Below are 72,089 nucleotides of genomic sequence, written 5' to 3'. Positions count from 1 at the left end.
CAGAATATCAAAGCAAGGAAGAGGGTATTTGTTCTTGATAGTAACAACATTTAGGGGGCGATAATCCATGCACAAGCGCAAAGATTCGTCCTTCTTCTTCACAAAGATAGCCGGACAACCCCAAGGAGAAGAACTAGGCCGAATCAAACCTTTCTTCAATAGCTCATTCAACTGACTCTTCAGCTCAGCCAACTCATTGAGTGGCATTCTATAGGGCCTTTGAGAAATAGGAGTCATACTCAGAATGAGTTCTATCTTGAATTCTACATCATGGTCCGGAGGTAATCTAGGCAAGTCATCAGAGAAGACATCTGGAAACTCACAGACAACCGGTAGATCCTCAATGGCTTTGGCTAGGGTAGCATTGGCTGTATTGTGGATAGAGATATCACAAGGTAACTGCACTAGAAAACCCTTCTTATCCATAGGATCCCTCAACATTACCACATGGGTTGATGTATCGATCAACACTCCATTCCCGCTCATCCACTTCATTCCTAGGATTACATCGATTCCTACCCTCGATAGAACTACAAGATCCGTAAGGAACTCTCGATCCCCAATCTCAATCTTTACATCTTTAACTACTTGGTTAGTCATGATATTATTTCCAGTAGCACTAATACAATAACCACCCTTGACAATTGTAATCACATTCATCTTATGCATAGACGCAAAAGTAGAACTCACAAAGGAATGTGAAGCACCCGAATCAAAGAGCACAACTGTAGGGTGATCATTAACAAGGAACTTACCAGCGGTGACCACTTTACCAGCAGGAATTTCCTCCACAGTCATGTAGTGAACACTCCCTTGACAGACGTTTCCCTGAGCATTCTGCTTGGAAGGATAGGGACACTTATTTGCCCAATGACCAGGCTGGTTATAATTCCAGCATGGCCTGTTTGCTGGTGGGGCATTGGAGCTGCCCTGCCCAGAGGTATTCTTTAGCAAGGAAATTGTGTACCCCTTGCGGAAATCGGTTTTAGCTTGGTTCTTCTTCTGAGGTGGGCAGTACCAAACATTAGCATTGGGTGGATGATACTGGGTCTTGGATACCACTGGTGCCTTAGACTGAGAAGCACCTGCCTTAAAGTTTCTTTTACGGGTCTTGGAAGCAGCATATATCTTATCATTATTCTCCTGAGTTAGGGTGTCACTGATAAACTCATTGAAGGTGACACACTTGCAGTTGCCCATAGACTTCATCAGTTTAGGGGAAAGTCCCCTCTTGAAACTAGCTATTCTTTTAGCATCAGTATCCATGAACTCGGGAGCATACCTTGCCAGGTTGTTGAATGCCTAGAGGTATTCATTAAGACTCTTGTTGCCTTGGGTTAGCTTCAAAAACTCGGTATGCTTAATGGCCATGAGACTAGGAGGGATAAAGTGTCCCCTAAAAGCTGCCTGGAAGTGGTCCTAAACTATCTCAATGTTAGCAGGGAAGGTGGTCCTATGATGGGTCCACCAGATGCCTGCAGGGCCTTGGAGCTGGTGTCCTGCATACGAAGCCTTCATGCCTTCCGTCAAACAGAGCAATCCAAACCTTTGCTCTATCATGCTCAACCATTCATTAGCTTGTAATGGTTCTTCTACCTCTCTAAAGATAGGAGGCTTTGTGTCTATGAAGTCCTTAAAGCTGATGTACTGGTTCGGCTCGGGTCCCTGGCGGACATGCCGATCATCACGATTAGCCATATGGCACATAGCCTCAGCTACCATGCGCTGACTTTCCATGACTGTCTGCATTAGCTCAGCTGGTGTGGGCGGTGGAGGAGCTGGTTGTTCCTCATCTCCCATGCTATGACCGCAACGAAGGTTATAAGCCATCTGCAAAATGTATAGCCAATGAGCACTGACGATGTGGAAATTTTTGTAGATGAATTGTATAATTATGCCAAACTGAGTCCATTGGAGAGAATGCATGTATATAATCAATAGAGGCACAATCATTCATCACAATCACACACTCATAAAGCACATCAATTGACACATAAATGCGATGAACTTAACCAACAACAAGATCCATAGACCCCAAAGATGAAATTCATCAAAAGCTCACATATGTGGGGCATAACACGTTCGATAGATTACATCGAAGCCATAGAGGTTCCAAACTTACATTAAGGGTAACATAGGGTTCGATATTACATCCCAACGATTAACTTGATACCAAGCTACTTGTTCATGCATGAGGATCCACAAAAGACTAGCTCTAGTGCATTAGCTAAGTAGTAAGCTAAACTACGCATCGTCCTCGGAGTCAGTGTCAAAGATCTCTCCTCCATCTTCATCACTAGCAAGCTCTAACTCCTCATCTTCCTCCTCATCAGGTGGAACGTCCTCAGGTCCATTGACCTCAATGCCATCATCACCTTTAGCCATGATGACACCAGAGCCCATCTCATCCTCATCGTCAGGTGGTAGGAGAGGGTGAAGTTGATTGTGTAACAGGTGAACCTCCTCATGGAGATGGTCATTGTAGTCTTCGGCAACTACCAACTGCTGCTCTAGCTCCACCTGTCGCGCTCTCAACACATTCTCTTCATGCCAGGCTTCATTCCGTTGGTTCATCATGTGAATCAACATACGTTCACAGTTGTGGTGAGCAACTGTCAACCTCTGAACCTCTAGGGTCTCTTGGTCCCGTTCCTATGTTACTTGCTCCAAACGGTGCTGAGCCGCATTCCTCTTAGCAGTCACCCGGGCCAGCTCTGCCCTCAGCCTTTCCACCTCAGTAGGCTCAGGACGGGGCTCACGAGGAGCTAACCGGTGACAAGGCGCTCTGCCTCCAGTGGACTTGCGAGTAGTGAGTTTCATGCACGCCATCTGTAGCAAAAAGTTGCAACGTGAGGGGAGAATCATTTAAGGGATACGAAATTTAATTAGTCGGGACCATCAATTTTAAAGGAGGGAGTAATGCAAGAAATGCCATGTATACTTGAACATGATGCATGCACGATCCGTACGTCCTCACAAACCTAGAAAAATTTAAAGGCTAGCGAAATATACGGTGGCATACATACGTTCTCTCGTATATGGTATCTAGTCGATCTACAACGATACGTTGTTAGTGTACCTGCAGAAAATTTCATTTCAGCCCAGTACTTTCCCAAAAAAGGCATGTAAACTAAATACTGTCATACATACATCCCCCGATGCATATACTCTAGTATCACAGCTACCCATCAGAGATACCCACATTTAAGTACTCTCATAGATACATGATTGAACATGTAAGTATGCGAGCAACCACAACTACTCTCCCCTAGACCGACGGTTGGACGGTCATGCTCTCACAACTCCCACTTACCAGAGCGTAGAGGTATTTTGATCCATACATTACCACCCAAGCAGATGGCATCCATACAATAGCACGCCGTATGGATGACGAAACAGAAACAAGCAGGAACCCCCAAGTTAGTACTTTAATAAGCCACCTAAGAGTCCTTATTTGGACATAAGGGATATGACCACTGGCAATACTTAGTATTTAATTTAGGATTTTCACAAATACTTTTGTTTTAAATACACAAATGACATGTCTAGTGTTGAATCTTGCTCTGATGCTAGCTGTAAAAGAACCGACCAAATCATAAGAACGTAAGTACAAAAACAATCACCGAAGCGATCAAATTCCTATACTTAAGCTCCCATAATCCCGGTAGTCCAGAAATCATGAAGGATTTCAACCAACTCTCGACAAACAAACTAAGATCGTAGTGATTCAACACAACACATCATTCGTTACAACATTTCACAAGTAGCATTCGAATTACATCCTTCAGAGTTCAAATAACATATTACAAACCAAGTTTGAGTGTGCGGAAGCAACATAGTTTAGTACAAAACATCATAGTTTTCAAATACATTGCCAAGTCTGAGTCATGTCCCACAAAAGCATTATCAGGTACAAGAACTAGTAGAGACCGCGCCCAACAGTCTAGTCTTCATCCCCAGCTGGGAGAAGGCAGTACTTGCAGCAACCAAAGCAAAACTCATCATCTGCAATAGGTGGGAGATAAACCCTGAGTACGAGAAGGTACTCAGCTAGACTTACCTGTCAAAACTAGAAATCAAAGACACCAAGGATCATGCAAGGCTTTTCAGGTGGGCTAGCTTGACACAGTTGCATAAAAGAGCTTATGATTATAGTAACCAATTTAAACTTAGCATCAAGCTTATCATCATTTACCTGTCCACTAGATTAGCACCTGTACTAGAGCACTCACTTATTAGGAGCAAACAATATTAACCATAGTAGGTATAATCAGGCTGTCATCATCATATCATCATTTCCGAACCATTGTGTTATTTAGTGTATCTACTTTGGAGATAAGCCCGTCAAGTTCTCACTAACCGGGAGAGACGGTGACTCGAATCGAATTACAACTCAGCTGAGGGGGTATTCCTAACTCTCACCCTGGCATACTTAGCAAGGGTAGCCGTGGGTCACCTTTGGGACAACTCAGGAACCAAATTCGCGGGTTCGATCAGCGCCAGCGCTCTTAGGGATTACCCTTCTGCCAGGACGATCAGGACTTTTAAATCACCTGCCCTTGGACTCACACCTACGGCTCCCTTCCGAGGCATACTTTATACTTATCGACTCCCGGCTTGAGTTGAGCTACTCGGCTTCGCGGTCGGTCTTCAGACACGGCCAACTAAGAGAGAGGCATGCGTTCAACATGAACAGGAAAGGCTCCAAGATTCAGTCCTTAATCGACACAGACGGAGTCACTACAAACCGACAAGCCTCCATCCGGTCTCCATTTCAAATTAAGACTGGTTCTTTTCTACGATAGCAAATATAGTCAACTATGCCATATGTATCTTCCTATATCTCGCAGGTGACAGGAAATCACCTGACTTCTACCACTACACGAGCCTGAGCTACATAGGATTCAGGGTATCAATATCTGGACAAGGATCGGATAACCAATGCAGCAAATGTTTGCATCCAACACCTAAACTTAATGCAACAATATATATATATATATATATATCTATATATATATAACAATAATACTGTAACTGTATTTTGGAAATTAGGAGGCTTAATATGCTCTGAGGCTTGCCTTTCACAAAGTTGCACGGACGGTGATCCGGGCACTCAACGGCGACCTCATCTGGCACTTCTCCTGAAGGCTGCACCTCCTGAACCTCCGGTGTCGGCTGCTGCTGCTCGCTCGGTTCCTCGAATTCCAGCAGTGTTACTCCCTCTAGTACACCTATTGCATGTCGATGCACGAGATAAATATCATGGATGCATAAGGAATGACATGATGCTCATGATGAATGAATCACAGTAAATGTTTAACGAAAACATCACTGGATACCCGTTTACCGAGTAAAATAGCTCTATTCAAATCACTTTAAGCATGTATCTAACTTAACTTAAAGCACAAGATCAACTTACCTAACTTGCATAACCTAAGATAAAGATGCTCATGTTCAGTTAAAGGCCTAACACCTAGGAACATTACCACAAACTTAGAAATAGTAAAGGCATACATAAATTAACAATTAAAGTTTCATATGCACACAAGTAGTCCCTTAATTCAATCACAACCAGAGTTCTACAATTCCAAATGACTTGCATGAGGATACTCTGGAAAGCTTATGAAATTCTCTACAAATCAATTGTAAACATCACAGCATGATTCTAACGTTAACCAAATCGAATTCCAGTAAACCTAGAATCTGTCCAGAAATGACAGGGTTACTAACTTATTTACTTAATGATGATGCAAAAGCATAATTTGACCAAACCAAGTTTACCAACTTGTTGCACATACGATAGGAACACTAGAAAGTATAGTGCCAACTTCTAAATAAATTATTTAATATCCTTTTCAAATTTATTTAGTTAATTAGGTAATTAAAGCAATATATAGTAAAATTGTTCATAAAAATCTACAAAAATTACAGTAGCTATCTCATGCTTCAAATAGACTACCATAAAAATTTCAAAGCGATTGAGCAAGCAGAACTTGCTGTACCCAAAATAACAGGTGGCATGTCTATTTTTAGCATAATTAGGAAACCCTATTGAAAAGTGTCAAGCAACAGATTTCACATTTTTTCTAGCATCATTCTAGCATAAGAATATCACTCACCAAATTTTACCTTTACTGGATCTATAGAAAAATTATGAAAATTCACACAAGATCCATCCATGCAAACAAGATAATTTTCTATCTCCTACAAACAGTGTCCAAAATTTATGAACATTTAACTACAAGCTATTCATGATATGAGAAGTACACCATAAAAATTTCATGCCATTAGGAGCTACCTAGAAAAAGATATAATTACCCCTATTTCTTGCATGATTAAAAGAGATAAATAGAAACTCCCATTTTCATAACAGAACATGCCATGGATTATATTTTTAATAGAAACTAGACATTATCATGAACTCAACAAAATTGGAACCACATCATTTGGATCTACCATCTAAGAGATACATATTTTTGAAAATGTACACCAATCTGTGAAAAGAATAAAACAAAACAAATTAAGAAAACCAATTCAACTACTGGTGGGCCGGCCCAAAGAACGGTGGCCCATGAAGCAGGCGTAGGCGCGGCCTAGCCAGGCTCCCACCTCAGCCTCAGCGGCTGACAACCGGGACCCGCCCGACAGAGAGACAGACAGGGGAGGAGAAGGAGACGGCGGCGTAGCTCGTTGCCGGTGGCTCCTCCGGTGAGGTCAGTGGTGCTACGACGTTCACCTTGACCGTGCGCATCTAGCGGTGTCCTCAATAGATGCTATTGTCATGGCTACCGGGGGTGGCGACGAGCATGGCGGCGCACGGCCACGGCATGGCCAGCTCCGGTGAGACTACGGCACCACGGCTCGAATGGGTGACCCTACGAGCATCAGTGGCATGCACTGGACCTAGCTCAAGGCAGAGGAGGGATGGCAAGCACGCGAGGACAGCTGGCCATGTGGAGCGCCATCTCCGGCGAGGTCAGCCATGGCGGTGGTGGAAGAAAACGGTGATTTCGCCCTTACCAAAGCCAAATTGGCACGACGGTGGGGTGGAGGAGGTAGAGGAGATCACTGCGAAGCTACTAATGAGCTGAGCAACGCGTTTTCACGGTGGCGAGCGCACACAACGACGGCGACACTCGGTCAGAAATGGGGAAGCTGCTGCGGCTCGGCGCTGCGTGCGGTGAAGGCGAGAGAGAGGCAATGGAGCAGGCGGGCGCGTTCGGGCAGGCGCTGGCCTTCTTCTGGAGGGCGAACGCGCGATGTGGAGGCTTCAGCCGAGCATGAACGCCACGCGGGGAGCGGCTTCTACGCCGGTCGGCCATGACGTTCACTGAACATTTTCTGAAAATCGTGATTCAGTGCTCGAGGATGATGACTGACAGCAAGTATTCGACGTGTCAACACGGCTAATCCAATGCTCCTTTGCAAAAACTGTGTACATGAAAAATGTAGGCCTACCATCCATCTACAACTTCTTTTCAAGGACCATCACCTAATTCGCCATGGATCAGCAGTTACATCAAGCCAAAGGTGGCTTAATCAAACTAAAAATACAGTTAGGACTTAGAATCTTTTCCAAGTGTGAAATCAGCATGAAATTCTGACTTGTGGGCCATGTTTGAGCATGTTCTAGTCATTTTCATGAGATGATCATAAAACAACTTTTGTTCCTTGATAAATTAGCTACAACTTTGTTAAAGAGTGCACAGCCATGCAAAGTCTCTATGTTGGTCTTTTGAATCAGTCAAACAGTGGCACTCTAGGGGTCAATTCAAGTCAAACCTCCATTTGAGGGCATTTTTGTCATTTTGATCTACATGAACAATGTCCAAATAATTACCCTAAGTGTAGTTAAGGTGTATTAGACCATAACCAACCACTTTACACAAATGCTATACCCATTTCAAATGATCACATGTGATGAAGCAACAAAACAAGCAATTCACCCAAATGTTGCAATGCAATGTTTCACATGTTTCATGACTTTGTTGTCATTTTATATTTGTCACATTACTACTATATTGCCATGTTTCAAAGTATGAGAAATTCATGTTACATTCACAGGTTACACCATTACTATTCACAACAATCAAGTATGAAACACACACAGTTGAAAATGTTGCATATGCATGTTTCAGTAACAATGGCATGATGAGATAGATGATGCACATGTTTATGAAATGAAATGCAATTAGTGGAAGCCAAACACCTAGGGTGTTATAGGGGTGCACGTAATCAGGAACCGAACGGTGACACAAGGCGCAGAGACAGCGATTTAGACATGTTCGGGCCATCTGATCGACGTAATACCCTACGTCCTGTGTCTTTGGTGTATTGTATTGAGATGTAGTAGATAGATCTTGATGGATCGTGTCCGCTAGGGGACCCCTGCCTCTCCTTATATAGTCTGGAGGAGCAGGGTTACAAGGTAAGTATCCTATTTGGTACTATATAATGTTTTGCGGAGCACGCCAAGTAGCGTTGTGCACGCCTTGATCTTGTGGGCTGGGCCGTCCCTGAGGGCGCAGCCCATGTGGTCTGCCGTTGGTATCCGGGGGCCATACCCCCATAGTGATTCATCACCAACTATTGGCCCAAACAAAAGATAGATGTTTTCCACTTTTCCTTATTATGAAGATTCCTTCCTTTAGCATATATGGTTGATTTAATCTAAGGAATGATGCACTCCAATACAGCAACAATGCACCTTCAGCTTTTCTTTGGCACTAATTTCTTGCATTTGTTTAGCAGCTAGGTGCTTAGCTTCCAGTGGATCAACCATCACAACATTCTCACCTGAGCTTCTTTTGCCTTGTGGTGCCTGATTTATTTGAAAAAAACCAGTTTAGCTACCAAGAGAGAATGTATTTATATAGAATAAGAATGCAGCAACTGGCACTAAAGAAGGTATCCTGATTGGGATATAGGACTAAGAAATTGAGCTTAAACTTCTAAAAAGAATATCAAAATCACATAAAGTTATGTTCAGCAAACATTATTAATGCCATAGTCCTACCAATCCTAAAAAATAGATGGCCTACTCAAAAAGCCTGATGCATACATCTGCACTAGCAAAGGCCAGAACGTGGCTTCTCCGATATAATGTATGTCCCAATTGCTTGTATTGGATTGTCCATCTATGAGAGAAAAGACATATAACTCAGAGGTCAGTTAAGTTGTAATGTGTACTATTGATGTCACCAACCACAACCAGAATTAGCTATTATTAGTAAACTAAGTAAAAATCAACTGATATTAATTCAAAAGTACTGCTCTCCTGGCTGCTTCAACCCCAAATGAGGAAGTTGAACTGCTTCACAGTTGCACAAAAAGTCGAAATGAATTTTTCCAAGAGTTTGCAACTGAAGAACAGGTTTTGTGCCAAGGAGCTACTTATGTTTTGTTCATTTTTGCACCTATTTCTAATTACGTCTTGTTTTTCTTTTTTATTGCAGGTGATTGAACAAAGATGGCGGGCAACCGTCATAGGTCCGTGAACTCGATTTACCAAAGACCACGTCGGCTGTAGGAGGAGGCGGAGGGGGCGGCGGAGGGATCGGATAGGAGGAGGAGGAGGAGGAGGAGGAGGAGGACTGCCAGCCGCAGGAGGGGGCCGTCTCCTCCCACGCCGCGTGAGGAGGAGCTAGAGGAGGAGGTGGCGCCCGTGGACACGTCGGACAAGAAGCTGGTTCGGTAGATGGACGAGGAGGAGGGGCCGCACGAGGACGACGAGTGCGAGGCGGCAGGCACGGGTTTCGCTTCCTCCGACTCCTCTTCGAGTGTCTACTTGCGAGGTCCCGCGAGCCTCCCACAGGTTCCGCTTCCTCACCAACGCCCAGTGATTTGCCCCGAAGGGCAAAAGTAAGTAACTTTATATGTTATCACCACTACTTCATATGATATGATGAAAAAAAACTAATAATTTTTTCTTAATCACTTGTGCAGGAACTGGGTAGTTGTGTCGGGTGGTAGTGCACGGCTAGTCAACGGCATCCTGGGTCTTCTATGCAGGCAACACTTCCCCGACATTGTCACGTACGCATCAAAGACGGAGCCGGCCTACTCGTTTGACCACTACACCGTCGCCCTCGATGCGGAGTACCCCAACAAGGCGGCGCGGGTGAAGGTAGAGTTTTGGGTAAGTCTCCCTCGCACAACATTGCTCAATACGTCGCATTCATTGGACTTTTCTTGAAATAATGAATGGATACATCGCTTTTGTATGCAGACTTATTACAGATGCGAGGAGGGATTTGAGGCCAGGGCGGATCAGGTGACTACCAAAGCCTGTAAAAAACTCATCACCGACATGCATCATGAGGTGCACTTCCAGACCGTCGTAACCTACTACGGGTCAAAGCTTGGAGAGAGGAAAACCAAGAAAGACGCAAGAGAGATGCCGCTGACCCGGGAGCAGTACCTTGAGGTAAATGAAGAACATCAATATTGATTCGTTTTGAGATTAAGTTGGTTTAATTTGATCTTCTTATATGTCCAATACTCGATGACGTGTAGATGATTCCCTGGTGGTGCCAAGCGTATCCCGAGTGCTGGGCGATGATGCTGGAGAGGTGGTTCATGGAGGAGTACCTCAAGATGCACAGGGATGCCCGGGACCGTCGTTTGCAGATGCAAGGTCCAGCACACCATCAAGGCAGCCACAGCCTCGCCGGATACAAACAAGCATAGGTACGCGAATTCATTTATCTATTATGACGCTCAGTTCTGCCTGGTTTCTAATCATTGTGCTGTCTTTCTCGCAGTCGGCGTCACATAGTGGCCAGGCTTGCTTAGACTTCCAGGCATGGTGTATGGCCCACAAGGGCAAGGCAACGTCCGACGTCTCCTTCAACCTGGACGACACGCTCGAGGCATACACGAACCCGAGCGTATACTCCCGCATCAGTGAGTACACTGAGGTGGCGAGGTCGCTCCATGGACCAGACCACGATCCGAGCACCCAGGACTTCGATAGAGAGGCCGTCATGAGGGCGGGGCAAGGCAAGAAGCATGGGCGGTTCTGGCTTGGCGACGGCGTCATCGACATGACCTCTACTCCCTCTCTCTCCCAGATCTGAGCACGGAGCACGAGCGAGAGCTCAGCCATTCGCACACGGCCGACCGCTGCACAGCACCGGGTCGACACACTAGAGGTTATTCCTGTTTTACTCGTCATACATTGATCTTTACACACCTTAGTTAGCTTTGCATTACTAAAACATTGGAGTGAAATATTGCAGGCCCGGCTAGAACAAGAAATGAGGCAACGTCAGGAGCTAGAGGCCGGGCAGTAGAGGATGGCAGCCCAGCTGGAGGCCGAGCGGGCCGAGCGGTAGGCCTAGGCGCAGAGGCTGACGGACATTACAGAGTTCCTACAAAGGCTTGGGCAACGTGTGGGCTTCTCTCTACCAGCTGAGCTGTTGGTTCCACCTCCACATCCGCGTCCTACAACTGCAACTACTCCTGTGAGTATGAAAGTTTTTTACTTTCACTTGTGCTTTGCTTGTATGGCCTCTACCTTCCTAGATTAGCTATCCAAATAATCTTGTCTCACATATAATCTTTTCTCCTTTGTGTAGTCTCCATCTGACGGTGGTTCGAATAATCCACATCATGCACCTCCGAATGATGGAGCTGGGCCTTCGCCATAGTCGTAGTGGTCGAGATGAGTACACGTTGTATTTTTTTCATTTGTTGTTCACTTGGTGATGGACTTGTGATATACTTGTGATGCACTTGTGGACTTTGATGGACTTGTGATGGACTTGTGGATTTATTTGGATGGACTTGAGCACTTATTATTATATATGTGATATATATTGTGATGGATGTGATATATATGTGATATATGTTTGTATGAATTTATTTGTCATGATGGAATGTAAAAAAATTAAAAATTGTCATTTTGGGTCACTTTGCCGAGTGTTGCACTCGGCAAAGGACCCCGTTGCCAAGTGCCATGGTCACAACACTCGGCAAAGTTGGAAAAATGGGCGCTCAGAAAATCATTTTTCCAGCTTTGCCGAGTGCCATGACCATGGTACTCGGCAAAGAATTTTTTTTTAAAAAAAAATCAAACTTTGCCGAGTGCCGGCCAGAGGGCACTTGGCAAAGAATTTTTTTTTAAAAAAAAAATTAAACTTTGCCGAGCGCCGGCCAGGGGGCACTCGGCAAAGAATTTTTAGAAAAAAAACTAAAACATCTTTGCCAAGGGCCGGCTAGAGGGCACTCGGCAAATAATTTTTTTAAAAAAAATAAAAAATCTTTGTCGAGTGCCTGTAGGGTTGGCACTCGGCAAAGCGACCGTCAACGGGGCCGGCACCGTGATGGTCGCTTTTCTTTGCCTAGTGCCCCGGGGCTCTCGGCAAATCCTTTGTCGAGTGACCGATAAAAGACACTCGACGAAGATGGCTTTGCCGATCATTTTTTTGCCATGTGTTCTTTGCCGAGTGCAGCACTCGGCAAAGGCTTTGCTGAGTGTAATTTGGCCTTTGCCGAGTGCCGCACTCGGCAAAGAACCTGAGCCCAGTAGTGACTACTGCAGACAAAGATTTCCCTGTCAGTGCGAAACCGATAGGGAAATGTAAAATACCATACACCGGCAGCAAAACACCGAATAGAAACAAAGTGACAGAATATAGATTTTACTATCGGTTGAGGTATTTTCTGTCGGGACACCAATTTCCTTGTCGGTACGGCGTCAACAAGGAAATTCCCGTGCGTCGACAGGAAAATTCACATTCACCAAGTCTATTGTCTATCCTTGACACAGTTTACCAACAGGGAAATATAAACCACCGTCAAAAAAAACTTTAATATTCTAGGTTCATGTACCGCAAAAACGACAAAAAAATTAGAAGCCATAGAACAATATCAAATTTAATTTGATCCATTTTTATAGCAAGAAAATTCACTTAACATGTCCCGGGACAGGCTATGTTAGACATATTGTCTCACATCACAGTGATGACATTCATTCTTTTCATATGCAACTCAAAATTTTGATGATTTTGAAATGAATTCTGGAACTCTATATAAATATCACTACTGGAAAATACATTTTCACAGTCGGTCACTTGGGGTTAACAGTGGCGGTGTATCCCCTACAGCCCTGCCTTGAAAATAAAAGATTTTCAGTGATGGGGCCGTGTGATCTGTACAAATAGAACACTAGAGGAGGGGCTGCTTATTATACCCGTTTGTACAAATGGAACTCTAGAGAGGAAGAGGGTTTACAATGCCCGTCTTTGAAAATTGATTAAAAAAAATCAAACCAGCAGGTGTCGAGGCCCGCCCTCAAATCCTCTGACCCCGACGCCGAGTCTCGACTTGGACCACCACGGACCGAGACTTCTATCACAAATCAAAGACACCCACCCACACTACTTTTGCCGCAAATCGTAGCCATTAGTTTGCCTATGTTGTCATCACCGTAGATCGAAATCCTTGGACCGGACAGCGAGAAGACCGAGTGTGAGTCGAGACAGAGAGGGGGGGGGGGGGGGGGAGAGAGAGAGAGAGAGAGAGAGAGGCCAGAGCTCACCTTGGAGACGGAGCTTCGACTTGTCGAGGACCTTGGATCTGCAAGGAGAGTCAATGACAACTCTGTATCAGTGAGGAGACTGAGACAGAGTGATGGAGAGACGGAGGAGATGGACATGGACAGAGGAGTGGGGGCAGTGCTCACTCAGATAGGGCGATGAGACACGAGCATAGATGATGGTGAGGAACTCTAGCAGGCCTGGCCATGCGTGGAGATCGAGGATGCCGAGAGGAGAAGACAAGGCTGAGGACACTGCAGTGGAGAAGACTAAGGGAGCCGTGGTGGAGAAGATCAGCGGCCCCTGCCGAAGAAGACGATACTATAAGTGGCAACTTTGGGAAAGTGTTTTGTGCGGAAGTCTAGGTTACAAGTAACATTTTTATGGATCTTGGGCCACTCTTTCATCAGGCGGTAACTTGCGTGTCTCGTCTCTGAAAATTGGTTTTCCTAGACAGGCTTTTTAATAGACCCATCTCTATAAATAGGATATTTATAGAGACGACCCTTTTAAGAAGCTTGCCTCTGAAAATCAAATTTTGGAGGCGGTTCTAAAACCATTTTCAAAGATTGCTGAACTAAAGTGCCTCCTCTGAAAATAAAAAAATACTATCTCCTAAAATTGTTTCTGTAGTAGCAATGCAAATGGATTTCTAACTATGGCTGAAAATTGATGCCTAACGGCCTATAGTGACATTCATCTATTTAATGAGCCTGCATATAAATATGAAATCACTAGTGTCAGTAACCACAACTGAAAATCGATTTCGATCCATCTGTAGAGATACTTTAAATTCTTGAGGCAGTCCATAACACTAGACACCCCCTAGAAATGGAAGACATTTCAAAAGGCCATCCAGAAACATTTTTAGGGGTGGTTTTTTGTCAACCATGGCTACAAAAAAGAAGACGCCTTTGAAAGTCTTTATGTATTAGCGAATTTTATGTCAAAAAGAATATATGTATGTGTTACTTGAATGTTTTATTTAAATGTTACAAATATTGAGAGCTACCAGTTTCAGATTGTATTGTACCCTCAGATTTTTTAGATTTTTAATGTAAATATGAAGTTTTAAGGATTTGCGTTTTCAAATTTAATAATGATCCTATTGATTCTCTTTTTGGTTAAAAGGAAAATAAAAAGAAAAGCACATCTCTAATATATATACTACAGCTGCTTGAAATCGAGATCAATTTTAGTAGCCGCTCTTCTTGCCCTATCAAAGCATTTGTATTCGGATTAGTTGTGCTCTGTGGCTTAGAATGACGGTTCAGAGAGGCAAGTCGGCCAGGCTGAGGAGACAAGCGTAGGAGTGGAGCGGCGAGTGTTGCCAGGCCTCCTCCACCCGCGGGCGGAGGAGGAAAGTGTTGGGCGGGAGGAGCAGAGGATGATAGCCACACAGGGACAGTCTGGCGAAATCGGGTTAGCACGGCAAGTGGAGCGGCGTCAAACAAGGCAACCATGAGGTGCAAGCACAGAGGTCGACCGATGGTAAGCGATGTCTCAGGTGAACTGTGTAAGACATATGTTAAAGAACAACATAAGAGCATCAATAGTTGTTTTGGTGATGCCCTTAACTCACACTTTTTGCCGCCAATATTTATATAAAAGGGCTTTGAGGATGTGCCTGCCAACGATGAGGCTGCCCTCATGAAGGCGGTAGCCAGCCAGCCAGTCTCGGTGGCTGTGGACGGCAGCGACATGACATTTCAGTTCTACTCCGGTGGTGTGATGACCGGATCTTGTGGCACTGACCTAGACCATGGCATTGCAGCTATTGGTTTTGGAAAGGAGAGTGATGGCACCAAGTATTGGCTGATGAAGAACTCGTGGGGCACAACGTGGGGTGAGAATGGATTCCTGAGGATGGAGAAGGACATTTCTGACAAGAGGGGGATGTGTGGCCTTGCCATGCAACCATTCCTACCCTACTTCATAAGCCGAGCTTCAAATGCGTAATCACTTCCCTACATTAATACATGTGGGTTCAATAAACGGATGGTGTCTGTATATTGTGTCATATGGATATGTTCTTTAAATGAATACCTTGTAATTGGTCCAGATGTGGAAAAATTGAGTAATAATTTGAAAGTACTTTTATGGCTTCAGAGTTCTAATATTATACCATGTTTCCCTTTCCATTTATGGGTGCAACATATATAACTGGTTATTTAGTTCGTGTAAACTGTCAGTAGATTCTTGCCATCTCTTGAACTACTGACTGGTGCTGGATTGTCTAGTATATTTTGAAGATGTTCTAGTTTGTCTATTGCATAGCTATTAGCTATAGGCTGATAGGTCCATTTTTTATATCGTTGGGTACGGTTCATACTATCATCACTACGGGAAACACGTGATTTGCCGAGTGCAAAAATCTTTGCCGAGTGCCAAATTTCGGGCACTCGGCAAAGACCTGCGTTGCCGAGCGCCACACTCGGCAAAGACCTGCTTTGCCGAGTGCCGCACTCGGCAAAATATGACACTCGGCAAAGAGGCCTTCGCCGAGTGCCTGGCACTCGGCAAAGACCTGCACTCGGCAAAGACTGTCTTTGCCGAGTGCCTGGCACTCAGCAAAGGCAGACACTCGGCAAAGATTGGTAGGGGCTTAACGGCATCCGGCGGCGTCCTCTTTGTCGAGTGCCCCCCGTTTGGCACTCGGCAAAGAATTTATTTTGCCGAGTGCCAAAACTTGGCACTCGGCAAAATAAATTTTTTTTTTGGTTTTTTGCCACCAATTTTTTTTGAAGCTTTAGTACACTACCACAAACAACATGTTTAAATTTGGGACTTTTTTATTGCCTTTTGGCATATTTCTATAGTTTATTTTGTTTTGTTGATTTTTTCTAGAAAATGTAAGTTTGAACTATAGGTGCATCGAATAATGGATTACATTCGTTCAAAAAATGTTATCCTTGTTTCTTAGTGTCAATTTAGGCTAAATCTAGGAACTGTCTCGAAATTTCGATCAACGTGCTCACGGGGCAACGCCGCCAACTTGCATGGGAGTGGTTTTTTAATTGTATAAAATGCGAACGAATTCCGAAAATCATGAAACTTGTCGAGTTGTCGCCGTATCGTATGCGTATGCCGTGGAAAAAATTTGAAAAAGTTTTGAGCACGTTGTCATGTACGATGCTCACAAACTAGGACATCTCCACATGTTTCATGATTTTTGAAATTCGTTCGCATTTTATACAATTAAAAAACCACTCCCACGCAAGTTGGCGGCGTTGCCCCGTGAGCACGTTGATCGAAATTTCGAGACAGTTCCTGGATTTAGCCTAAATTGACACTAAGAAACAAGGATAACATTTTTTGAACGAATGTAATCCATTATTCGATGCACCTGTAGTTCAAACTTACATTTTCTGGAAAAATTGAACAAAACAAAATAAACTATAGAAATATGCCAAAAGGCAATGAAAATGTCCTAAATTTAAACATGTTGTTTGTGGTAGTGTACTAAAGCTTCAAAAAAAATTGGTGGCAAAAAACCAAAAAAAAATATTTTGCCGAGTGCCTAGGGTTGGCACTCAGCAAAGTAATAACTTTGCCGAGTGCCGCCCAGCTGGCACTCGACAAAGAGCTGCTGATTTTTTAAAAAACTTCGTCGAGTGCCAGACCACAACACTCGGCGAAGAAAATTGACTTTGCCGAGTGCCGCCGATCTGGCACTCGGCAAAGCCGCCCTTTCCCTTCACCCGCGCCCGGCTAGCGCGCTCTCTCTCTCTCTCTCTTTCTCTCATTTCTCTCTCCCTCTCACCTCTCTCTCCCTCAGCCGCTGCCGCCGCACCGCGACGCCCATCTCGGCCACCGCGCCTCCTCGCCCCGGCCACCGCGCCTCCCCACATGGGCCCCCACGGCCTCTGCCCCAGCCACCGCGCCTCCCTGCCCTGGCCATCGTGCCACTGCAGAAGAGAGGAGGAGGAGGCAGGGGAGAAGAGAGGAGAAGGAGAGAAGAGAGGAGGAGGGGAGAATAGAGGAGGAGAAGGAGAAGGAGAGGAGAAGGAAGGTGCCGGCCTAGGCCCGTCGACCCTCACGCCGCTGCGGTCGTCCCCGCCGTTGTTGCCATTCTCGTCACGAAGGTATGCCCTACACCTATAGTAGTTAGTAGTAGTACTTAGTAGTGTTAGTAGTAGTTAGTAAGTAGTATTAGTTCGTAGTTAGTAGTGTTAGTAGTGTTAGTAGTAGTAGTGTTAGTATTAGTGGTAGTAGTACTTGTTGTTGTACTACTTCGATACTTTCATCTGCATGGAAAGAGAACTAAAGTACATGGCTTGTCTTGGTATATATATGTTTGTTGGCCTTCGTGCCTATGTTTGGTATATATGTTGTTGTTGGCCATCGCGCCTACGTTTCTTGCAGGTTTTGGAAACCTCCCCGTGCAGGGGAGGTGCTGCCGAAATTTTCAATGGATTCTAACCTATTGCCTTTTTATGTAGGAGAAGGACCCGTGGGAGGGACTCGGCGACCCTGATCGTCTTCATCGGCGCCCGGTGATTCGACCCAGTGACGACAAGTAAGTATTATTTTACTACTATTTCATATGACATGTTGAAAATCGAACTGGAGACTAACAATTCTTCTTAATGACTCTTGCAGCAACTGGGAAGTTGTGTCCGGAATGGGCCGGCACATCAATGGCACCCTGGGCCTTCTAATTCGGCAGCACTACCCTGGCATGGTCACCTACGCCTCGGTGACTTTGCCGCCCTAGACATGGGACCACTTCTACGTCGTCGAGGACAGCGAGTTCGGCACCGTTGCGGCGCGGATCAAGGCCGAGTTCTGGGTGAGTCTTCATCGCACTAAATTGGTCAATACTATGCATTCATTGGTCGTTCTTGAAATAATGAAACGATACATGATGTCTGTATGCAGGACTTCTTTAGGTGCGACGAAGGGTTTGAGGACCGGGCGGTGCGAGTGCAGGACGAGGTCTGTAGGCCCCGACTCTCGGACCTGTACCACGAGACGCGGCTCCAGTGCATCATCAACTACAGCGCCGACATCCTTGGTTAGGTGGTGAGGAAGGCCGATGCTAGGACTAGGACGCTCACCAAGGAGCAGTACCTCTCGGTAAGTACGAAACATTAATACTAACTCCTTCCATGAAGAATAGGTAGGCTTCATTTCATCTTCTGACATATCAATAACTTGATGGCATGCAGCAATGTCCTGATTGGTGCGCCAGGCACCGCCTCTGCTGGGAGGCCATTGTGGATAGGTGGCTCTTGGAGGAGTGGGCGGAGAAGCACAACATCCGTCGGGACTGCCACCTGCAGATGGGTGGGGCGCCACACCACCAAGGCAACCGGAGCCTCAGCGCGTACGCCCAGACATGGGTAATCTTCTTTATATTTTCATCTTTATTTATTTATTCTAACGCTCAATTCTCATTACTTGTAATCATCTTTGTGTTTTCCTCGTAGTCCCAGGCGCACCAAGGCCAGGAATGCAACAAGTTCATGGCGTACGCCCTGGCACACAAGGGCAAGGCGACGGCCCTGGAAGTCACCTACAACCCGGCGGACGGACCCGAGGCGTACACCAACGTGAGCGTCCACAGCAAGCTTAGCGAGTACACCTCGGCGGCCCACGAGCGCCATGGGGAGGACTTTGATCCGGCCACCCAGCCCCTAGACATAGACCTCCTGATGAGGATGGGAGGAGGGAAGCAGCACGGCCGGTATTGGATGGCGGACAGCACAGTCGACTCCGCCTCTGTTCCCAACCTCACCGAGATTCGAGCAAGGAGCATGAGTTCCTCCCTCCCCATACGCTCTCGGCAGTAGAGCTCATAGCAGCAGATGGTGGAACTCTAGGTTAGTACTGTTTTATTCATCGTTCATTGCTTTTACACATCTACCTTGCCTTTGCATTGTATAAACATTGTGGGTGGAATGTTGCAGGCCGACTTGCGGAGGTTGGAGGCCCAGCAGGCGGCCTAGGCGGAGGCCCATCAACTGGAGATGGAGGCTGCACAAGCTGAGAGGGCGATCGAGGCACAGAGGCTGCAGGACATGTTCAGCTTCATGGCGAGCCTTCAGGCCTTGCCAGGTGTGGTCGTGCCCCAGTCGCTGCTCGCTCCAGTTATGGCTCCTCCTCCTGTAGGGACTCCGGTGAGTATATATGGTTGTTTATTCCTTTAGCTTGTGCGATCCTCCTATAGATACTCATGAATTCGTTTCTCCTTTGTGCAGCAACAGTCGGTGGGTTCGAACCGGACTCCTCAAGGTGGCCCTTCTACACAGGCTGGGTGGACAACTGGCCCTCCTCAAGGTGGCAGTTCACACTCTGGGTGGGGAGGCTGGTAGTAGGTACCGTTTATTTGTTTCTTTTCATGTTGCATGGACTTGTGTTAGCCTTAGCCTTATGTTGGACTACTACTAGAGACATATATATATTGTGATGGATATTGTCATTGATTATGCGAATGTATGTGATGGATTATGGACAATAGATTTGTATGTGATGTATTATGGATGGTGGATGTGTATGTGATCGAATATGGATGTGTATGTGATATATCATGTGCTGTGTGTTGATATATATGTGATTTCTTTGTTTGTGTTAATGGAAAGCAAAAAACCAAATAAAATAGCATTTTTCCCTCTTTGCCGAGTGCCACACTTGGCAAAGATGGCTTTGCCGAGTGCCGTGACCATGACACTCAGCAAAGCTGGGAAGCAGAGGCCTAATTTCCCAGCTTTGTCGAGTGCCAGAGCCATGGCACTCGGCAAAGATTTTTTTTTAAAAAAAAGAAAAAAATTCTTTGTCGAGTGCAAGAGTATGGCACTCAGCAAAGAATTTTCAAAAAAAAGGAAAAAATTCTTTGCCGAGTGCCGCTGAGGTGGCACTCGGTAAAGAGGCCGTCAGAGTTGACGGCGGATTTTTTTTGCCGAGTGCCGAGTGCCACATATCGGGCACTCAGCAAAGGCTTTACCGAGTGCCCGATATGTGGCACTCGGCAAAGAAACCTTTGTCGACGGGTTCTTTGCCGACAGCTCTTTGCCGAGTGCGGCACTCGGCAAAGCCTTTACCGAGTGTATTTAGGGATTTGCCGAGTGCCGCAGGCACTTGGCAAAGCGCCTGAATCCAGTAGTGCATAAACTATTTAATTTTGACCCAAGTGCCATATGAAAACCACTTAAAACCAACTCGGTGGTCAAAATAAATGGTTTTGAAAGTTGACGTGCCAATGTTAGACAAAAGTAAGAGCGAGGGGCCAAAAATGGATTTAATCAATTAATTTAGTTTTCTTTAGATAGTCATGACAATTTTTGTATATTTAATATACTTACAATGTATCAGAATTTTATATATTAAAATATTTATCTACACATTATTGGATTTTTATATATTAGAATTTTTGTTTTGAATCCGAATATAAATTTATTTAAAATATAACCTAAATGTTTGAAATCCTCATGTTTTGAAATCTAAATTTTTTAATTATTCGAATGAATTTGGATGGAGAAATATACAAAACCGAAGTCGTAGACCTCAATGAGATATACAACTTTGTAGCTGATGACCTTTCTATTTGAAATCATTTATGATTCAAAAATTCTGTTTTATGTTCTTATATTTTGAAATTCAAAAAATTCAGAAGAAGAAATTACACTACACCACAACACCATATAGCGTCAGACATCTGACGCTAAAAGTGTATATTTACCAATGGGCAGTTAGACGGTGAAGTACGTGGTGTAGTATTACCACCACTGGGATCTACAACTTAATAGTTGATGACTGTTTGAAGTTCTGTTATTTATAATATTTTAATACAGATAAATATTTATCAATAAGTAAATCTATATATATATGTATGTATATATATATATAATTTTTTTCATAAATATCTAAAAATCTAATGTATTTTTTTCATAAATTAGACAATGATGAGAGTTGAGGGACCGAAAATGGGCTTAATCCTTGATTTTATTTCCTAGTTGCTGGAACTTTCTGGTCATCTGAGGGTAACAAAAGAAATAAACATACATGATTTACATAAACAAAGGAGTCAAATAAAATACCGAATGCTCCTAACATTTCAAAGGTTACAATCACCAGTAGTAATCTATGTAAGCTAAGATCTATGATCTCCTGCTTGTCCTCAGTAGAGCACTTACTATCCAAAAAACAACATAAAAATTAAATGACACATATCATGTGAGTTTACTTTTACAATGATTCCTGAGTGTTGAAACATTAAAATACCAACATCTTTGCCCTCCTTCGAAGTTACAGAAGTCGCAATGCAAAGACTTGTTATGCTCAGCAATATATAAATTCCATATCACTAGATGCTTATTGTTTGACGACATGATGGATATTTTGCAGCAAATTCAGCAATATTCTTGCCTTTTTTTTGTGACTAGCAATATCTTGCCTGAGTTTCCTCCTTTCTGCATTGTGCCTTGTCCATATTCTGCATCCACATAGCAAGCATTCATCCCAAATTCACCCTTGCTATCGCAGTCCATCACCTCAATCGGCTAGGCATGGCCGGCGTCATTGAAGCCGTCTGAAATGGCGGCGACGCGGAAGGGGCTGGGCGGGGGCGGAGCGGTGAGGAGGGCCACGTAGCGGGTGGTGACGAGCGTGGGGCGGGGACCGTGGCACGCGAGGCGGCGGGCCAACTGGAGCAGCATGGGGCTGGTCTGGCCCTGCATGGCCGTTCGGAACGGCAGGAGCAGCATGTGCTCGCAGTGGCTCTCGTTGGAGCTGGAGGCGGCGGAGGAGGAGGAGGAGGAAGGCGAGGTGGTGGTGCCGGACCTCGGCGCGTGGTGGCTCTCCGTGGCCGCTCTTGGCTCCATCTGTTCTCTTGAGTCTTCTTGTAGGCTTGCAGCGAGTGTTTTTCTGTTGGTAGGATGAGGCGGCCGTTAAATAGGTCGGGCAGTGGAGTGGCGCGCAAGGTTCTTCGTCGTCCTGAATAAAGGTCAGAAATTGCGTTGACTTGTGAACTGGGTGCACGTGCATCATGCCGGCCGGGCAACTGGGCCGTCGCTTCCTAGTTGCTTCCTATCCAGTCACTTATTTGGAACGAGCCTTCTAGCTTTGAGGTAATGTTTCCGACCATCTCTAGCTTTGAGGTAATATTTGAAACTGAAAGTCACAACTCACAAGGCCGAAGGTAGTCTGAATACTACGGTTTTCAAATTCAAATTTTTGAGGTAAACATCGTGATTTAAAAGGATTTAAGCTTCAAATTTCGTTTTCTGAATAATGATCTTGAGGGCACTACTGCAGACAAAGATTTCCCTGTCAGTGCGAAACCGATAGGGAAATGCAAAATACCATACACCGGCAGCAAAACACCGGACAGAAACAAAGCGACAGAATATAGATTTTACTATCGGTTTAGGTATTTTCTGTCGGGACACCAATTTCCTTGTCGGTATGGCGTCGACAGGGAAATTCCCGTGCGTCGACAGGAAAATTCACATTCACCAAGTCTATTGTCTATCCTTGACACAGTTTACCAACAGGGAAATATAAACCACCATAAAAAAAACTTCAATATTCTAGGTTCATGTACCGCAAAAACAACAAAAAAAATTAGAAGCCATAGAACAATATCAAATTTAATTTGATCCATTTTTATAGCAAGAAAATTCACTTAACATGTCCCGGGACAGGCTATGTTAGACATATTGTCTCACATCACAGTGATGACATTCATTCTTTTCATATGCAACTCAAAATTTTGATGATTTTGAAATGAATTCTGGAACTCTATATAAATATCACTACTGGAAAATACATTTTCACAGTCGGTCACTTGGGGTTAACAGTGGCGGTGTATCCCCTACAGCCCTGCCTTGAAAATAAAAGATTTTCAGTGACGGGGCCGTGTGATCTGTACAAATAGAACACTAGAGGAGGGGCTGCTTATTATACCCGTTTGTACAAATGGAACTCTAGAGAGGAAGAGGGTTTACAATGCCCGTCTTTGAAAATTGATTAAAAAAAATCAAACCGGCAGGTGTCGAGGCCCGCCCTCAAATCCTCTGACCCCGACGCCGAGTCTCGACTTGGACCACCACGGACCGAGACTTCTATCACAAATCAAAGACACCCACCCACACTACTTTTGCCGCAAATCGTAGCCATTAGTCTGCCTATGTTGTCATCACCATAGATCGAAAACCTTGGACTGGACAGCGAGAAGACCGAGTGTGAGTCGAGAGAGAGAGAGGGGGGGGGGGGGGGAGAGAGAGAGAGAGAGAGAGAGAGAGAGAGAGAGGCCAGAGCTCACCTTGGAGACGGAGCTTCGACTTGTCGAGGACCTTGGATCTGCAAGGAGAGTCAATGACAACTCTGTATCAGTGAGGAGACTGAGACAGAGTGATGGAGAGACGGAGGAGATGGACATGGATAGAGGAGTGGGGGCAGTGCTCACTCAGATAGGGCGATGAGACACGAGCATAGCTGATGGTGAAGAACTCTAGCAGGCCTGGCCATGCGTGGAGATCGAGGATGCCGAGAGGAGAAGACAAGGCTGAGGACACTGCAGTGGAGAAGACTAAGGGAGCCGTGGTGGAGAAGATCAGCGGCCCCTGCCGAAGAAGACGATACTATAGGTGGCAACTTTGGGAAAGTGTTTTGTGCGGAAGTCTAGGTTACAAGTAACATTTTTATGGATCTTGGGCCACTCTTTCATCAGGCGGTAACTTGCGTGTCTCGTCTCTGAAAATTGGTTTTCCTAGACAGGCTTTTTAATAGACCCATCTCTATAAATAGGATATTTATAGAGACGACCCTTTTAAGAAGCTTGCCTCTGAAAATCAAATTTTGGAGGCGGTTCTAAAACCATTTTCAAAGATTGCTGAACTAAAGTGCCTCCTCTGAAAATAAAAAAAATACTATCTCCTAAAATTGTTTCTGTAGTAGCAATGCAAATGGATTTCTAACTATGGCTGAAAATCGATGCCTAACGGCCTATAGTGACATTCATCTATTTAATGAGCCTGCATATAAATATGAAATCACTAGTGTCAGTAACCACAACTGAAAATCGATTTCGATCCATCTGTAGAGATACTTTAAATTCTTGAGGCAGTCCATAACACTAGACACCCCCTAGAAATGGAAGACATTTTAAAAGGCCATCCAGAAACATTTTTAGGGGTGGTTTTTTGTCAACCATGGCTACAAAAAAGAAGACGTCTTTGAAAGTCTTTATGTATTAGCGAATTTTATGTCAAAAAGAATATATGTATGTGTTACTTGAATTTTTGTATATTTAATTTACTTAAAATGTTTCAGAATTTTATATATTAAATATTTATCTACACATTATTAGATTTTTATATATTAGAAATTTTGTTTTGAATCCAAATATAAATTTATTTAAAATATAACCTAAATGTTTGAAATTCTCATGTTTTGAAATCTAAATTTTTTAATTATTCGAATGAATTTGGATGGACAAATAACCAAAACCGAAGTCGTAGACCTCAATGAGATATACAACTTTGTAGCTGATGACCTTTCTATTTGAAATCATTCATGATTCAAAAATTCTGTTTTATGTTCTTATATTTTGAAATTCAAAAAATTCAGATTATTTAAACAACTCGGAAGAAGAAATTACACTACACCACAACACTAATATAGCGTCAGACATCTGACACTAAAAGTGTATATTTACCAATGGGCAGTCAGACGGTTAAAGTACGTGGTGTAGTATTACCACCACTGGGATCTACAACTTAATAGTTGATGACTGTTTGAAGTTCTGTTATTTATAATATTTTAATACATATAAATATTTATCAATAAGTAAATCTAAATATATATATATATATATAATTTTTTTCATATATATCTAAAAATCTAAAGTATTTTTTTCATAAATTAGACAATGATGAGAGTTGAGGGACCAAAAATGGTTAAAATAGCCTTCTTTAATCAAATTTTAACATGGTATTGAATTTTGGTTAATGAACTTTGAGTTACTGTCATAATCAATGGAAGTAATTTTTGATGGACGAACCAAGGCTATGTATACACTATAAAACTTTACCGTAGCCTTGCTTGAGTTATGCTAAAAAGATAAAAAGTTGGGTGAACAAATAAAAATAAATTAATTAATTAATTAAAAAATATTAGTACTACTAATAATAATAATAATAGAATTTAGGCTCCTCAGTAATTCTGCTGGAAGAGCCCTTGTTTGTTTCTATTTTTATTTTTCTGTTAAATAAAAGCAGGTCCAAGAATAAGTGTGGGGGAGACGATCCACACAAGCATTCAAAACCTCCCCCAACAGATCGACAATTCCAACCTCGGTTTGTGCACCCTCCTCTCCCTATATTTGGATAAAGATTAAATCTGAATAAATTTAAAATACAAAACAATTGATGCTCAATCTCCATGCTATCCTTTGATTAAAATTGCATACTCTTTATTCCTCGCTAATATCCCTATAACTTGTGAACAAACTATGATAGGGACCCCATGTTATCTAAGTAATTGGAATATGTGATATAGTAGGATGAAAAAGAACCTTGCTCTCTCATGTGAAGAACTTAGGATTTATTTTACAAAATCAAAATTTGAATAGAATGCTCCTCAATGATACGCAAATTCCTACCAAAGCCATATCTAGAGTTTAGAACTTAAGACCCCAAAAGTATGCTACTGATTCCTGCATTGACTCTTGTCAAATCTTGTTGACCCTTGTTGAGAAAGTTATCATGCTCCCAAGATCAAGACCATGCACACCCACATACATAAGCTATTCCTATACTAGGAATACACTAAAACATGACTCCATTCACCCAAAACTCTGCTCCTATGCTGAGAGCAGACAAAAAAATGTCTATTAGGAAAATACTCCATATTCTAAAAAGATAGTGATCTCTCTCGATATGTGGTTCAAGAGACATGGGCTATGCAAAATTATAAAAAAAGAAAAAAATGGGACACATGAAGGTCCCAAGTTATAAAAAAATTGGGACACATGAAGGTCCCAAGGTATTGAAAAAAAGATGGGACACATGAATGTCCCAAAGTATTGAAAAAATATATATGATGAGCACATGAAGGCTCATAGAAAAAAGAGAAAATGATGATAGCCATGTCTCAGAATAAAAGTTCATGAGAGAGATCACTCATATCAAGGAGTATAGTATAGCTTTAGCATTGTTTTATCCACACACTGGCACTTCTTGATCTAACGGTGTGACATCTTTCTCCTTGGATCCGAAATTTGACTTAACAAAATATGCGGAATAAGTATGCCTTCATATCTTTCTCTACCCAAAGATCCATATAAGCTTTTTAGAGGTAGGAAAGAAGGAAGGTAACACTATGATATGCCTTAGGTGAGGAACCAAACACAAACTTGAGTGATCTAAGAGATTCATTTAAGGAGCTAAGTTATGTTTACATTTTCAAATTCAAATGAAAACCCAAGTTTCTAAACTGATTGATGCAAGGGGAGTTGAACCTATGCTGTTCCATTTTTCAATCACCCAAGATAGTGTGGTAGACACTCCAAAGTTTACAAGTGTAGATGAAGCTTGGAATAACTTGTATGCAGATGTCATATCAAGGAGATGACCCATCTTAGTCCTTAACTTTACTCGAGGACGAGCAATGGGATAAGTGTGGAGGAGTTTGATGGCGGTCCTTAACTCACACGTTTTACCACCAATATTTATATAAAATCCATCCAAATGAACACCAAACTTATAAATAGGGCTCAGAACTAACAAAGTTCCACGGGTTTTGGTGATTCATCAATTGTAGAAGTACATGTCGGGATAACACAAGAAACGTGTCAAAAGTACATAAAGAACAAGGCATAGCATCACCCAACATGAGCCCAATGGGAGAAGGCCCACTTACCAGGCAAATCAGGGGCCAGTCAGGTGGAGAAAAAAGGCCAAAACCAATATCTAATCAACTCAAAATAGCGCAAAACTCTGCTAGACCAATCTAAAGGACCAGGGAAGGCAACCCCCCAAAGATGGGGTCATTGAGGCCTAGTTGGAGGTCACCCTGTGTGGCATGTCTTGGGCCCATCTTTGGTGGGCCGCCTGATACCGCCTCTCCAGGGACGGTTGCATGGGTGAAGGCGGTTTGGTGCTTTCCATGAGGGGAGGAGGCATTTTTCAAAGACCCCCTCTTCTCTACCTATAAAAGGGGACCATCCCCTCCTCATTACAACACCACAAGGAAGAAGAGCTACCACACTTGAGCAAGAGCATCACTCCAAAGGGCTTAGGCCCTAGCTAGCTAGAGTTGTGTAGTTGGGAGAGATGTGAGGGAGAGTTCGGGGAAGTATCGGACTTGTCGGTATCCCCCCGCTTGTACCTCGACGAACACCTGAACCTCAACGGATTCATCCGCTAAGTGAGTGTTTGTGGTTCTTATGTTATTAAGTCTTTTGATCAGTTAAGCTTTATTCTTACTCGTTTGTGAGTTCGCCATCCGTCCCCATGGTGGATACTCTAGCAAAGGCCTCCTGATAAAGACGAATCACCCTGTACAGCGCTAAAGTAGTAGTCGATAGTGTAGACGTGGTATCTAGGCTAGAGGCTACCTTTGTTTGTCTCATACTCCACGGTTGAGGGGTAGGCGGTAGGTGGTGATAGCCTTGTCCATCCCTTGTAATCCCCCAAGTTTGGGTATGGCATAGAGCTATAGGCCGGTATCGCTTTGCAGACCAGGCATAAGCCGGTGCCTGAAGTGAGCAAGTAGAAGTAGAGGTTATCTATTCTTAGACTCTAAAACCATAGGAATCCTCTCTACCCTCTACCAACTCTACCCTTGTGTTGTCCTTGGACGAACTAGATAGAAGATTTACCTCTGTTCCCTGTTAAAATACGATACCCTGAATACTTCCGAGTGAAGTGCTACAATGGTACTTCCGTGCACTTGCGGATTATTTCTATTTGCATTAAGAAATACCAACAAGCATTTCTGGCGCCATTGCTGGGGAATGGTTGCTATTTTCTTCGAACCTAGTTCATCCTCGTATCTATATCTTTTCTTTTTATAAAAACAAAAAAAATTCTTTTACCTTCTTCACCATGAAGCCAACTTCAACTTTGTACCCATCTGCTTTAAAGGGCAAGTTCCCTGAGCGACCACCAAAACCAAAGTTTTCATCTGGCTATGAACTCCACCCTAGTTTAATAGCCATGGTTTGGGCACAACCCTTCTTAGGGCACGATAATGAAAACCCCTGCCAGCACCTGCACGAGTTCGAGGAGATGTGTTTGTGTCTAATCATCTCAGGAATGACACAGGAAACACTAAGGTGGAAATTATTTCCCTTCTCTCTCATGGAGAAGGGGAAGCAATGGTACACACACGCCGTAGAAAGTATGAATGTTGAGTGGGATGAACTTAAGGACAAGTTTTGTCTTGCATTCTTCCCCATGTCCTGTATCGTCCCTCTACCATGGGTGATCCTCGACTTTGAGCAATGCGAGGAGCCTTTAGGTGCAGCCTGGGCCAGGTTTTCAGTGTCGATACACGCCGGCCTAGACTTGTCTTTACCCGACAGCATTTTGTTGTGACTCTTTCGTTTGGGTATTGACATAGATGCTGACGTAAGCCTAGACATGACTACCGGAGGTCATTTTACACACAAACCTATGACAGAACAAGTAAAATTCCTTGAAAACTTCATAGATAGTCACACTTCTTTCGTCATAAGAACAAAACCCCTGCATGCCAAAGTCATGTTAAGTGTTGAGGAGTCCTCATTAGTCGAATCCAAACCCATACCATCCTTAGATTCGACTTATGAGCCCTCATCTGAACCACGAACACCGAAGGAAAGAGTACTTCATCCTTCGGAGTTCCCTATCAAATTCAAGGATTACGCCAATACCTCGAAGTTATCACGTCACGAAAAGCACACAAAGGAAGTTTCCCCTAGAGTGGAACCGTCAAAGGAATGGTTAATGGAAGTGAAACATTCTTCTGAAGCAATTCAGATTGTTTCACCTTCCACGACCATACCTTGCTCATTAAGGGAAAGAAACATAGAAGCCCTACACAATCCCATAGTCGGGACTAGTATCATGTTAGAATTCCTAGCTAAAAACCTTTTGGGTAACATGCTGCTAGTCTCGACCAATAAACTCTTCAAAAGTCCTTTGGGACTATTTTTTTAGTGTTGTGGGATCACCAGGGCCGTGCCAGTCATAATTGAGAAAATTGTGGTTTTCATAGATTTCCATATCTATGCCATCCTTGAGTTTGATATTCGCATAGGCTACCCTTTAGAAAATCTTATCCAATAGAAACCTTCACATGGGGGCCTTAATGAAAAGTTGGGAACAACTACTTCCTCCACTCCTATCCCTTGTCCCGAAAGCCCAAAGGTGAAGCAGCAACCCAACCATAACCCGTTCAAGGAGGTGAAGTTTATATCGCCATTTGTTTCACCTAAGCTTGCTTATGAAACTGAACAATCATTGTCACCCTCACTCGAACCCAAGCCATGTCCCTCTGGCCATCCAAATGTCATTCTCAATGGTCGAGATTCAACGTTGATCATGCATGATGTATCCTTCAAGAAAAAACTTTTGTGCCATGGACATCGTGCTTAGTACCGTGTGCAACCCGAAGTTGCATTGTGGTACTAACCCTGTGGCTTGAACATTATTGCTAAATGTTTGGTGGTAAAGCTAGGAACTATACCACCATTGATAGCTACAAGATGAAGTTCCCACAGTCAAGCTTAAAGATCATAAATCCAGCACTGCCTAGAGATACCCTGGATTATCATAAAAAATTTAATGATTATCATAAAAAACAATTTCCTTTCTAATAAAAGCAAGAACATGTTGTCAAGTTAGTATGCACCTTTGGGTATTCTTGGTTGCTAACCCTTTCAGGTTGAGATCAAGAAGAGCAAGGTGCACATGATGCTAAAAAACATGGGAGCCCCATCAACCATACACATCGATGTTCTTTTGTGATGGAACACACTCAAAGGGGAACCCCCGACATTGCATACTTGACTTTTAAACAAAAGTCCAAGTGTGGGGGAGGGTGGTGAAATCTCACTACAAACTTCCATCCACACAAAAGGCCATCTTGGGTTCAAAAGAAAAAAAATGATGTCAGCTCTACCTTGCTATAAAAAAGAGAAAAACAATATATGATATAAAAAATAGAAAAAAAGAAAAGAGAGAAGGAGCCGCAAGACGGTTACTCCTCTAGACCTTTGTTGCTACCACCAAGGACCATGGTCTATACACACTATTTGTGTGTGTGGCATAGCCTTGTTGGTTGCCTGGGCAAAGGCCATACCTAATCAAGCCACTGCTGCAGCAGTTTCAAAAGCATCCATCCACATAAGTTGCCGGTAAGTATACCTAGGTGTGCAAAGGTCACTCATTGTTCACCAACTCCTTTACTCATATTTATCTCCATGTGAAAATAAAAATTGATCATACAAGTTCATGCTTCTTTTACTTATGACAAATGCTCTGGTTTGGGTATGTTCGAATATTCGTGGACCCATAGACTTTTTAAATTAAGCATGATGCTTAGGTTAAAATAGCCTTCTTTAATCAAATTTTAACATGGTGTTGAATTTTAGTTAATGAACTTTGAGTTACTGTCATAAACAATGGAAGTAATTTTTGATGGACGAACCAAGGCTATGTATACACTATAAAACTTTATCGTAGCCTTGCTTGAGTTATGCTAAAAAGATAAAAACTTGGGTGAACAAATAAAAATAATAACAATAAATTAATTAATTAAAAATATTGGTACTACTAATAATAATAAAATAGAATTTAGGCTTCTCGGTAATTCTGCTGGAAGAGCCCTTGTTTGTTTCCATTTTTGTTTTTCTATAAAATAAAAGCCAGTACAAGAATAAGTGTGGGGGAGACGATCCACACAAGCATTCAAAACCTCCCCCACAAATGAGGCACAATAGATCGACAATTCCAAACTCAGTTTGTGCACCCTATCTTCCTATATTTGGATAAAGATTAAAACTAAATAAATTTAAAATACAAAACAATTGATGCTCAATCTCCATGCTATCCTTTGATTAAAATTGCATACTCTTTATTCCTCACTAATATCCCTATAACTTATGAACAAACTATGATAGGGACTCCATGTTATCTAAGTAATTGGAATATGTGATATAGTAGGATGAAAAAGAACCTTGCTCTCTCATGTGAAGAACTTGGGATTTATTTTACAAAAATCAAAATTTGAATAGAATGCTCCTCAATGATATGCAAATTCCTACCAAAGACATATCTAGTGTTCAGAACTTAAGACCTCCAAAAGTATGCTACTTATTCCTGCATTGAGTCTTGTCAAATCTTGTTGACCCTTGTTGAGAAAGTTAACATACCCCCAAGATCAAGATCATGCACACCCACATATATAAGCTATTCCTATACTAGGAATACGCTAAAACATAACACCATTCACCCAAAACTCTGCTCCTACATTGGGAGTAGACAAAAAAATGTCTATTAGGAAAATACTCCATGTTCTAAAAAGATAGTGATCTCTCCCAATATGTGGTTCAAGAGACATGGGCTATGCAAAAGTATAAAAAAATGGGACACATGAAGGTCCCAAGGTATAAAAAGATTTGGGACACATGAAGGTCCCAAGGTATTGAAAAAAAGGTGGGACACATGAATGTCCCAAAGTATTGTAAAAATATATATGATGAGCACATGAAGGCTCATAGAAAAAAAAGAGAAAATGATGATAGTCATGTCTCAGAATAAAAGTTCATGAGAGAGATCACTCATATCAAGGAGTATAGTATAGGTTTAACATTGTTTTATCCACACACTGGCACTTCTTGATCTAAGGGTGAAAGCATCTAGGCCCCATGTTGTGTTTCAGTGATTAATGACAATACAAGATTACTATGACTAACGTGTGTTTTGTAGAGGCAATTAAGTTGGGCATGGTAATGGAGATCGATTGGGCAATCGAGGTGGTCATGCCCCTACAATGGAAATCATTTCAGTTTTCAAAGGATGGACGACAAGGTTAAGGATGACTAGTTCTAAGTGTCGATTGGAGTTGAAGAGACACTTAGAGTAGTTTAGGACTTTGTTTTTCCTTTGGCCGTACTATTAAGGGGGGTATGGATGGGTAGCTTGACCTAGCTGAGTCTAGTGAGTTAGGTGTGGTGCACACTTGTTAAAACTAGCAGTAGGTAGCTCCTCAATATGCCTAAGATCCATTGGAGCAAACTTCATTCACATATGATCGAGAGTTGGAAGTGAATGGAGGGTCAAATGCTGACCAGACGCTGGCTCCGATGTGACCGGATGCTGGCCGCAGGGTCCGGTCAGTTCATTTGATCAAGTGACTACGTTCGGTGCGACCGGACACTGGAGTGGTCAAGTGACCGGACGCTGAAAGCAGCATCCGGTCGACTCCAGTAAGGTTCTAGAGAAGCGAATCTGTGACCGGACGTATTCGGTCAGTGCTGACCGGACCCTGGGGGTCTAGCGTCTGGTCGAGTACAGTAAGGTTCCAGTGAGGGTTTAATGCGATCGGACGCGTCTGGTCAGTGGTGATCAGACCCTGCCAGCATCCGGTCAACACATTATCATTGGAATGCGGGTTGAACTGACCGGAGCGTCCGGTCAACTTGACCGGAGCGTTCGGTCACCCCGCAGAAGCTCATAACGGTTCGTTTTTTAGGCTGCCTTATAAATAGAAGCTCCACTCGTGTGTGGAGTTACTTTTGCTCATTCCAATAGCTGAGAAACATGTTTGTAAGTGCCAAGAAGAGCAAGGTCCTAGTGAGGTGATTGAGATTTGAGAATCCAAGAGAGTAGCCTCATTAGTGAATCAAGAGTAGCCAAGTGTGCATCCATCTTCTCATTAGGCTTCGTGTGGTCAAGTGAGAGTTCATGCTTGTTACTCTTGGTGATCACCATCACCTAGATGGCTTGGTGGTGATTGGGAGCTTGGTGATCACCCGACGGAGCTTGTGGGTGACCCAATTCAAGTTGTGAGCGGTTTTGGGTGATTCACCGCGACGGAGTGTCGAAGAATCAACCCGTAGAGAGCACTTGATCCTTGCGCGGATCAAGGGGGAGCTACACCCTTGCGTGGGTGCTCCAACGAGGACTAGTGGGGAGTGGCAACTCTCCGATACCTCGGCAAAACATCGCTGCGTTCCTCTCTCTCTATTTACTTTGAGCATTTACTTTGAGCAATTCAATACTTGTCTTTACATTCATAGAATTGTCATGCTAGACTAAGTTTGGAACATATGTTGCAAGTCCGTTGTGCGTTAGATTAATAGAAACATTTTTCTAGGCACAAGGGGTTAATTGGGCTAACCATAGGATTTGATTATTGCAAGAAAATTTAGAATTACCCCAATTCAGCCCCCCCCCCTCTTGGGCATCTTGATCCTTTCAATTGGTATTAGAGCCTCGTGCTCACGTTTTTAAGCTTAACCACTTAGAGCAAGATGTCTCATGGGGATGGACCTCCTCCTATCTTTGAGGGAGATGACTTTCCATATTGGAAAATCTGCATGGAGGCATACTTAGAAGCTCTAGATGTTGGTATTCTTAGAGCCACCTCACAAGGCTTCCCAAAACCTCGGGATGCTACTAACCTTCAAGGCGATGAGGTTAATTATGAAAAATGGAATGCAAAGGCTCACAACACCATCTTTAGAGGCCTTTGCAAAGATGTGTTCAACCGCGTAAGGAACCATAAAGATGCCCATGCACTATGGTCGGACGTTTGTGCGCTCCATGAGGGAACCAAGAGTGAGCGTGAGGAACGCTATCATCTTGTAATCAAAAAGTTAAATTCATTTGAAATGCTTCCCAAAGAATGTGCTAATGAGATGTATTCACGTTTAAATGTTCTTGTAGAGGAAGTCAATGGGCTTGGACTTACTCAAAGGTCACCATCCGACGTTGTGAGAAAGATCTTGAGTGTCCTCCCCATTGACAAATATGGGCATATTGTGACCGTGCTACATCAAGGTGATCTTTCCGCCGCTACACCGACACAAATCTTGGGAAAGATCAATGCTCATGAGATGTACATGCACATCACGCCACAAGATGGCTCATCCTCTAACAAGAAGAAAGACAAAGACTTAGCATTCAAAGCTAGCCAAGAGAAGGGCAAGGCAAGACTTGAGTATGAAAGCTCAAGTGAAGATGAAGTTGATGATGAAAGCCTTGCTCTCATGGTGAAGAAGACCGCCAAGATGCTAAAGAAGCTCAACAAGAGTGGCATCAAGTTTGATGGTAAGAAGAAGAAGTTCTTCACATGCTCATGAAGGAAGCCAATCTCCGAGATGGATTGCTATAATTGTGGCGAACTTGGCCATCTCGCTCATCAATGCACAAAGCCCAAGAAAGACAAGTTCAAGAACAAGAACAAGGGCAAGAAAGATGACTCAAGCAATGAAGATGAAGATGAGAAGAAGAAGAACAAGCCATACAAGAAGAGAGATGGCAAAAAGAGAGACTTCCACAAGAAGAAGAAGAGTGGAAAGGCCTACATCATCGGTGATTGGCTCACGGACATTGATTCATCAAGTAGATCATCCGATGATGATAGTGACAATGAGAAGGTGGCCGCCATTGCTATTGATCTCTCATCTTCACTGCCACCATCGCCATCATCCTCTAAACACCTATGCCTTATGGCCAAGGGTGAACACAAGGTATCAAATGATGGTGATAGTAGTGATGATGAACATGCTAGTGATGATGATAGTGATAGCACTAGCGATGATGATGATTCACCTTCATATGATGATCTTGTCAAAATACTAAGAAAATACACTAAGATCATTAGGAAGAGTAGAGCTAAAAATGAAAAGCTTGATGCTAAAAATGATTCACTTTTAGCAAAATGTGATACATTGGAAAAGGCTAATGATGAGCTTAGAGAAACTAATGATACTATATCATCCAAACTCAAGGAGCTCAAATCTTCTAAGAAAGAGCTTAAAGATAAACATGATAAACTTGAGTGGGTGCACAATGAGCTCATCACTAGCCACAACAAGCTAAAAGATGAGTATACAACTCTTAAGATCAATCATGATACTCTTGTTATTGCTCAAGAATTTTTACCAAATGAGCCACATGATGCTACTAACCATGTTGTTAAGATTGATATAGCTACATCATGTGATGATTTGATTGATGAGAGCATTGAGCAAGGATCTAGTGGCAAAGGCAAGCAAGTGGTTGAGTGCAATGACTATGATGAATATGTCAAGCTCAAGAACACAAATGAAAAGCTCATGAAAGATCTTGAAGAAATGAAAAGCCACAACACCATTGTGCTAGAAACTCTTGATCATGACAAAGAGTTGATCCTTGAGAATGAGAAGCTCAAAGAAGAAAACAAGAAGCTCAAGGAAGAGAAGAAAGATGATGCTCTAAAGGAAGAAAATAAGAAGCTCAAGTTGGAGAAAGAGCATCTCAAGATTGGGTTGAGCAAGTTTGCTAGAGGCAAGCACCTCCAAAGTGAGCTACTCATGAACACCGTCATGAAGATGGATAGAAGTGGCATTGGATATGTGGCAAGTGTAGAGAAGAAGAAGGCTCAAGTTCAACAACAACAATCAAAGCCAAAGCCAAAGCCAAAGCCAAAGAGATGTTTTGAGTGTGGACAAGAAGGCCACTTTGCTCATGAGTGCCAAACTCCACCGCCACAACCCTTGCCCAAGCATGCTAGACCCTTTGCCTTCAATGCTCACTACATGCTTAGAAAGGACTCTAGTGGGAAGATGAAAGTCATGTTCTTAGGACCCCCTAACAAGAATAGGCCTAAGAAGATTTGGGTGGCTAAGTCACTTGTTGAGAAGGTGAAGGGCCCTCAACAAGTTTGGATTCCTAAAGCTTGAATCTCTTGTGTGTAGGTGAACTACAAGACTGGTGGAAGTCATTGGGTTATTGATAGTGGTTGCACTCAACATATGACCGGTGATCCTCGTATGTTCACCTCACTAGATGAATAGGTAGATGGACAAGAGAAAATAACATTTGGAGATAATTCAAAGGGCAAGGTTAAAGGATTGGGCAAAGTGGCAATATCAAATGATCATTCCATCTCCAATGTGCTCTATGTTGCTTCATTGAGCTTCAACTTGTTATCCGTTGGACAATTGTGTGATCTTGGCTTCCAATGCTTGTTCACCGAGAAGGAGGTTGTTGTATCCAAGGTAGATGACAATCAAATGATATTCAATGGATTTAGATACAACAACTTATATCTAGTGGACTTCACCTTCGAAGATGCAAATTTGAAGACTTGCCTATTCACTAAAACAACACTTGGGTGGCTATGGCATAGAAGACTTGCTCATGTTGGGATGAGCTCACTCAAGAAGCTTATGAAGAATGATTTGGTGAGAGGGTTGAAGGATGTGAAGTTTGAAAAGGACAAGCTTTGTAGTGCATGTCAAGCCGGCAAGCAAGTTGCAAATACTCATCCAACCAAAGCTTTCATGTCAACCACAAGAGTGCTAGAACTCCTACACATGGATTTATTTGGACCAACAACATACAAGAGTTTGGGAGGGAATCTCTATTGTCTTGTGATTGTTGATGACTATTCAAGGTATACATGGGTATTCTTTCTTCATGACAAATCCGAAGTTGCATCTTGCTTCAAGAAGTTTGCCAAGAGAGCTCAAAATGAATTTGAAGTGAAGCTCAAGAAGATAAGAAGTGACAATGGAAAAGAATTTGACAACACAAACATTGAAGCTTATTGTGATGAAGTTGGGATCAAGCATGAAGTCTCCGCAACTTATACTCAATAAAATGGTGTAGTTGAGAGGAAGAACCGGACTTTGATCACTCTTGCAAGGACAATGCTAGATGAGTACAACACCCCCAAAGCTCTATGGGTGGAAGCAATCAACACCGCATGCTATGCATCCAACCGCCTATTCCTTCAAAAGTTCCTTGGCAAGACACCTTATGAGTTGCTCAATGGGAAGAAGCCGAATGTCTTCTTCTTTAGGGTGTTTGGTTGCAAATGCTATATCTACAAGAAGCGGCAACACCTAGGGAAGTTCCAAAGATGTTGTGATATTGGTTTTCTTGTTGGTTACTCATCAAAGTCCAAAGCATATAGAGTATTTAATCATGCTACTAGCTTGGTTGAAGAAACATATGATGTGGAATTTGATGAATCTAATGGCTCCCAAGGAGCACATGAGAATCTTGATGATATAGGTGATGAACCATTGAGGGAGGCTATGAAGAACATTCCAGTGGGAGACATCAAGCCAAAAGATGATGTACAATTTATTGATCAACCTTCTTCATCAAGTGTGCCATAAGATGGTGAAAAAGATGGGAGAGTAGAAAATGAAGATACTCATATCTCACATAAGCAAATGGTGGTACAAGCACAAGATGTTAATGCTCCACAACCTCCTCCTCAAGTGGTCAATAGAAGAAATACACTTCTCCTACAAGATCATCCACAAGATCTCATCATAGGGAGTCCATCAAAGGGTGTAATGACTTGATCTCAAAAACTTGCTTCATTTATTGCTCATCACTCTTTTGTCTCTTGCTATGAGCCTACTAAGGTAGAAGAAGCTCTTAAAGATCTGGATTGGATCAATGCCATGCATGAAGAGTTGAACAACTTCACTTGTAATGAAGTTTGGACTCTTGAAGAGCGACCAAAAGGTGCAAGAGTCATTGGAACAAAGTGGGTGTTCCATAACAAGCAAGATGATCAAGGTGTTGTTGTGAGGAACAAGGCAAGACTAGTTGCAAAGGGGTTCTCTCAAGTTGAAGGTTTGGATTTTGGAGAGACCTTTGTACTAGTTGCAAGATTAGAAGCCATCCATATCCTACTTGCATATGCATCACATCATGAAATGAAACTATATTAAATGGATGTGAAAAGTGCATTTTTAAATGGCTTTATTAATGAACTAGTCTATGTTGATCAACCTCCTAGGTTTGAAGACCCTAGATATCCTAATCATGTTTATAGGTTGTCCAAGGCACTATATGGGCTTAAGCAAGCCCCAAGAGGTTGGTATGAGTGCCTTCAGGACTTTCTCATTGAGAAGGGCTTCACCATTGGGAAGGTCGACACCACACTATTCACCAAGAAGCTTGATAGGCATATCTTCATTTGTCAAGTATATGTTGATGATATCATCTTTGGATCATCAAATGAAGACTCATGCAAAGAATTTGGTGAATTGATGTCGAAGGAGTTCGAGATGTCCATGATTGGTGAGCTTACGTTCTTTCTTGGTTTTCAAGTCAAGCAAATGAAAGAAGGCATCTTCATCTCTCAAGAGAATACACAAAAGATCTTCTCAAGAGATTCAAGATGGATGAATGTAAGCCAATCAAGACACCAATGCCTACCAATGGACATCTCGACCTAGATGAGGGAGGTAACCTGGTTGATCAAACTCTACCGTTCTATGATTGATAGCTTGTTATATTTAACCGCATCTAGGCCCGACATCATATTTAGTGTGTGTATGTGTGCTAGATTTCAAGCTAATCCTAAGGAAACACATTTAATTGCCGTAAAAAGAATCCTTAGGTATCTTAAGCACACACCAAGCATTGGCCTTTGGTATCCCAAAGGAGCTATATTTGAATTAGTTGGCTATTCTGATTCGGATTACGCCGGTTGCAAAGTTGATCGAAAGAGCACATTAGGAGGGTGCCATTTGCTTGGTAGATCACTTGTGTCTTGGTCCTCCAAGAAACAAAATAGTGTGGCTTTGTCCACCGCCGAAGCAGAATACATTGCCACAGGTGCTTGTTGTGCACAAATTTTATGCATGAAACAAACTTTGTTAGACTATGGTATAGTTCTAGAAAATGTACCTCTTTTGTGCGACAATGAAAGTGCGGTAAAACTTGCAAATAATCCGGTTCAACACTCTCGCACCAAGCACATAGATATCCACTATCACTTTCTAAGAGATCATGTTGCCAAAAATGATATATCACTAGAAGGTGTAAGAACTGAAGATCAATTAGCGGATATCTTCACTAAACTGCTAGATGAGGCTACATTTTGTAGATTGCGGAATGAGCTCAATGTACTTGATTTTAGTAACTTCACTAAAAATTGAGCTTGTGTTGTCCCTTGCATTCATTGTAATATACAACATGTATAATTTTTGGTAATGCATATAGGGCTTGTCTAACATGGTTAAGATAACCGCTGAAAAGCGTGTGAAGAAGCTTAACCTTGGATCAAACTTGACAAGCAACTAGATTTTCTTACAAGTATTGCATATGCATGTATGTTGTTTTTGTCGTTTAGTTCCATTTGCCCTCTTATTGCCTATTTTCTTAAAAAAAATTATAGCCTAAGGCAAAATATTTTGAAAAATATGAGGGTTTGAGAGAGGTCACTCACATCAGTCCCAATTGGTGTTTATTTGGATCTTATTCAAGTTGGGACTTGATTGGGAACAGGCAGCGCGAAGGAACTTTGAAGATTTGCTAGAAAAGGGTGACCGAACGCTGCACCGGACTCTGCAGTCCAGCGTCCGGTCAGTTCACAGGAGGTGAACTGCTGCTGAAAGAGTGACCAGACACTGCATTTGTGCGTCCGGTCAGGAAGGGATCCCGTGTCCGATCGATCTACATGGAGTTCAAGGCAGCTGACCGGACCCTGCCTGCATCCGGTCATGGACCACCGGACGCGTCTGGTCGCGATTCCAGAGGAATTGGACCTCTTTGGAATCGACCGGACGCTGGGTGGTAGCGTCCGGTCACTACCACCGAAGCGTCCGGTCAGTGGATCTCATGCGGCATCAGGACTCTTCTTGCATTCCCTATTTTGTCGTGTTGGGGGTCCTCATTTAACCGCAGCCGTCACGTGCGTCTTGACCTAACCCCGTACGCCACCGCAGCTTTCCCGTGCCTGAGCACCATGCCGCCATAGCTCTTCCACGTCGCCGAGCACCTTGCGCCACCGCAGCCACGCCTCCTCCCATGTTGCGCCGAGCACTCGTCCTTGCAGCTGCATCTGCTCCACCTCGTGTCCCCGCGCTGAGCACCACAGCCACGTGCCTCCTGCGACCAAGCGCCGCCGCTGCCGTGCCCGTGCACCCGGCGCTGCTGCCAGCGAGCCAGCCTCAATGAGAGCCACGCGCCGCCGTCTGATCCCGAGCACCAAGCGCCATCCAAGCCCGCACCTACTGTGCCCTAGCCCTTCCTCCTCATTGGTAAGGCCAAATCCTTGCTCTCAATTTGCTTTGCTTGTGACCTAGATCAATTTCCAAGCATTGATTTCAAATCATCTAGGGCCGCCGATTCATCGAAGTGGTTCGCAACCCTAACCCTAGCCAGTTCCGAGGTTCCCCGCGTGACATCTCTTCTTTTCTCGGTTCACCGATCGTCAGGTAGCATGCCCGTCGCTTCAATTTCGTACCTACATTGCTTGCTTCCTAGGGTTTTCGCATCTATTAGAAATATTGTATTTATTTGTATATCCATCTATTCCATCGTGCAGCGAGTCGGTGCCATTGAGGTTCTTGTGGCAGCTGTCAGTTAACTCGGAGCCAAGCTCATGAGTATGGATCGAGGCCAAGCCTTGGGAGTGTCAGTTTGACAGTTGATCTTCATCAGCGGCAGTTCATCTTCTTGTCAGATCAGATGGCTCGCATGAAGAATGTTGGGGGTGGTCCAGGAGATGACGATCGGAGGCCCCCGCCTCGCTTGCCCGTAGGAACCAAAGGCAAGGCGACGAAACAGGTTACATCTAAGAAGCGCAAGTACCCCGACACAGAGACAGCGAGAGCAGCAGCAGTCGCTGAGGCCACATAGCGTGCCAAGAGAGGCGGTGCTCGCAGTGGTGTTGTCATTGTAGATTCACAGCTCACACCAGCTCAGAGGGCAGCAGTTGAGGAGGCTGAGCATCGCCATGGTGGTCCACCTGGGACTGTCATGATGGCAGGACATCGACTGGCTATTGAGGAGTCTCGACCTTAGGGGGAGTCCCAGCAGGAGCCACAGCAGCAGCCCCTACCAGTAGAGCCTTAGCCAGCTTAGGAGACTCAGGAGGGCCAGCAGGCCAAGGAGACCGAGCAAGACCCCAGCTACGCCACTCTGGTCGTACCGGTGCTACAGTTCCACCAAGGCCAGCTACATAGCGCAGGGGTTCACGCCCACCGCCTAGACCATAGGGTCCGCCTCCAGTGGTACATCTTGACTTGAGGGCCGCTACGGCCAGGCAGGTTCGCCAGCTGAGGTTTGTTGAGTTTGACATGTGGTTCCCTCCGAGGAGGGACGAGAGAGCAGTAGAGGGTTTCTATACACCGCTCCAGGAGGATTTTTATAATGCTTATCTCAACAGTGGGGCAGTGTTCAGATCTCAGTGGGTATACAGTATAGAGTCTATTGTGGCAGTAGCCGGAGAGCATATCTGCCCCTACTTGTCATATTTGCCGGGGCTGACAGATCTGATTGGCTAGACAGGAGTGTATGTACCATCTTGGGTTCGGTAGTTCTACGCATTGCTCTACGTTGACCCGCATCATAACTTCATACACTTTGCATTCAACAATAGAGATTACAGGGTGATGAGTTTCAGGGCCCGGGAGATACTGAGGCTATAGGATCAGCCTATCAGATTGCATGAGGTATGTTATGGATAGCAGGAGCCTCCCAGGCATCCTCATGGAGGGATGGTGCCCCCTACAGATCTTGTGCACCATTGCTTCAAGGAGCCTTTTTGTGAGGGGTCGAGGAGGAACCCTAGTGACCTTACTCCTATAGCTTGAGTGCTAGAGGCCATCATCAGGAGGACACTACTTCCCAGGTTGGGATACAGAGAGAATCTGACTCGCCTACAGCTCTAGCTCCTCAATGCCCTAATGCAGCAGACTGTATTTGATATCTAGGACCTCCTTCTATCAGAGATGGAGGATACTATCGCTGAGGGCTTCAAGGGTCACAGACAGCTTCCATATGCACATTGGATCACATTCCTAATACTTAAGGCTGTGCAGGTTAGGACCCCTGAGATGGTTGTAGAGTATAAGGGAGCCACCACTGAGTTTCCAGCTTATAACATGGCATAGAGGATCAGGCATAGCACACCACAGGCACCCACTCAGCCTAGCCATCGTCCAGATGTTCCAGAGTCAGCAGCTCAGCAGGACGAGATTATCAGAGGCTTTGCCGCTACTAAGGAGGAGCAGCTTGAGGCACAGCAGGAGGCGATAGAGTCTAGTGACAGTTCAGATGATGACTATCTGTCGATTCCTCATATGCCTCCATGCAGACACGATGCAAAGGCCAACAGTTCCAGCTCAGCTCCACCTATACTATAGACGGACCCGCTTTGATTGCTATTCTTGAGCGGATGCAGCAAGATTAGGCATGTCAGGCTCAGGAGACGGCTGCCAACTTCACACAGTTTCAGGCTCGTCAAGACGAGTTCCAGCGGCAGCAGCAGATCCTCCAGCAGCAGCAGTAGATGCATCAGCAGCAGTTACTCTTGCAGCAGCTTATGGGAATTATGCAGCATGTAGTAACAGCACTTGGGGCCCCACAGCCACAACCTTCGCCCTAGCTTGCTCAGCCTACCACCACTATGATGACTCCAGCAGTACAGCCCAGTGGGTTTTAGAGTCAGGGACAGCCTCCAGCTCCATTTGTTTCACCCATAGTTCAGGTGTCCCAGTGGTTGTCCTCACTAGTGGTAGCCCCGCAGTTCACACCATATCATATGGGCTTCTCACTGGATTAGTCTTCCTCGCTATTTGTGCCTGACACGTCAGTCTCCAGGAGTCTTGGAGCATCCTTCAGCGAGTTGACCAGCATGCCTACACTGCCTCATATGCATACCGCCGGTCCTTCTACAGCAGCCCCTGTTGCCATGACTACTCAGAGGCTCCCATCGTCTGTGGCCTCTTCAGATCCTACGATAGATGTACCAGCAGCATCACAGGCAGCACCTGCCTCAGCTCAGACCCAGACCACTTCAGAGACACTTCTAGCCACAGAGGGTCAGTCAGTACAGAGCTCAGGGTTAGATGATGATGGCGCTCAGTTTCATCTTGCTCCACGTACTTCAGCGCCCAGCTCATCCGCTGCAGCCCCACCCACCGACCCTTAGGTTTTGGTGTTTGACGCCAAAGGGGGAGAGGGGTCAAGTATGTAGACTCAGGGGGAGCGATATTTAGGGGGATCTAGTTATCTATTATTAGCTTACTATATACATTTGGAGTTTCAGTTGTGTGAGTTGTGTGATACACTATTACGTTTATGCATTCGTGTGTTACTTTCATGCATATTATTATACCTATGTGATAGTGATATCTATGTGATTATGATATATGACATGTGTGCTCTCTACTTTGTATTCATTGGTATGTCATATCACTTGTGTTATGCTCATTTGCCTTTGCTTCCGCGTTTATACTCCGATGCAAATGAGCTTTATTACTTGTACTCTTGCTTAATTCATATACTTTGAGTACATTGTGCTGGCTTGGGTCATATAAGCTTGCCTAACTCTTTTGTTCTTATTGACAAAAGCTTATATGAACCAAGCCCGTCAAAAACCTCACTCTTTCACATACTCGAGGTGGTATTGTCATCAATCACCAAAAAGGGGGAGATTGAAAGCATCTAGGCCCCATGTTGTGTTTTGGTGATTAATGACAATACAAGATTACTATGACTAATGTGTGTTTTGCAGAGGCAATTAAGTTAGGTCATGGTAATGGAGATCGATTGGGCAATCGAGGTGGTCATGCCCCTACGATGGAAATCGTTTCGGTTTTCAAAGGATGGACGACAAGGTTAAGGATGACTAGTTCTAAGTGTCGATTAGAGTTGGAGAGACACTTAGAGTAGTTTAGGACTTTGTTTTTCCTTTGGCCGTACTATTAAGGGGGGTATGGACGGGTAGCTTGACCTAGGTGAGTCTAGTGAGTTAGGTGTGGTGCACACTTGTTAAAACTAGCAATAGGTAGCTCCTCAATATGCCTAAGATCCATTGGAGCAAACTTCATTCATATATGATCGAGAGTTGGAAGTGAATGGAGGGTCAAATGCTGACCGGACGCTGGCTCCGATGTGACCGGACGCTGGCCGCAGGGTCCGGTCAGTTCATTTGATCAAGTGACTGCGTTCGGTGCGACCGGACGCTGAAAGGCAGCGTCCGGTTGACTCTAGTAAGGTTCTAGAGAAGGGAATCTGTGACCGGACGCGTCCGGTCAGTGCTGACCGGACCCTAGGGGTTCAGCGTCCGGTCGAGTACAGTAAGGTTCTAGTGAGGGTTTAATGCAACCGGACACATCCAGTCAGTGGTGATCGGACCCTGCCAGCGTCCGGTCAACACATTATCACTGGAATGCAGGTTGAACTGACCAGAGCGTCCGGTCAACTTGACCCGAGCATCCGGTCACTCCGTAGAAGCTCATAACGGTTCATTTTTCAGGCTGCCTTATAAATAGAAGCTCCACTCGTGTGTGGAGTTACTTTTGCTCATTCCAACAGCTGAGAAACACATTTGTGAGTGCCAAGAAGAGCAAGGTCCTAGTGAGGTGATTGAGATTTAAGAATCCAAGAGAGTAGCCTCATTAGTGAATCAAGAGTAGCCAAGTGTGCATCCATCTTCTCATTAGGCTTCGCGTGGTCAAGTGAGAGTTCGTGCTTGTTACTCTTGGTGATCGCCATCACCTAGACGGCTTGGTGGTGATTGGGAGCTTGGTGATCACCCGGCGGAGCTTGTGGGTGACCCAACTCAAGTTGTGAGCGGTTTTGGGTGATTCGCCGTGATGGAGTGTCGAAGAATCAACCCGTAGAGAGCACTTGATCCTTGCGCGGATCAAGGGGAGCTACACCCTTGCGCGGGTGCTCCAACGAGGACTAGTGGGGAGTGGCGACTCTCCGATACCTCGGCAAAACATCGTCGCGTTCCTCTCTCTCTATTTACTTTGAGCATTTACTTTGAGCAATTCAATACTTGTCTTTACATTCATAGAATTGCCATGCTAGAGTAAGTTTGGAACATATGTTGCAAGTCCGTTGTGTGTTAGATTAATAGAAACACTTTTCTAGGCACAAGGGGTTAATTGGGCTAACCGTAGGGTTTGATTATTGCAAGAAAATTTAGAATTAGCCCAATTCACCCCCCTCTTGGGCATCTTAATCCTTTCAAAGGTTATGACATCTTTCTCCTTGGATCCAAAATTGACTTAACAAAATATGCAGAGTAAGTATGCCTTCATATCTTTCTCTACCCAAAGATCCATATAAGCTTTTTAGAGGTAGGAAAGAAAGAAGGCAACACTATGATATGCCTTAGGTGAGGAACCAAACACAAACTTGAGTGATCTAAGAGAATCATTTGAGGAGCTAAGCTATGTTTACATTTTCAAATTCAAATGAAAACCCAAGTTTCTAAACTGATTGATTCAAGGGGAATTGAATCCATGCTGTTCCATTTTTCAATCACCCAAGATAATGTGGCAGGCACTCCAAAGTTTACAAGTGCAGATGAAGCTTGGAATAACTTGTATGCAGATGTCATATCAAGGAGATGACCCGTCTTAGTCCTTAACTTTACTCGAGGATGAGCAAAGGGATAAGTGTGGAGGAGTTTGTTGGCGGTCCTTAAATCACACTTTTTACCATCAATATTTATATAAAATCCATCCAAATGAACACCAAACTTATAAATAGTACTCATAACTAACAAAGTTCCACGAGTTTTAGTGATTCATCAATTGTAGAAGTACATGTCGGGATAACATAAGAAACGTGTCAAAAGTACACAAAGAACAAGGCATAACATCACCCGACACGAGTCCAAGGGAAGAAGGCCCACTTATCAGGCAAATCAAGGCCCAGTCAGGTGGAGAAAAAAGGCCAAAACCAATATTAAATCAACTCCAAATGCGCACAAAACTTTGCAGGACCAATCTGAAGGACCAAGGAAGGCAACCCCCCAAAGATGGGGTCATTGGGGCCCAGTTGGAGGCTACCCTGTCTGGCATGTCTTGGGCCCATCTTTGGTGGGCTGCCTGATGCCGCCTCTCCTGTGACGATTGCATGGGTGAAGGTGGTAACTTAAATGCACAGATAGGCAGTTTGGTGCTTTCCATGAGGGGAGGAGGCATTTTTTCAAAGACCCCCCCTCTTCTCCACCTATAAAAGGAGGTCATCCCCTCCTCATTACAACACCACAAGGAAGAAGAGCTACCACGCTTGACCACGAGCATCACTCCAAAGGTCTTAGGCCCTAGCTAGCTAGAGTTGAGTAGTTGGGAGAGATGTGAGGGAGAGTTCGGGGAAGTACCGGACTTGTCGGTATCCCCCGCTTGTACTCGACGAACACCTGCACCTCAACGGATTCGTCCGCTAAGTGAGTGTTCGTGGTTCTTATGTTATTAAGTCTTTTGATCAGTTAAGTTTTATTCTTACTTATTTGTGGGTTCGCCGTCCGTCCCCATGGTGGATACTCTAGTAGAGGGCTCCTTATAAAGAAGGATCATCCTGTACAGCGCTAGAATAGTAGTCGATAGCATAGACGTGGTATCTAGGATGGAGGCTACCTTCGTTTGTCTCGTACTCCATGGTTGAGGGGCAGGCGGCAGGTGGTGACAGCCCTGTCCGTCTCTTGTAACCCCCCACGTCTGGGTACAGTGTAGAGCTACAGGCCGGTATCGCTTTGTAGACCGGGCGTAAGCCGGTGCCCGAAGTGAGCAGGTAAAAGTAGAGGTTATCTATCCTTAGAGTCTAAAACCATAGGAATCCTCTCTACCATCTATCAACTCTACCCTTATGTTGTCCTTGTACGAACTAGATAGAAGATTTACCTCCGTTTCCTGTGAAAATACAATACCCTGAATTTTTTCGGGTGAAATACTACAACAGTACTTCCGTGCGCTTACGGATTATTTCTGTTTGTGTTGAGAAATACCAACAATGAGTTTTTACATTGGCTAAAAAAATGAGAGCATATTTGTTGGGTTCCTCTATCTGTTTCCAAAAATATCGGTCCTATAATATAAAAAAATAATTTTGCATCAAGAATCTCGAACTATTTTAATGTCACCGTAACCACTTTTATAGTTTCTTTGTCTCTTATACATTCGCATTGAGAGCTCTGTCCAACTCCCTATTATTCCCCACGTTTTTCCACCTCCAAATTAGCCGATACGAGCATGCGTGGTTGAGTAGATTTTCCCGCAAAGATTGAGAGTTTTAGGAGAGCCGTTTTTTTAATCTTGCCAAAAAAAATCAGGATTAGAAGTGGATTTTGGAAACTCTTGGAGATGCTCTAAGGTAGAAGACAATCAAAGGTAGAATATGACAAGAACCATCCCATCTAAATCTAATGGTCTTAACGCATCGTCAAGTGATCTGGGCACAGTACTACTATATTCTCCAGGTTCATGTATGCCATAGCAATGCTTTTTCCCCTCAACCTGTCAACCAGCATCGTCAAGTGATTATTCTTTTGTCACTAACATAACATAAAGCTAAGCACTTTGACGCCGATCCAACACATCCCGAGCTCGTCCTCCTCCACCTCCATCCAGTCCAGTCCACGCCAAGCACGCCCTTTTCCCCACACCAAACAGCTCAGCCTGCCTGTCCCTTTCGCTAACTCGATCCAGCGAACGAGTTTTATACTTTTAATTAAACCCTCGAGCTCGCGCCCGGCAGTGGCAGGTCAGCAGTAACATGCTCGCTTTGCCAATGGCCACTGCCCGCCACACCCACCTCTTCGAAGCCGACAAATCATCAGTGCTAATCCTGCGATCAGCCAGCACCTTGACCCCGCCTACGTGTCCCGGCTCGCCGGCGTATTATAGTGGCCCGGAGCGGCGCCGTGCCGTGGCCCGGGTTGGGATGGGAGCCCATGTGCGCGGCACCGGGCGGCAGCGGAGGGATCATTAGCCGACATGGGGCGAAAGCACGCACGCCCTTGGGAAAAAAAGAAACAACCCTAATCTTATCATCATCGGGGTCTAATCCTAATCCTACTTCTTTACTGTTCCCCCGCCGCATCCTTTGCGCCGACGAGGGAGTTTAGCGGCGAGTGACCACATGGCTTGGGCCTGCGCGCCTGGGAGATTTGGGCAGCTGGCGGCTTGGTGCGCGTGCGTGCGGGGGCGTGGGTTGCTAAGTGCGAACACAACACAAAGCTAGCGAAGACAACACAAGTCTGCAAGGAACAACGCCTTACCTTATTTATTTATCGTTTCCCAAACTCGGAAGATCTTACTTTATGGTGGCTGTCAACTTTATCGTACCAATTACAAAATTACCCGAGAAAACAGTAACCTTGCTAATATTTTGCCATTTTCGCTGACGTGGCACGCCACTTCAGCATGCCAGCATGGAACTTGACGTCCCCGTCTGCCTAGCTAAACGGCGCTAGCAGCTCCCGTCAGTCCCCATCTCTCTGCTAGTGGAACCCAGTTATCAGTACCTTCTTCTTGCGCGTGAGGAAGCAGTCGAAGGTGCCGGCCCAGGCGTCGCGCTTGGTGAGCAAGCTCCTGAGGTTGAAGAGCTTCTTGACGGTGGCCGGGATGGAGGAGTGCTCGAACTCCGATGTCGGGTATGGCCCCGACGGCCTATGCAGCACGGTCCCGGGCTCGATCCACGGCAACACGAGCAGCGTCGGGACGCGGACGCCGAGGCGGTCGAAGCCGAAGAAGAAAGGCGTGGCGCTGACGATGCCGTCGGGGCTGGGCACGACGCCAGCGCCGGCGGGCGTGGGCACGTGGTCGTAGAACCCGCCGTGCTCGTCGTAGGTGACGACGAGGAGCGTCTCCTTCCACTGCGGCCCCAACCGTAGCGCCTCGTACACCTCCTTGACGAACCGCTGGCCGTCGGCCACGTCATGGGACGGGTGGTCGTCGTTCCCCGGGAGGATCTCCAGGTCGAAGTAGCGCTGCTCCACGACGATGTAGCTGGGCAGCTTTCCCTCCCGGCAGTGACGCCGGAAGTCGAGGTCGAAGGCGTGGAAGCTGCCCGCGTACTTGAGCTGCCGGAGGTTCGAAGGAGAAGCCCTCGTCGTGGAGCGCGTCGAAGATGGTCCGCTGCGGGAGCCCCGCCACCAGCGCCTTGGTGTCATTGCTGACGAGGCCGTGGGAGGTGGCGGAGTGCACGAACAGACGGTTGGGCTGCGTCGACGCCGGGTTCGATGCGAACCACCGGTCGCACACGGCGAACTCCTTCACCAGCTCGCGGTACACGGGCACGGCGTCGGGGCGAAACCCGCTCATGACGGTGCCGGACATGCCGGCTTTCTCCTTCTCCGCCTGCTGCGCGAAGCCGGTCATGGGCAGCGCTGGCACACCCGGCGGGGTGATGGGCGTTGTGGCGGCGTCGATAAAGGGTGTCCCGTACACCTGCGCGAAGCTGGTCATGGGCGGCGCTAGCAGTGAGTAGCAGAGAGGGAAGCTAACGGGCAAGCTGCGTGGAGGAGGCGAACGAGCTGATCGAAGAGTACAACGGCAGGCTCGCGGCGAGGGTGGACGGCAGCGTGGAGGAGGGGGAGCTGGCGAACAGTTGCGGGCACCATTGGTCAGCGGAGATGGAGGCGTTAACTTCCACGCTGACGCGCTGATATGGCATGACACGTTAGCGAAAATAGCAAAATATTAGTTTCTCGGGTAATTTTATAATTGGTACGATAAAGCTGGCAAACGCAGCCGCCACCGTAAGAGTGGCAAATAGTCAGCCTCTCTTCACTGCGAAGTGCGAACACAACACAAAGCCAGCGAAGACAGCAAATAATGGGGAACACGAGAGCCAACAGCACCACCTCGTCTCCCTCCTCTGCTGCCCGCGGGGGCGGGGGCGGCGGCGCACACGTGCTGCTCCTGCCCTGCCCGGGCGCGCAGGGCCACACGAACCCGCTGCTCGAGTTCGGCCGCCGCCTCGCCTACCACGGCCTCCGCCCCACGCTCGTCACCTCGCGGTACGTGCTCTCCACCACCCCGCCTCCCGGGGAGCCCTTCAGGGTGGCAGCCATCTCCGACGGCTTCGACAATGGCGGCATGGCCGCGTGCCCCGACCTCGACAAGTACTGGCGCCAGCTCGAGGCCGTCGGCTCGGAGACACTGGCGGAGCTGATCCGCTCCGAGGCCACCGATGGGCGGCCCGTGCGCGTGCTGGTCTACGACCCGCACCTGCCGTGGGCGCGGGGCGTGGCGAAGGCGGCCGGGGTGCCGGCCGCGGCGTTCCTGTCGCAGCCTTGCGCGGTCGACGTCGTCTACGGGGAGGTGTGGGCGGGGCGGCTGCCACTGCCGGTGGTGGACGGGAAAGAGCTGTTTGCGCGCGGGCTGCTGGGTGTCGAGCTCGGGGCCAACGATGTGCCGCCGTTTGCGGCGAAGCCGGACTGGTGCCCTGTGTTCCTTGAGGCGTTGGTGCGGCAATTTGAGGGGCTGGAGGACGCCGACGACGTGCTCGTTAACTCATTCCACGAGATCGAACCCAAGGTGAGCTCACCCTGACCACGGCCGGCACCTGTTTGTTGTTTTGCTCAAGTGATTTTTCGGTGCTACTTGCACATACTCTGTTTTTCTTTTACTAAACAATCGATTATTGTTCTTTACAAACGTCAAGATTTGTCCATATTCACGTTTCTTTACTGAATAACCGATGATTGGTCTGTTTGTTGTGATTCTTTGATTCTACTTCACCATCATATGATTGATTTTCTTTTCGACACATTTGCATTGTTAACTGAGCAGGAGGCAGATTATATGGCACTAACATGGCGTGCAAAGACAATAGGCCCAACCTTGCCATCGTTTTATCTTGATGATGACCGTTTGCCGTTGAACAAGACTTACGGTTTCAACCTCTTCAACAGCAGCGAGTCATGTCTGGCTTGGCTTGACAAGCAGCTTCCGTGTTCTGTAGTTCTTGTATCCTATGGTACTGTCTCTGATTACGATGAAGCACAATTAGAAGAGCTTGGTAATGGATTGTACAATTCTGGCAAACCATTCATTTGGGTTGTGAGGTCAAACGAAGAACACAAGTTGTCCAATGAACTTCGTGACAAGTGCAAGGAACGTGGCCTTATTGTTTCTTGGTGCCCCCAGCTCGAGGTTCTAGCACATAAAGCCACAGGTATGGGAAATGGATATTCTTCTACATATAAGGGAAAATGAGACTAACTGATAAGAAATATAAAATTTAGTTGTGTACTTTTAATATGCAGGTTGTTTCTTCACACATTGCGGATGGAACTCGACACTGGAAGCAATAGTTAATGGTGTGCCAATGGTGGCAATACCACACTGGGCAGACCAGCCGACCATATCAAAATATATGGAGAGCATGTGGGGCTTGGGTGTCCGAGTGCGCAAGGACGAGAAAGGCTTGGTGACGAGAGACGAGGTGGAAAGGTGCATCAACGATGTTATGGATGGGGATAGAAAGGATAATTATAGGATGAACGCCACTATGTGGATCCAAAGGGCCAAGGAAGCCATGCAGAATGGAGGGAGCTCGGACAAGAATATTACTGAATTCGCGGCAAAGTATTCATCAAATTAGTTTTCAATGTCAGTGCATTAGTTACTTCCTATCTCTGTGGATTGTATGTGTTACTGTATGTTACATTATGTCTGGGGGTTGTTGGTGCTACTTTGTGATACATACATAAGAAATGCTTCTGTGCTCTAGTACTCTAATGAAATAGGGATCTTCCAGATATAAAAATATATATACTCTTATGCAGCATTTGAAAGCTTCTAATAGACTTAGTGCTTAGTTTGGTGCATGGTTTATTTCTTTGTTTTGTTTGCTCTTTGAGAGCTTGCTTTTTTTCAGACGGAGGTTGGACTTGTAATAAGGGACGGTTAAGTGCATTACTTATGCAGAGGCTAGAATAAAAATCCCTTCCTTTTTTTATGCAGTATTTGAAACGTTGTAAGCATGCATTTTTTTTTTTTAAAAAGAGAGCATTATCCTGTGCCTTGTACATGTTACATTATATTAATTTCAGAAGAACTCACATGCAACAAAAAAAAAAAACCCGATGAACCGCAAGTTCCTTGCACCGGAAATACCAAGGTTTCATTCATGTGTGTTTACAACAAAAAGAAAAGAATAGCGAATTTAAGAGCCTAGCTACCAACTAAATTTGTTAGTTAGAACAAAACATAATCTCTATAGAACAAAAAAGGGGCTAAGGTCATCAGCAACCGGCCCAGAGGAATGGAGTATAGATGTCTAGATGGACCGGGCCAAATGTGCTGGCACGAGGCCCACAATTTAGGCCCCACCTTAAGAATGAGCACTGCTTGAACTTTATTGGGTCGGGCTAGCACGGTCCATACTATAGTGTCGTGCTTGGGCCTAAGGTAAGTCCTTTTGGGTAGCATGGGCACGGCCCGATATAACGATTGGACCAACTAAACCCATTACCCCGCCTTGTATGTAACAGGCGACTCCTCCCTTGCTTCTGGTTGCTCCCGCATCCCCCAAGCCCTAATCATTGCGCCCTCTGTCCCCCTCATCTCCTACCGTGACAGTGGCTCTGTCACCCACGTGGATCGTGGTTGCGGCCTCGCCTCCGGTGTGGTAGCATCTCCTCACTCTCCCATCAACCCATCTACATCCACCTGTCCCTCTCCTTTTTCTGCATACCCTCTCGGGCTCTCGGCTCTCACCGTTCACCTTTCTAGCTCTCCTAGCTTTTTCTTCTTGGTTGATCCTTGTCTATATCTGGTTTTCGTCATCTATCTCATTGAAAATAGGAAGATGTGGTCTCACAAATTATGGCAAAACCGCCTAATCTAATGCCTCACAAGAGTGCATATCTTCCATTATACACTAAGCACTTGAGGGAGAACACTAAATTACTCGGTTCCGTCGGGCACACCCCAGGGGAGAACCCGAAAATCCACATTTTTGCCATCAGGATCACAAATGAGAGAATAAAGCTTACATCATTCTTAACCATTTCTTACATCACTCGTAGTACAACATAAGAGTATAATATTTAGCATTATAACAGCAGAATGTAATCATATTATCAGAGTTATGACCAGTTTAATTTAACAGCGGAATATAAACATGTGATCAGAATTACAGCGGAAATAAATAGATATTCATAGCATGATGAAGCATTAGTATATAAGTTATGACAACGGATTATAAATCTTTCATTTATGAAAACATTTGGTGAGAGTTGTAAATAAACTACAATCGTAGCGTAAAGAAATTTTCGCTGAGCCCACCAGGAGGTGTCCACACATAAGGGCCAGCTCTAGCATCCACTTGTCACCTGCAACAGGGGGAATAAAACCCTAAGTACTCAATTATACTCAGCAAGACTTACCCGACAGGAGAAAAGAAAAGACTCCAAGGATATGCAAGGCTATCTGGCTTGTGGGTTTATTGCAATTGCAGGAAGCATTACTAAGCATATGTCCTTATATTCGATTTTTATTAATGACCGCACTGGTTCATTAACTAACCATTCTATGTAAGCACCTGCACTACTTTCAAGCAGGTGGTAAGCAATCAGATTTCCCTTTTCTTTCCATCTTTCATCTTTTAGTTCTTACTATGGTGCTAGGCATGAAACAAGTCGTACCGGATTGCCCGACGATTTGTGAATCAATGCCCCCAGCTGGGTAGCCCGAAAACACACGCCCCGCTTGTACCCAAGGCACAAGCAGGACCAACCCATCACTCTCCTGTCCCGGATGTCTAGGTCCCCGTCCAAACTTGGACTCTAAGCCCCCGCCCCTGAGTCCCAGACTCAGTGTGGTGCAAGGACCTCCACCATCCCCGCCTCTAATCAGTCGGTCTAGAAAGAGCCGGATCCGCGATAAGAGAGCAACAAGTCTTCGAAGCGCCCATACCCATATATGTGCTCAGGATAATGAGTCTGTGACTTATCTTGATGGCTTATGCAACGATCGGTCCTTAACCGACCAGATAGGGAATGTAGTGTAACCAAGCCATGCCCCGCGTCCACTGCTACATGACCTCTTATACCCACCAATACCCAAACCATATCCTTGCTCAGTCACCATTTTTCTTTCCATCATTTATATATTCCAAGTGATAATAATCCAATAATATATTTCATATCTCTCGCAAGTGACAGTCAATCACTCGACTTCTACCGGAGTCCTGTAGCATAGCATTCTACATAATCCTGTCATACTAGTAAGACTCATAGGATAAAGATATATATATGCAAGTGGGTTTCATTCAACTCCTTAAAACTTAATGCACAATTATACTTTAAACTGCAGAAAAGTAGGGGTTATGCACCGGGGCTTGCCTGGGTAAGATATATTAAAAGTTAGTATCTGCATCTTCAGATCATCCACCATCAACTGAATAGAAAGCTCATTGCATCATCTCCTGGAGAGAATACCAATACACCACCTTCGGATTCCCAATCATCCTTCGATCGATCCGTTGATCCATCATCGTACCTATATGATATGCATGTGATGCAATGCAACCATGTAATTAATCCACTGCAATCGTGATTCGTAAAATATGATGTACGCCTCTCGAGTTATCGGGCTAGTTCTAACGACGACCGTACTTAGGCTACATATACATGTTATCGGATAAGGCGTTATTTCCCATCAATTCTTTTAGTTATATAATCCCAAGTTGTTTCTTTATTTCATTCTATCAATTTAATCGTTATTCGAAATAGAGCATTATTATTTATTTAGCAACTAATTATTCTAGAGCTACAAAGATTATGGTGAGCAGCTAATATTGCTAGAAACCTACTGTAAAGATTTCAGATCCAATACTATTACCAATTTATCATGGGAGTTCCTACAAGTTTATATTTTGCAATATTAAGTATCTTGGATTAATTATATAGCTCCCAAAAATATTATCGAACTATTTGAACAAAATATACTAATAGGTTGATCCTGATTTTAGAGACTCAACAAAATTGGTTTCATAATTTTTGGACAACTGCACAAATGTATATTGATTTTGCAATTTTATTCCCGAACTAAATTAGCTACTTGTTTTAGAAAACGAAGGGACCAGCAGGCACCAATCGGCCCAGTGGAGACCGGTCGTACCAGGCCAGCCCAGCTGGCGAGCGCAACCGGCAGCCTAGGCGGCTGAGCGGCCAACCCACGTGCGGAAACAGGCCGGCCCAGCGGGGCGCGGCCGGTGGCCCAGCGCGCGACAGAGACGTGGCCCAAGCGGGGACAAGGCGCGGCACAGGGCGCGCGCGGCCAGCGGCCCATAGGCGCATGCGGCCTAGCACAGTGACGGGGCACGAGCGGCCGAGCAGCCAAGAGCATGCCGGCCTATTATGCAAAAACGCCCCTGCGTTAACCTCTATTTGACGCGAGATCCCTAGGCACTATTCAATTGAGTCGCGTACTTCGCATTGACCAACCCGTATAATTTTTTTCTTGGATTCTTACCCTTTACCTTGTCTTCTAAAGCAGAGTACCGGCAGGGGAGCCACCGGCCGATGGCGATGGAGGTGAAAAGGCTCTGCGGTGGGGGCGTTTCGTCGGCTCCGGGCAGCAGGCGGACCCGGCCGAGCTCGGCACGGCGTGGCCCCGGCGGACATGAGACACTGCAACTGCGGGCGTGGCCACGACGAGACACGGCGCGGGCACCGGGCGCGCCTACGCGCGACGGTCGGCAACAGGCAGGCCCCCACCCTTGACACTGAGTGGCCTGGCGCTGTGGCCCAGCGCTGCGGGCTACAGCACCCAAGCGAAAGAGGGAGCGAATGGCCGCGTGTGGCTCAGGCGTCGACAGGCACTGTGGTCCAGCTGGAAGGAAACGACAGGGCGCCGGCGCACTGGCGAAGGTGGCCCGGCGGCATCGGACCGACCACGGCAATGAGGGCAGCAGCGGGCCCGAGGGCACGGCCAGCGCGGAAGGAGAAGCGAGGAGGGATGGCGCCGTGGCTCTTGCGCGCGATAGTGGAGCGGGTCGTGGGGCGGCGTGGAGTTGTGCTCGACGCGGTCCTAGGCGGTGACGGGTGCGGACATGATGGAGACGCGGCGCGGGGAGGAAGAGGAGGGGCGCCGGTTGTAACAACCCAAAAAAAATCCACACACCAAAAATCACAACTACAAAATTTTTCTTCAAAATCCCATGTGATGATGAGTGACATTGTAGGAGCCAACCCTAAATGTTGCATTAGAAGTAACCCAACCAGACAATTTCATGAGCATGGCATGTCATTTGTTATCATGTTTATTTAAATACCGACAAATGAAACATAGCATACATTGTCAACTCAAATAGTGATTTGGATTTTTAATTGTTTTATGTAATGTCTAACAACACCTTTAAAGAAATAAACCATAAAGTAGTTATCACTCAAACCAAAGAATAATTGCTTAAAGGGAAAAATAATCCTATTTTTGTATAACAAAACTACACCTATTTTTTATACAAAATAGCTAAATAAAGTTCCTAATATATATAAAAGAATGTTGTGGGTCTCTTACCTAAAACTCCAATGAATAAGGTACACCAAATTTTGAATTCAAATTCCAAACCAAATTTGAATTCAAACAGAGGAGAAGAAAAGAGAAATGGAAAAAGGAAAAGTCTAAGCTAGCCCAAGCAACCAACCGGCCCAGACTCGCCCTCCTGGCTTCGCTGGCGCACGCACAGCCATAGTAGGCCGGCCCACGAGCTCGCGCAGGCCCAGCAAGCCAGCCAGCACGCTGCTCATGCCCACGCGCCTCCCTGTTTACTTACTCTCACTGCCGTCGGGCCCCACCTGTCAGCTTTCCTGTTCATCTTCTCCACGCCCACGCCTCAACTGCTGTGCGACCGGAGGCCGACAGCGCTGGTAGGAGCGGGCTAGGGGGTCACACCCGGGACATGGCCTTGTTCCCCTTGCGCCGCGCTCACGCAACCTCGCGCCACCATCGGATGCATCCCATGCCCTTCCACCGCACGATGCCGTCCACCATTGGAGCTTGGAGCTCGGCTATAAAAGCCCGGCCTCAGTTGCCCTAGCGCCCTTCCATCGCCCCGCCGCCACCTTGTGGCCATCCACCGCACACCCGAGCCAGAGAGGATAGAGGAAGAAGAGGGAATGAGTGAGGATCAAGGAAGAGGAGGATCGGAGCCACCCGCGTGCTGCCGGAGTCGTCAGAGCTGAAGACGACGCCGTCGTCTTAATCACTGACGTGGTTCGGCACTGCACTGCACTGCTTCCGGATCTACACGGCCATGACCCGCCACTACACCGCCATCCATTTGCCACCGACACCTATGGTGAGCGCCTGACTCTCCCCTGCTTGCCGCCGGACTTTGCTACTCCGGCAATGGCGCTCCATACCGTGAGCGCGTAGGCCAAGGCCATCTCCGGCCTCTAGGTACACAAGCACAGCACACTCACACGCACACCCACGACCACCTCCGAGCCCTTGGACGCCGTAGCAGAGCGCGTGCACGCCGCGCTCACGATGCCGCCGTCATGCCGTGCACCACCACTCGCGCACCTGGCCGCCTCGCCGGACTAGGACGTAGTCGTAGCACCGCTGTGACATCTAGAGAATAGCCGCATAGACCGAGTCATCGATGGCCGGCCGTAGTGCCTTGCCCACAAGCGCCAGACCACCACCAGACCTCTGCCATGGCCGAATCAAGCCGCCACCATGGCCAAAGCCACTGGGGGCTCTAGAAGACCCTTCGACCTGCCCGACATGCCCACTTGAGCATCATGACGCTCACGGGCACCATAGACCCGGCCTATGCCGCTGCACCCGTGCCACCCCCACACGCCGGTTGTGCTCGAGCCGCCGTTCGCCATGGCCAATGACGTAGGAAGCCCCATCCGTCGCCCTAACCCCACCGTTGCAGTCGCCATGGCACGGGAAGGCTTTTCCCGACCTCAATTGGACGCCTGAGCCATTGCGGGAGCTCGCCGGAGAGCACATCACCGGCGGGAGCATGCTGGGGAGGAAACAGAGGATTCTTCCTTGCCGGTCACACACGCGCATGCACCCAGTTCACGAAGACCGCAACAGAGGTGATAAAGGGTGGACTCGGTCCACTGAGGACCCAGCCTACGGTCCATGGACCATGAACACTAGTCCACCATGAGCCACGCGGTGTGGGTTGAGCGGTGGATGGAGCCCAGTAGAGGCCCAAGGACATGACGTGTTAGCACCACAACATGCCATGTGGCGGGCCAAAGCCCAGCCCGTATCTAGGGCTAACCGGCCTAGTTTGGACCCGGCCCGTATTGACCATTGACTGGTCAACATTGACCGTTGACCTAGCCCCACATGTTAGTGGCACAGACACTCTGGACCCACATATCAAATGCTGACATCACACGGGACCCACACGTCAGAAGCCAACATAGCCGAGGTGACGTCATGTTGATGTCACAATGACACCATCTGCTAACGTCAGCAGCCCTGGCCCCACACGTCAGTGACCCTGACCGTTGACTCGCCCATTGACTGACATTGACTTTGATCGGACCCACATGTCAGTGACCCAAGATCCCTAGACCCACCTGTCGGAACTGATGCCGTTGCTGACGTCATGCTGACGTCAGCTGGACCCCCACCTGTCAGCTCGAAACCGAGATGATGACATCATGCTGGCATTAGCATGCCACGTGGATCAGTCACAGCGTGACACGTGTCAGCCCAGGATTAATTCGACCTTTTCCATTTTCAGAAATGAATTAAACTTCAGAAATTCATAACAAATTCATACGACCTCAGAAAAATACAAAACCAGGACCAAAATTCATCTAAAATCGAGCTTTACGCAATGAACCGATGTTTGAGTGTATTTGGCTCTTTTGAATCTTCATTACTTCTATGTGCTATTCTATAGACGTCGCTAACGCGACTATAATGCGAACGTTGTAGACTCGGAGGAGAACCTGACGGACGAGGACCGTGAGTACCGTGAGGAGAACGGAGACGACTACGCTGAAGGTGCCACATCCCACCCAATCTCATAGCACCTATTACGCATGGCTAATATAGAGCTGCTATTGCTTTACTTTACTGCTATGATCAGATTATGATAGGACTTGCATGGTAGTATGCTTACTTGAAGGCCTTTACCTTGACGCAACCTTACCCTTGCATACCCTGCTATTAGGCTAGACATACGCTTACTACTATATATTTCATTACTTATACTTCTACTACGCTTATACTACATGCGTGGTGGAAAACTGGTGTTATCTGGACTATGGGGAGAGTGCTACATGTGTGACTTGGGTGTGTGGAGGGTGAGGGTTGTGTCGACCAAGTTGGAGTATACGATGAGCCTGGGGCAAGTCTTGCCATGTGGTGCTACTTGGGCACCCATGAATGGATACATGTGGTGGGTAAAGGGTATATGAGGTGGTCCTGGGTGTGAACCTATGATGGGAGGAGCTCGGGGTGGAGGTGCTATGGTGGCACGGTAAATGGAAACCCTAATGAAGACATTCTGGCTTGGTCATCCCTAAGGACTTACTAGTACTCAGATTCACCGGAAAGCCTTACGTACCACTCGCCCTATATGGTGCGGGACGGTCAAACTACTTGGTAGGATATTGCCACTACTGCTAGGTTGATAGCGGACAGTGTAAGGAGGTACGGGGCGTGGGGATTCCCCCACACCCTTCTAAGACTTCATGGAGACCTTGTGGACCCAGCTCATGACTCACAGTTTCAGCCACCCCAGACTAGACTTGGGGTGTACTAGGGCTGAATCGTAGAGTGGCATTATCCTAGGCTAGCAAGCGGATGAAATCAGCCCAGTTGACGACGGTCAGCGAGGAAGGCAGATCTTGTGGTTATGTAAAACCTCTGCAGAGTGTATGGTTGATCGATCGATACATGTGCCGACTTGTCGTCTATGGACCTTTCCTAGGTTTCCCTTAAACTAGATAGTGACATGAGTCCTTCTCTTCTTTCCCCGTGAGAGAGTGTCAGTCGTAGCCAGGGGCTACGGGCCTTGAGGCAACGCCGAGAGGGAGTTGGCCCGTCGACTGAGTGATGGTATGGTGTTGAGGGAGATGGTGGTATATCGATCCCAGGATCGAAACCTGGCTCAGAAATGGGAATGGGGTGGAATATGTGTGGGAATGGTGTTAAAACTTGACTATACTATTATATACTTGATATGCTAAATACATAGGAAACCCCAGCCATATAGGTTCCTTTTGATTATATCCAACTTGCATCCAATTTCCACAAAGCAATGCTCATAGGGTCGGAGTGGCCAATACAAATCGTACTGATAAATTTTGGCACACAGGTTCTGCTGAGGAGTATAGCTCCGAGGAGTTTGACGGTTGAGGGGTTCATGCCTACGCTCGAGTTTGCCGATCTTATCTTCAAGCTGATCTGAATGAATGCTACTTTTGATTCCACCAATGCGGCGATGTAATAAATTATGTAATTCCGCACTATTTGTACTATGATATTATCGTTGTATGGATGCGGTATTCGACTGGAAATTTGGGTAATATGATCTACAACGGTCTTATTAAACTTCGACTCTGTGGATTTCCCTTCGCAGAAATCAGGTCGCTTCAGTTGGTATTAGAGCCATACTTGACCATAGGACGAAACCCTTAGAAATGGATGATAGAATAGGACGTGAACAGCCCTTCTTTCGATTATATACCGACCCTGCATTTACTTTTATGCAAGGCTTACCTATTATTGACCTGCTAACACCTGTTCCTTAAAACATGCAAATGGCAACGAACGTCGACTGGCTGCCTCTAGGATCGCTACCTCTGGACCACGCCAAGCTCACCTTCGACCTACATGAGCTCGGGGGTTTTGCACGGACCCTCTGCCGAGTTCTCATTACGTTAGGAGTCCCCGACGAGCTTGTCAAGGTCACCTGCACCGGGAAGCCAGCTCAGGAAGGAGGAATTGAAGGACTGATTGTCGCCTCAGTCGAGTTCCCAGCTAGCACTACCTTACCTTCTGTCCTAGCTTTCACTGAGTTGACTATAGAGGACACAGTCGAGGAGGGACTGCAAGCTATCTCACACAAGGCACTTTGTAGAGTGATGAGGGACCACTACGATCACCTGAAGACGATAGCGTTTCGTCTACTTCCCCAGGCCCTCGACCTCAGCCTTACCCCTAGTGAGCAGAGCTTTGTAGTTGGTAGAGTTATCTTTGCCGAGGAGGATAGATGCCTTCATGTCTCAGCTATTCACCTACTGGAGCCGGACAGGTACGTGACCTAGCTGGAGCAGAGGAGATGTCAGGACCAGGGCCTTCTGTGGGAGTACCAGGAGCGAGACACACTGGGAGCATAGGAGTGAGCTAGTCTACTTGAGACAGTTGCCAAGCTACAGGATGAGCTAAACCATCGTGAAGAAGTCTATAGAACCGAGGTCGCAGACTTACAGGACAAAGCCACGGACCTAGGCAATAGAAACTGCTACCTCGACAGTAAGGTCTTGGAGTTGCAGAGAGAGTTGGACGACAAGAAGGATGAGTTCAACCGCAGAGGAGACAGAGAGAGATCCAAGGGGATTGATATGCTGAAGATCCAATCTCAGAACAAGACCATGACTCAAGAGCTAGAGGAGTTTAGGAAGAAGGCTGTTTGCAACCAAGGACACCTGATCAAGGCACTCAGGCAGACCGAGTACCTATAGGACAAGTGTGAGAGGACATGGCAGGCTTGGCAGAAGTCTGACAGGAAGCGCCTCAGGGAGATGAAGGGTATGTGGGATCAGCTGTCTAAGGAGATTCATAGCAAGATGAAGCCTAGGGTAGAGGAGTTCGAGCTAGCCCTGACTCGCCTCAACCTAGACGCCTGCCCTACCCTACCTGGAGCTAAGCCTACTAAGGAGCTTGCTAAGGCCTTGAAGTACGTGTCCCGACTTCACAAGTCTGATGAGCAGATCAAGATCGAGAACAGTCGTATCCCAGCTGCGGTGTACGAGTTAGAGTAGAATGACCCTGCATGGTCATGAGTCATGTCAGTAGCTTCCGTAAGTTGTACCCCATGATGTACCCCTTATGAGATGTATTATGAGACATTATGCATAGTATGATTCTTGCACGTCTTCAAGTGTAACTACTGGAGATGATGCTATGTAATAAAACCCATGTAATGAATGTTTTGGATCTTATTACATCTTATGGATCTTATTGCTTCTTTGAAATGAGTGTTGGATAGTATAAATGTTTTTCTTTAAATCGTCAAAATCATGTAATCATATTGAATTATAAGCACTTATGGCACAAACACTAAATTCTCTATGATCCGTGTTGCAGATGCCGAACTGCCGATCTAATCGCCTAATGAACCATGGACGTGCGCCCACCCCCGAACTAGTCGAACCAAATGGGGGACGTGGTGGCAACAACCATGGCCGTGGTCATGGCCATGGACGTGGAGGGATACCCTTCAACCTGGAGAATACCCCACCGCCTGAGGAGAACCTTCCTCCACCACCACCACCAAACCTGGCAGAAGTGATGGCACAACAAACCCAACTTCTTGCAGCTCTAGTTAATGGAGCAAACCGTCGCTAGGGAGGTCAGCAAAATGACTTCCAAAGGAAGCTGGAAGGATTCCTGAAGCTAAGGCCACCTACCTATGATGGCACCGACCCTGACCCACTTGTAGCTGATGACTGGCTCAAGGAGATGGAGAAGAACATTGACCTCACTACTTTCACCGACGATGAGTGTGTTGGAGCAGCTGCACACCAGCTCATAGGTGATTCCCATGAAGACCCTGCCAACATCTCGTGGGATGAGTTTGCCAAAGCATTCACTGATTATCACATTCCCAAGGGTATCATGGAGGCCAAAGCTGAGGAGTTCCACAACATCAAGATGGGAAAGGACAGGGTGACTGAGTACACTACTTGTTTTACCAATCTTCTTCGCTATGCACCTCCCTATGTTGTGAACTCTGAGAAGGAAAAGCTATACTATTACCGCAAGGGACTTAACCCGCACATCAAGCTGAAGTTTGGCGGTATTGAGAGTAACATGTTGCATGCTCTGGTGGATCGCTGCATCTAGATTGAGAAAGACCGTGCTGAAGCTGGAGAGGAGTATAGGGAGAGGAAGCGTAAGCCTAAGGAGTCCCTCCGTGGCTGTGATCGCAAGAGGTTCCACAAAGATGCATAACCCGGAGAATGCTCTCGCCACAACAGGGATGACAACCCTGGAGCAAGTAGGGGTAGTGGAGGCTACACCGCCAAATACTCCTGCCCTGCTCAAGATCATTACACCCGGGACCGTTATGCTCAGGACCGCAACACTCAAGACCATTTCAACCATCCCCGCTCAGCAAATGAACGCCCAGCATAGAACCGCTCCGCACCAAGCACTGGAAACTAGAAGGCACCTGCGCCAACCTCTACAGGCAGTACGCCTTTCACCTGCTTCGCTTGTGGCCAACCAGGTCACAAAGTCGCTGAGTGCCCACAGAACTCAGCTGTTCAGAAGTCTCAGCTCAAGGGATCTTCTACTCGAGGATGTCTCAACCATCTGGACGCTAAGGAAGCACAGGCTGCCCCTGACATTGTGTACGGTATGTTTTTAGTAAATGACAATACTGCATCAGTTCTATTTGACTCTAGAGCAACTTGTTCTTACATATCTTCCAAGTTTGCACGAGAGCATGACTTGCCTATAACCCCACGTTGAAAGCCTATCATCACCAGCTCACCTTTAGGAGACCTAAAATGCACCCACATCTGTAAGGGAGTGAGTCTTACCATTGAGGGTCTTACCTTTAAAGCCGACCTAACCCTACTACCTTCCACTGAGGAATCATATCATGTTCACCTAGATATGTCCAAGCGGCCCACCCATCAGGCCAAGTCATTAGATGTGAACCCTAGTCCGAAAAGTCCACCTCTATCTTGTGTGCCCTTAAAGCGAGTTTAGAATCGCAGGAAGAGGAGAAGACAGTTCATGATGTGCCTATGGTCAGAGACTATCCCGATGTATTCCCTAAAGAATTACCGGGTATGCCACCAGACCGTGATGTAGAGTTCATCATTGATGTTTTGCCGGGAACATGACCCATTGCTAAGAGACCCTATCGCATGTCAGTTGATGAACTAGCTGAGCTCAAGAAACAGCTTGATGAGATCATCTCAAAGGGATATATTAGACCAAGTGCTTCACCTTGGGGATCCCCTGTTCTGTTTGTTAAGAAGAAGGATGGCTCATTGAGAATGTGCATTGATTACTGGAACTTGAACGCAGTCACCATCAAGAACAAGTACCCCCTACCAAGGATTGATGATCTGCTTGATCAGCTTTGAGGTGCCAAGTATTTCTCCAAGATTGATCTCAGATCCGGCTATCATCAGATGAAGATTCGAGAGAGTGACATCCCAAAGACAACTTTTGTGACTAGGTATGGGCAGTTTGAGTTCACCGTGGTGTTCTTTGGACTCACAAATGCTCCCGCATACTTCATGAACATGATGAATAAGGTTTTCATGAATGAACTGGACAAGTTCGTGGTAGTATTCATTGATGACATCCTTGTCTATTCATCCACCGCTGAAGAGCATGAACATCATCTAAGAACGGTGCTTGAGAAACTAGCCCAATATCAGCTCTACGCAAAGTTCAGCAAATCTGAGATTTGGCTACAGAAAGTTGCCTTCCTAGGCCATGTATTATCAGCTGAAGGTGTCGCAGTCGACCCGGTCAAGATTAAAGTTGTGAAAGAGTGGGATCAACCCCATAATGTGACAGAAGTCAGAAGTTTCTTAGGATTGGCTGGATATTATCGCCGATTCATTGAGAACTTCTCCAAGATAGCCCATCCAATGACCAACCTTCTGAAGAAGACTAAGAAGTTTGAATGGACGCCCGAGTGCGAACAAAGCTTCTAGGAATTGAAATAGAAGCTTACCACAACTCCTGTGCTAGCATTGCCTGATATGAGCAAAGATTTTGTGGTCTATTGTGATGCATCCCGTCAAGGACTTGGTTGTGTACTGATGCAAGATGGGAGAGTGATAGCATATGCGTCTCGACAGTTGAAAGAACACGAGAACCGTTACCCAACCCATGATCTTGAGTTAGCAGCAGTTGTGCATGCCTTGAAGATCTAGAGACACTACTTGATAGGCAACAAGTGTGACATCTACACCGATCACAAGAGCTTGAAGTACTTTTTCACTCAAGAAGATTTGAATATGAGGCAACGCCGATGGCGAGAGTTGATCAAGGACTATGACCTGGAAATTCACTATCATCCGGGGAAAGCTAATGTGGTCGTAGATGCTCTTAGTTGCAAGAGTTACTGTCACACTTTGATCACTAAATCTGTACCACCTGAGCTTAAGGAAGAGATTGATGATTTTCAACTAGAGATATTACCGCATGGCTTGTTGAATGAGCTCCGCATACAATATGATCTCATAGATCGTATCCGTCAAGCTCAGAAAAGTTGTGAAGAGATTGAATATCTCCGTGGTCTGATGAAACTAGGCTACAAGACCAACCACCAGGAAGATGAACAAGGAACCATCTGGTTCAAGAATAGAATCTGTGTTCCATCTAACCCAGTACTACGAGAGGAAATTCTATCAGAAGCTCACAATTCCAAGTACTGTATTCACCCTGGAAGTTCAAAAATGTATCAAGACTTGAAGAAACACTTCTGGTGGAAAGGCATGAAGATAGACATTGCAGGACATGTGGCATGTTGTGACACCTATAATAGAGTCAAGGCTGAACATCAAAGGCCTGTAGGATTGCTAAAGCCTCTTGACGTTCCCGAGTGGAAGTGGGAGAGCATATCCATGGATTTCATAGTTGGATTGCCCCGTTCACAGAAAGGCAATGATTCCATCTGAGTGATTGTTGATCATCTGACTAAGATTGCTCACTTTGTACCAGTTAAGACCAAGACCAATGCTGAAAAATTAGCAGATCTATATGTTGAGCATATTCTCAGACTACATGGAGCTCCCTCTAGTATTGTATCTGATCGTGGTCCCCAGTCTGTGTCCCGATTTTGGGAAGCTCTACATAAGTCCATTGGAACCAAACTTGATTTTAGTACCGCTTATCACCCACAGACAGATGGACAGACAGAGCGAGTAAATACGATCTTAGAAGACATGCTTCGTGCTAGTGTACTAAATTATGGCTCAAATTGGGAGAAATGCCTACCCTATACAGAGTTCTCTTACAACAACAGCTACCAAGCTAGTATCAAGATGTCGCCATTTGAAGCTCTGTATGGCAGACCTTGCAAGACACCTTTGATGTGGTCCCAACTGGGAGAAAGGTCGTTCTTTGACTCCGCTAAAATTCAAGATGCTGAAGAAGGAGTTGCTCAAGTGAAGGAGAATTTGAGGATTGCTCAAAGTCGATACAAGAGCTATGCTGACAAAAGAAGAAGAGAATTGGAGTTCAATGTGGGAGATTTTGTCTATCTCAAGGTATCCCCGCTACGTGGGACTGTCAGATTCCATGTGAAAGGAAAGCTTGCCCCTAGATTTGTTGGCCCATACAAGATTTGCAAGAGGATTGGGAAGCTCGCCTACAAACTTAAGCTACCCGAGGAATTGATGGGTGTACATCCCGTATTCCATGTCTCACAGCTACACAAGTGTTTGAGAGTGCCCGATGAAGTAGTTCCAACTGATACACTTGACATTCAAGATACACTTGAGTATAAAGAACATCCTATCAAAATTCTGGGTAGAGATAGCAAAGAGACCCAAAGCAAGACTATTCCTATGTGCAAGATCCAATGGAGCAATCACATAGAGAGAGAAGCAACATGGGAGAAAGAGTCTGACCTCCGGCTACGATATCCTTACCTCTTTGAAGAGTACATTATGCTTTAATCTCGGGGACGAGATTCTGTTAAGGGGGTAGGACTGTAACAACACAAAAAAAAATCCACACACCAAAAATCACAACTACAAAAAATTTCTTCAAAACCCCATGTGATGATGAGTGACATTGTAGGAGCCAACCCTAAGTGTTGCATTAGAAGTAACCCAACCAGACAATTTCATGAGCATGGCATGTCATTTGTTATCATGTTTATTTAAATACTGACAAATGAAACATAGCATACATTGTTAACTCAAATAGTGATTTGGATTTTCAATTGTTTTATGTAATGTCTAACAACACCTTTAAAGAAATAAACCATAAAGTAGTTATCACTCAAACCAAAGAATAATTGCTTAAAGGGAAAAATAATCCTATTTTTGTATAACAAAACTACACCTATTTTTTTTATACAAAATAGCTAAATAAAGTTCCTAATATATATAAAAGAATGTTGTGGGCCTCTTACCTAAAACTCCAATGAATAAGGTACACCAAATTTTGAATTCAAATTCCAAACCAAATTTGAATTCAAACAAAGGAGAAGAAAAGAGAAATAGAAAAAGGAAAAGTCTAAGCCAGCCCAAGCAACCAACCAGCCCAGACTCGCCCTCCTGGCTTCGCTGGCCCACGCACAGCCGCAGCAGGCCAGCCCATGAGCTCGTGCAGGCCCAGCAAGCTAGCCAGCGCGCCGCTCATGCCCGCGCGCCTCCCCGTTCACTTGCTCTCACTGCCGCTGGGCCCCACCTTTTAGCTTTCCTGTTCATCTTCTCCACGCCCATGCCTCAACTGCCGCGCGACCAGAGGCCGACAGCACTGGCAGGAGCGGGCCAGGGGGTCACTCCCAGGACATGGCCTTCTTCCCCTTGCGCCACGCTCACGCAACCTCACGCCACCGTCGGATGCATCCCACGCCCTTCCACCGCACGATGCCGTCCGCCATTGGAGCTTGGAGCTCGGCTATAAAAGCCGGGCCTCGGTTGCCCTAGCGCCCTTCCATCGCCCCGCCGCCACCTTGTGGCCATCCACTGCACACCCGAGCCAGGAGGATAGAGGAAGAAGAGGGAACGAGTGAGGATCAAGGAAGAGGAGGATCGAAGCCACCCGCGTGCTGCCGGAGTTGTCAGAGCCGAAGACGACGCCGTCGTCTTAATCACTGACATGGTTTGGCACTGCACTGCACTGCACTTCTTCCAAAGCTACACGGCCATGACCCGCCACTACACCGCCATCCATTCGCCGTCGGCACCTATGGTGAGCGCCCGACTCTCCCTTGCTTGCCGCCGGACTTTGCTATTCCGGCCATGGCGCTCCATACCGCGAGCGCGTAGGCCAAGGCCATTTCCGGCCGCTAGGTACACAAGCACAGCACACTCACGCGCACACCCGCGACCACCTTTGAGCCCTTGGATGCCGTAGCAGAGCGCGTGCACGCCGCGCTCACGATGCCGCCGTCATGCCATGCACCACCACTCGCGCACCCGGCCGCCTCGCCAGACTAGGACATAGTCGTAGCACCGCCGTGACGTCTGGAGAATAGCCGCATAGACCGAGTCATCGATAGCCGGCCGCAGTGCCTTGGCCACGAGCACTAGACCACCACCAGACCTCCGCCATGGCCGAATCAAGCCGCCACCATGGCCAAAGCCACTAGGGGCTCCAGAAGACCCTTCGACCTGCCTAACATGCCCGTTGGAGGATCATGACGCTCACGCGTACCACAGACCCGGCCTATGCCGCTGCACCCATGCCACCCCCACACGCCGGTTGTGCTCGAGCCGCCGTTCGCCGTGGCCAATGACCTAGGAAGCCCTATTCGTCGCCCCGACCCCACCGTTGCAGTCACCATGGCACGGGAAGGCTTTTCCCACCTCAATTGGATGCCTGAGCCGTTGCAGGAGCTCGCCAAAGAGCACATCACCGGCAGGAGCACGCCAGGGAGGAAACAGAGGATTCTTCCTCGCCGGTCACACACGCGTGTGCACCCGGTTCATGAAGACCACAACGGAGGTGATAAAGGGTGGACTCGGTCCACCGAGGACCCAGCCTACGGTCCATGGACCATGAATGCTGGTCCACCGTGAGCCACACGGTGTGGGCCAAGCGGTGGACGGAGCCCAGTAGAGGCCAAAGGACGTCATGGCAGCGCCACAGCATGCCACGTGGCAGGCCAAAGCCCAGCCCGTATCTAGGCCCAACCGGCCTAGTTTGGACCCGGCCCATATTGACCATTGACCGGTCAGCGTTGACCATTGACCTGGCCCCACATGTTAGTGGCACAAACACTCTGGACCCACATGTCAGATGCTGACGTCATGCTGACGTCACACGGGACCCACACATCAGAAGCCAACACAGCCAGGGTGACGTCATGATGACATCAGCTGCTAACGTCAGCAGCCTTGGCCCCACACGTCAGTGACCCTGACCGTTGACCGTTGATCATTGACTCGCCCGTTGACTGACGTTGACTTTGACCGGAACACATGTCAGTGACCCAAGAGTCCCTGGACCCACCTATCGGAACTGATGACGTTGCTGACGTCATGCTGACGTCAGCTAGACCCCACCTGTCAGCTCGAAACCGAGATGATGATGTCATGCTGACGTCATGCTGGCATCAGCATGCCACGTGGATCAGTCACAGCGTGACACGTGTTAGCCCAGGATTAATTTGGCCTTTTTCATTTTCAGAAATGAATTAAACTTCGGAAATTCATAACTAATTCATACGACCTCAGAAAAATATGAAACCAGGACCAAAATTCATCTAAAATCGAGCTTTACGCAATGAACCCATGTTTGAGTGTATTTGGCTCTTATGAATTTTCATTGCTTCTTTGTGCTATTCTATAGACATCGCTAACACGACTATAATGCGAACGTTGCAGACTCGGAGGAGAACCTGACGGACGAGGACCGTGAGTACCGTGAGGAGAACAGAGACGACTACACTGAAGGTGCCACATCCCACCCAATCTCGTAGAACCTATTACGCATGGCTAATATAGAGCTACTATTGCTTTACTTTACTGCTTTGATCAGATTATGATAGGACTTGCATGGTAGTATGCTTACTTGAAGGCCTTTACCTTGATGCAACCTTACCCCTGCATACCCTGCTATTAAGCTAGACACACGCTTACTGCTATATATTTCATTACTTATACTTCTACTATGCTTATACTACATGCGTGGTGGAAAACTGGTGTTATCTGGACTATGGGGAGAGTGCTGTGTGTGTGACTTGGGTGTGTGGAGGGTGAGGGTTGTGTCGACCAAGTTGGAGTATATGACAAGCCTGGGGCAAGTCTTGCCATGTGGTGCTACCTGGGCACCCCTGGAAATGGATACCTGTGGTGGGTAAAGGGTATATGAGGTGGTCCCGGGTGTGAACCTGTGATGGGAGGAGCCCAGGGTGGAGGTGCTGTGGTGGCACGGTAAATGGAAACCCTGATGAAGACATTTTGGCTTGGTCATCCCTAAGGACTTACTAGTACTCAGATTCACCGGGAAGCCTTACGTACCACTCGCCCTATATGGTGCGGTACGGCCGAACTACTTGGTAGGATATTGCCACTACTGCTAGGTTGATAGCGGACAATGTAAGGAGGTACGGGGCGCAGGGATTCCCCCACACCCTTCCGAGACTTCATGGAGACCTTGTGGACCCGGCTCATGACTCACAGTTTCAGCCACCCCAAACTAGACTTGGGGTGTACCAGGGCTGAATGGTAGAGTGGCATTATCCTAGGCTAGCAAGCGGTCGGAATCAGCCTAGTTGACGATGGTCAGCGAGGAAGGCGGATCTTGTGGTTATGTAAAACCTCTGCAGAGTGTATGGTTGATCGATCGATACATGTGCCGACTTGTCAGCTATGGACCTTTCCTGGGTTTCGCTTAAACTAGATAATGAGATGAGTCCTTCTCTTCTTTCCCTATGAGAGAGTGTCGGTCGTAGCTAGGGGCTACGGGCCTTGAGGCAGTGCCGAGAGGGAGTTGGCCTGTCGACTGAGCGATGGTGTGGTGTTGAGGGAGATGGTGGTATATCGATCCCAGGATCAAAACCTGGCTCAGAAAAGGGAATGGGGTGGAATGTGTGTGGGAATGGTGTTAAAACTTGACTATACTATTATATACTTGATATGCTAAATACATAGGAAACCCCAACCATATAGGCTCCTTTTGATTATATCCAACTTGCATCCAATTTTCACAAAGCAATGCTCATAGGGTGGGAGTGGCCAGTACAAATCGTACTGATAAATTTTGGCACACAGGTTCTGCTGAGGAGTATAGCTCCGAGGAGTTTGACGGTTGAGGGGTTCGTGCCTACGCTCGAGTTTGGCGATCTTATCTTCAAGCTGATCTGAATGAATGCTACTTTTGATTCCGCCAATGCGGCGATGTAATAAATTATGTAATTCCGCACTATTTGTACTCTGATATTATCATTGTATGGATGTGGTATTCGACTGGAAATTTGGGTAATATGATCTACAACAGTCTTATTACACTTCAACTCTGTGGATTTCCCTTCGCGGAAATCAGGTCGCTTCACCGGTACTCGCGGTCGTGGTGCCGCTGCGACCCGTGATGGTGCCGTGCCTGTGGTCAGGGAAAGAGGAAGAGAGAGGAAAACGGCGGAGGCAATGAAGAGTGGCAGACAACGGCTCAGACTCGGCGCTCAAGAAGTACGCGGGCAGGTGCGGTATGTGGATGGCAGCTCGGCAATGCAATCGGAGACAGAGGGCAGA

At 46.0% G+C, this 72,089-nt stretch overlaps 2 protein-coding genes across 2 annotated transcripts; one reads left to right on the top strand and one right to left on the bottom strand.

Moving 5' to 3' along the window:
* Positions 1-48,796: 48,796 nt before the first annotated feature.
* LOC136494630 (non-specific phospholipase C4-like) lies at positions 48,797-49,839 on the bottom strand. Its single transcript, XM_066490804.1, is given in 2 exon segments — positions 48,797-49,554; positions 49,556-49,839. Coding segments are annotated over 2 exon segments (879 nt in total). The 3' UTR covers positions 48,797-48,959.
* A 436-nt stretch (positions 49,840-50,275) lies between these two features.
* Positions 50,276-52,264, top strand: LOC136494454 (UDP-glucosyltransferase UGT13248-like). Its single transcript, XM_066490617.1, has 3 exons — positions 50,276-51,000; positions 51,256-51,640; positions 51,732-52,264. The coding sequence occupies exons 1-3, from the start codon at positions 50,296-50,298 to the stop codon at positions 52,067-52,069; spliced, it is 1,428 nt and encodes a 475-aa protein (XP_066346714.1). The 5' UTR covers positions 50,276-50,295; the 3' UTR covers positions 52,070-52,264.
* Positions 52,265-72,089: the final 19,825 nt, after the last annotated feature.

This window comes from Miscanthus floridulus, chromosome 11 (assembly GCF_019320115.1).
Source record: "Miscanthus floridulus cultivar M001 chromosome 11, ASM1932011v1, whole genome shotgun sequence".
NCBI lineage: Eukaryota > Viridiplantae > Streptophyta > Magnoliopsida > Poales > Poaceae > Miscanthus > Miscanthus floridulus.
Note: the sequence above shows the minus strand (reverse complement) of the source record. Positions and strands in the feature narration are given on the sequence as shown.

What these genes read in the sequence shown, in the direction of transcription:
- LOC136494454 (XM_066490617.1), top strand. Translation starts at nt 50,296, where the DNA reads ATGGGGAACACGAGAGCCAACAGCACCACCTCGTCTCCCTCCTCTGCT. An exon ending in TCCACGAGATCGAACCCAAG is followed by an intron (nt 51,001 to 51,255) that starts GTGAGCTCACCC and finishes TTAACTGAGCAG; the next exon opens with GAGGCAGATTATATGGCACT. An exon ending in TCTAGCACATAAAGCCACAG is followed by an intron (nt 51,641 to 51,731) that starts GTATGGGAAATG and finishes TTTAATATGCAG; the next exon opens with GTTGTTTCTTCACACATTGC.